A 72,089-nucleotide genomic window follows, 5' to 3' on the forward strand; every position below is an offset into this window, starting at 1 on the left:
TTCCATATCTGGTGTCTGATCCTAACTGTTGCTTCCTGACCTGCATACAGATTTCTCAAGAGGCAGGTAAGGTGGTCTGGTATTCCCATCTCTTGAAGAATTTTCCACAGTTTGTTGTGATCTACACAGTCAAAGGCTTTGACATAATAAAACAGAAGTAGATATTTTTCTGGAACTCTCTTGCTTTTTCGATGATCTAATGGATGTTGGCAATTTGATCTCTGGCTCCTCTGCCTTTTCTAAATCCAGTTTGAGCATCTGGAGGTTCATGGTTCATGTACTGTTGAAGACCAGTTTGGATAATTTTGAGCATTACTTTGCTAGCATGTGAGATGAGTGCAATTGTGCGGTAGTTAGAGCATTCTTTGGCATTGCTTTTGTTTGGAATTATCATAAGTTTATTTAGCAAAATTATTTCAAGTATAATGTTGTTATATTAGAATTAATTCTGTGGGGAAAATGTAATGGGAATAAGACTTTAAGGAACATCATAAAACAAGAAACACATAAATTTATATTTTTAAATGCACAATGGTGAGAATCAAATTCTTTTGGAATTTAGATTCCTTCCATTGGGAACATTGAAAAGAGTAGAATAGCAGTTTTACTTTGGACTTTCAATATCTATATTTCACTGAAAGTCACATCTAGCAACCATTTAAACATTTGATAAAAATCATGTAGTTAACTTAAAAATATGTTGTAGTGAGTATAAAGTCTTAAAATCATTTTATGGAAATGATGAGCCAAAAGGCACATTTAACATTCACACAAATCCAAACCAATCACTGGAAAGTTTATACAAAGGCATGACCTGCCACATTTAAAAAAATTTTTTTTCTACCTGTGGATTTTATTTAATTTGCTGACATATGGCAAGTGGAAAAAAATGCTGAAAGTTATAGATCACTAAAGATGGCCATTTCCTGTGGTCCCCTGACCCAGAAATCTCCATTGATTCCTCGCTGCCCCCTTTAACTTGTCCTGTATTGTCTCCCCCTGGTCATTCATATGAATATCACCGAAACCCTTCTTTCCACTTTTCCCTTAACATCCTTGGTGATTTCCAGCATCCCTATCTTTTATTATCTTACTGCCCTCTGCTAGGAGATGCTCCTCTTTTCTTATCCACTAATCTTAAATCTACCAACAAATCTACCCAGCATGCACCCCTACTAACTTGTAATCTTAAGCAAGCTCTTTTTATTTGTGGCAAGGCACAACTTTGAATTGCTAACTAATGTATTCTTTTTTTTTTCTGGTAATTGTTTGCCTCCTGTCCATTCCTTCCTTTCGAGGCAGCCGCCAGGGCATTAAAGTTTTATTAACTTGCCCAGAGAGTGAAACAGCCAAACCAAAGAGTTAGTTTTCAATTTGGGGGTTTCAAAAACTTGGTCTTTGAATTTCACAAGGCAAGGATCAGAAGGACTCGGGGGTCAGAAAGTTGGTTCCTAAGCCAGTGAACTGTAAACTGGTGTGTGTGTGTGTGTGTGTGTGTGTGTACACTTGGGGTTCACAGACTTCCCAAGGTGGTATGCAAGGACATGTGTGGCTTCAACCAGTCAGCTTCCAGATACTGAACTCCCTGCAGGCTCTTGTCAAGCCGATCTGTCTGCAGACATTCTTACCATCTGGAGGGTTTCATGCTTACTTCTCACACCTCCCTTTTCCCCATCTCCCTGCTTATTCACCCTTATTCTTGCTGTGATGGAAAAACTCCTGAGGGCCAAACCAAGGCACTGTGTGAAATACTGATACTGAGAAAGCAAATCGCTCTAATGACTGACAAAAACTTCCTTTCAACTCAGACAGTTTCTACTTCTTTATTTTAAACTAAATTGCTCTAAAATTATCCTGAGACTTACCCAAGATTATTCCTAATAATCTTTGATGATAGACTACTATGTTATGTTATATTTAGGATGTAACTCTGGAAAAGTTTAAGGAACTGAAGGACATTGCTATAACAAAATCTGTTCTATTCCCAGCTACCTTTTTTTTTTTTTGAGCGGTCCTCTCTGTGCTATTTATTAAAATAACACTAATGCTGGCCTCTGTCTTATTCTAGGAACAAAATAATATCCCTTCATGAAGAGGTGAACCAATTAGGAAAAACAAAACAGTCCTGTCTATTTTATTAAAAGATGCATTTCTGCTAGCATTTGAATTGCTATATATTTATCAACATTTAAAATACATTTGTATTATTTTGTTTAACTATGTACTAAATGAGAAGTGTATATGAACTCCTCAGAAGAAAAGTTTAAAAAAAGTTTGAACTGTAAGGTCACAGGAAATTTTAAAACATGTCAATTTATATACATTTTGAAAGGAATTATCATAAGTTTATTTAGCAAAATTATTTCAAGTATAATATTGTTGTATTAGAATTAATTCTGTGGGGAAAATGTAATGGGAATAAGACTTTAAGGAACATCATAAAACAAGAAACACATAAATTTATATTTTTAAATGCACAATGGTGAGAATCAAATTCTTTTGGAATTTAGATTCCTTCCATTGGGAACACTGAAAAGAGGAGAATAGCAGTTTTACTTTGGACTTTCAATATCTATATTTCATTGAAAGTCACATCTAGCAACCATTTAGACATTTGATAAAAATCATGTAGTTAACTTAAAAATATGTTGTAGTGAGTATAAAGTCTTAAAATCATTTTATGGAAATGATGAGCCGAAAGGATTGCAGACCAGATTCTAAGAATCACTCATGATGATTTAAAAGCAAGGTTTCCAATGAGATGAATAACCTGTAAGTGGAGGGTGACAGAGACCGCTGTTCTGAAGCGTGACGGTGCGTGGGCTCTGACAGTAGGTGGGGTGTGGGGTCCGAGGGTGATGGAATGCCTGGTGTCCGACCTGAGAACTGGCGGAACCTATGTCCTCACTCTAGACTGCATCCCTGGGAAGCCAGGGATGAGTGGGTAAGTGGAGGAGAGTGGAGATGGCTGCGTAGGGGGAGCACGCGGGGTTTGTGGAGTTCCGTTCTCATGGTTCCTCCTCGTGTCCCTTCTGGGTCTGGAGCCCAGTTGCCCCGCAGCGTTTACCTGTCTCACTGATGCACCTGTTTAACTTACCTCCCTTCCCTGCCTCACTTCCCCACTGCCTCACTTGTGCTTCCTGAGATCACCTTCCAAATACACTATCTGCGTGGATCTGGGCCCAGTCCCTAAGTCATGTCTGACTCTTTGCAACTCCATGGACTGTGGCCCGCCAAGCTCCTCCATCCGTGGGATTCCCCAGGCAAGAATATTGGAGTAGAAGAAAGTCAGAAAGAAAAACACCAGTACAGTCCACGAACGCATATATATGGAATTTAGAACGATGGTAATGATGACCCTATATACGAGACAGCAAAAGAGACACAGATGTAAAGAACAGACTTTTGGACTCTGTGGGAGAAGGCGAGGGTGGGATGGTTTGAGAGAATAGCATTGAAACATGTATATTGCCATATGTGAAACAGATCGCCATTCCAGGTTCGATGCATGAGACAGAGCTCTCAGGGCTGGTGCTCTGGGATGACCCAGAGGGATGGGATGGGGAGGGAGGTGGGAGGGGGGTTCAGGATAGGGGACACACGTACACCCATGGCTGATTCATGTCAATGTACGGCAAAAACCACTACAATATTGTAAAGTAATTATCCTCCATTAAAATAAATTAATTAATTAAAAAAAAAAGAATACTGGAGTAGGTTGCCATTTCCTCCTGCAGGAGATCTTCCTGACCCAGGGATCAAACCCACATCTCCTGCACTGACAGGCGAATTCTTTACCACTGAGCCACTTGGGGGGCCCCTAAACTACTTGCACCCAAGCTCCGTTTCAGGATCTGCATTTGGGGGTGCCTAAACCAAGATAAGTGCCATAAGTTAGTTTCTTAAATGGAATAATTTAATTTCAACTCAATTCATCAAGCATTGATTGGGTACATTCTAGGTTGTCTCTAGGGACACCCAAGAATTATTAATTAATTAAGTAATTAGAAGAGGGTTGTTAGGAGTATCAGCCAATTCTCTGTACTCAGTGTACATAAAGAGATTTGGAAAAACTGACCCCGAAGAAATCAATCTTGAAAAGAGACGATATGTGTAATGAGAAATTGCTCTGTTGAAATGCAGAGAAAGCAAATGCAGAAGCGTAATGAAAGTTGAATATTTAGTGCACTTCTTTTGGAATAACCACAGTTTTTTATTAAACATTTTTCTTCCTTATGAAATTTGCTGCTGCTCCCTCTTGGTGACCAGGAACCATAAAAAAACCCAAATATGGTGACTGCTTTTAAATCAACAATTAAGCTTTATTTGTAAGGGCAAATGAGAGTCATGTTGTATTATGGTGTGGATAGGAAATAAGCAAGGTGTCCCCCTTCACTTCCATTATGGCTCATATGAATGCTGGTAATGCAATTATGTAAATGTCTGGCTGAGGTTTGGAGTGCTGCCTTTATTATTTAGCAGTAAAGTTATAAAATATCTGATTTGCATATTATGTTTTTTTTGCAGCCATGGTCTAAAGCTTATAAACAAGGCTTTATTTTTCAGAGTTTTTAAAACAGAGCCTTCTGGCAGTGAGAATATATAGTCTTACCCTGCATTTGGCCTTGAGCTTTAAGCAGGGACACATGCTTATAACTTCAGTGGAGAAAACCAAAATTAGAGAAAAGAATAAGCATATTGATAAATTTATGTTATTAACAAGTAGAGTCAGAGGACTTGGAGGGGTCCAGAGTTTCAATACTCTGTTGGATAGTTCTTTTGTGATCTCAAGGTATATGTGTGATCTCAAGCAGAAAAGATGGAGGTCTCTAGTGACCCTTAGAATCATCTCTGAGGCTCTGGTGTCAGTTCGTCTACTTCTTTGATGCACAGGGTTACTGAATAAGTTCTTCCTTCACTGCAACACTGCAGTGTTTTAATAAGGAGCAGACATGGGTCAGGAAAAAAAAAACCAGCATGGAAGGCAGTGCTGGTTGCTTATATCCACAGACTTTCTGAGCTGGAAAGAAGCTTTAGTATCATCTGCTGTTTAAAAAAAATCACTTTTTGGCTTTTAGTAGGCACAGTGCTATACCTTATTATATTGTCTTTTCTGTTTCATGAGGTGAGCGTGATTATCTCCATCTTCTTTTAAAAAAATTTATTGTTTATTGAACTACAGCTGATTTTTATTTTCTTGGGCTCCAAAATCACTGTGGATGGTAACACAGTGAAATTAAAAGATGCCTGCTCCTTGGAAGGAAAGCTATGATAAGCCTTTGTTGTTCAGTTGCTCAGTTGTGTCCAACTCTGCGACCCCATGGACTGCAGCACGCCAGGCTTCCCTGTCCTTCACCATTTCCCGGAGTTTGCCCAAACTCATGTCCATTGAGTCAGAGATGCCATCCAACCATGTCATCCTCTGTCACCCCCCTCTCCTCCCACCTTCAATCCTTCCCAGCATCAGGGTCTTTTCCAATGAATCAACTGTTCGCATCAGGTGGCCAAAGTATTGGAGTTTCAGCTTCAGCATCAGTCCTTCCAATGCATATTCAGGGCTGATTTCCTTCAGGATTGACTGGCTTGATCTCCTTGCAGTCCAAGGGACGCCCAGGAGTCTTCTCCTGCACCGTGAAGACATGAATTCTTCAGTGCTCAGCCTTCTTATGGTCCAACTCTCACATCCACACACGACTACTGGAATAACCATAGCTTTGACTATACGGACCTTTGTTGGCAAAGTGGTGTCTCTGCTTTTTAATATGGTGTCTTGGTTTGTCATAGCTTTCCTTCCAAGGAGCAAGCATCTTTTAATAACTCAGTGCATAGGAAAACCTAGAAATAATGGGGATTGGCTGTATTCCTTTTCTGACAGAATTTGCATTTTCAGAGATGCTTCTAGTGGATGGGGGTGGGCAGTTGGGAAGCTACAAGGTTCCTTCAAACCTCATCACGTGGATGATGGTTAGGTATGGTGAACTGTCCCTCCTGGGGAATGAAGCAGCTAAGTGGGGCTTGGGTGGGCAGGGTCAACTCCAAGCAAAGAGAGCCGGAGAGTGAGCAGGATTGCTGTACCTTGGGAAAAGGTAAATGGAGAGAAGCTCTGAACCTAGTGATCCTCAAGGGCAAAGCGGGGGCAGGGTTGGGAGGTAAAGTCAACTCAGGAGGAGCCCATAAGAGGAAGTGAGATGAAAAAGCCAGGAGTCTCGGGTGAATAGGGATGGAGTGCCCAGAACTGCCTTTTTTGGGGGAACCAGCTGTGTGTGGCAGAAGCAGATTCCTCTGGGAGGAAGTCACAGGGCTGTGGCTAGAGACAGTTCCCTTGCTCACTTCTAAGCTTACTGTACACAGGGACAGATTATGTAAGAATTGTTGGTATTTCCATGTGCTTTTTTGTCTCATCATTAATCAAGATGACCTGATTTTCATAGTTCACTGGGCCCTCACCCTTTGTTTCTTTAAACCATCTTTGGCTTGAAGCAAACAAGATATATGTCTACATTCTAAGAGATTCTAATTTTATCAAGAAAATAGCAGCATATTAAGATACGTGGTAACTCTGTTATTATACACATTTATCTGTCACATGAAGTCTCCTCTGGGTAACTCTCTAATAATTTATTTTCTTTTTTAAGATAAAGATTGTGTTTAGCCTCCCGTGTATTACTCAATTCCATGTCACAGTAGGCATTCTTTAACTACGTTTGTTCTTTGAACTAGGAATATTATCTGGCTTCATTGTTTCCAAACTGGAACTGATTTTTCCTAGTCTGTATTCTACATACAATTCAGTCTCATCTCATCCTCTCTTCCTGCCGTTATTCCAAAACACTCTCCACCCCTACCTGTCCAGGAAAATTCATTTTGAACAAAATTGAGAAGCCCTAGTGGCTGTATTTTCCTACATTATTGTGGCTTTGCAAAAATTAGGGCATCACATAGGCAAAGAGCAGGAAAAATACATTTGGAATGATATAATATGGTACAATGGGAGGCCAGATAGGCTGGAAATGATGCTAAGGAATGAATCAATAAATCAGAGTCTGGATACGATGAAATTCAGAAAAATTCAAACACCATGTAGAAGAAATTTTTGTTGAAGAGGTTATCAGGAAACGATATAACAAAAAATTCTGAGAAATAGAAGAAGGGTCTTATAACTCTTAATACAGACACAGCTTAGTAAACATTGCCTACTACTCTTTTTTTTTTTTTCAAATTGAATATAGCTGATTTACAATGTTGTATTAGTTTCAAGTGCTCAGCTAAATGATTCAGTTATACACATATGTGGCCCATATGTATATATGGGCTTCCTTGGTGGCTCAGATGGTAAAGAATCTGCCTGTAACACGAGAGACCCAAGTTTGATCCCAGGAGATCCCCTGGAGAAGGGAATGGCTACCCACTCCAGTATTTTTGCCTGGAGAATTCCGTGGACAGAGGAGTTTGGTTAATGACAGTCCATGGGGTTGCAAAGAGTCAGATATGACGGAACTGACACGTGCACTTTTTTCACTTTTTATGTGTGTGTGTGTTTACATGTGTGTGTACATATTCTTTGTTCTTTCCCCTTATATGTTATTACAAAATGTTGAATATAGTTCTCTGTGCTATACAGTAGATCCTTGCTGGTTATCCATTTTATATACAATAGTGTGCATACATGGAGAAGCAAATGGCAAGCCACTCCAGCATTCTTGTCTGGAAAATCTCATGGAGAGAGGAAAGAGCCTGGTGGGCTACAGTCCATCGGGTTGAAAAGAGTTGGACACGACTTTGCGACTAAACAGCAAACAGTGTGAGTATGTTAATCTCAGACTCCCACCCCTTTTCCCCTTTGGTAACCCTAAGTTTGCCTTCTATGTCTGTGGCCTATTCTGTTTTGTTATAGGTTCATTTGTATATATATATTTTAATATTTAATGTGGAAACCCCATCATATAATAGTTATCTACTCTTGCAGGATAGGGTGGTGGCCAGGAGGGTCAGCTCAAGTCAGACAGACTTGAGAATAAATTTTAGGTCCATCATTACTGACTGAACAAGATTTTTAAGTCTCTTAGCACTTTAGTTTTCTTAGCTATAAATGGGCATAAATAGATAACATCTGAAATGATTAATGAGATACCTGAGTGAAGTTAACTTCTTAGAATAATTTCTTTAAACACATATTTCTTAAGCCTTTGCTATGTGCCATCTTCATAGACCTTATGGTCAAGAGAGGAAGGTAGATGATCAAGTGGGCACACGGGTAGGTGATGGCAGATGGAGAAGGAGGGAGACATAAGGTTAGGGGAGCCACAAACAGAGAAACCTGGCTTTGTCTGGAGGCCAGGGATGGTTTCCTGAGAGAGTGGTCTTTGGCTGAGAGGTGGAGGAGAAATGGGAATTAAATAGGTAAAATTGGAGGGGTGCGTGGGATGTTGTTGTTATTTAGTCACTAAGCCGTGTATGACTCTGCACCACCATGCACTGTAGCCCGCTACGCTCCTCTGTCCATGAATTCTCCAGGCTAGAATACTGGAGTGGGTTGCCATTCCCTTCTCCAGGGGATCTTCCCGACCGAGGGATCGAACCTGGGTGTCAAATGTATATATCAACAATAATTTAAAGTTTATTCCAGATCTAATGCAGGTTAATCTGACCTTAAGGTAGCATCTCATGGCAATTTTCTGAGTTCATTCTGGTGATTTCTGTTGCATCTCTCTCTGTGTTGTAGATCTGTGTGATCTCTGGCACTAGGGGGTAAACTGGGCTTGGATTACAGCACAGTGAGGAATGAATATAAGAGCTTCAGAAACAGTTAAAGCAGGAGATCACTCTGATCTTAGACGAGCAAGACAGATGCAGCCGCTCTTGTTAATATTTGGATGATACGTTCTTACTGTAAATGCAGCCTTTGGTGGTTCAAAGGGGCTAGTCTGCAGAAGATAAACTATAGAGAAGAATACACCACCTTGATATGGGCCGTCATTAGGTCCATAATTGTAGCTTGACAATGACACGTATCATCTTCAATGGGACCTGATGTATCAATACAGGCATAACCCTCAATGTGCTTAGGATCACGGGCTTTTCTGGGGCATTAAACGGTGGCCAGTGTGGCTTGATGGCATTGAGAGAGATGGGCCTGAATCGCTGGGCAGAGGCCACGTCAAGCTGGGTCTTTGCCCGCAGGGCCGCGGTGAGCCAACGCAGGACTGTACGCTGGGGAGGGGCGTGACGGCTGGGAGCGGGTGAATGTCTGCTCTTGCTTCCGTCACAGCGAGAACTGATTGATGGCGGCCCAATTGAATGTGACACAGACAGCCGAGAAGAATGGGGAGATCCGGGAATTATCTGAGAGGTAAAACTGACGCAACTCTGATGGACTGGGTGTGGCCACGGCAGGAGGGGAACCTGTTAAGGATAAGTCCTGGTTTCCCGGTTGAAAACCGCGCAGGTGATGGTGCCCTTCATGGCAATACGTCACACCAGACAGTACCAGCTTTGTAGAGTAACTTGTGCTCACTGCATGCAGATATATCTCACAAATCTGAAACCACAGAGTACCTTTTGCCTAACGACTTACTTTTATTCATGAAAGAGCGCTAAGATTCATTTGCATATATCTCTGCAAACGCACATGCCCAAAAATAATAGGTGTGCTACAACTGGTCTGCACTAGTAAATCTGCCTGCCACTGCAGGAGACACGGGAAACAGTGGTTCAGTCCCTGCATTGGAAAGATCCCCTGGAGAGGGAAATGGCAACCCTCTCCAGTATTCTTGCCTGGGAAACCCCACGGACAGAGGAGCCTGGCGGGCAAAAGTCCCCGGGGTTGCAAAGAGGTGGACACAGCTGAGCACACACACACATACACATAAGCTTAAGAAATTCAAATTTTTCATACTGTTTATATTATTCATCTTCTTCTGACAATCTGCTGTATGCTCTGCTCATAGGTGTCTTTCTTCATTTTTATTTTTGGCTGCACTGGGTCTTCTGCTTTGCCTGGACTTTCTCTACCTGTGGCAGGAGGGGGCAACTCTTCCTTGCAGCGGCAGGCTGCTCATTGCTGTGGCTTCTCTGGCGGAGCCCAGGCCCCGGGCGTGTGGGCTTCAGGAGCTGTGGTTCACAGGCTCAGTAGTTTGGGCTCTTAGGCCTAGTTTTTCCGCAGTATGTGCAATCTTCCCTGACCGGGGACTGAACCTGTGTCCCCTGAATTGGTAGGCAGATTCTTATCCTTTGTGCCTCCAGGGATGTCCCTGCTCACATGTTTTTAAACAACTGTAATGTATCAATTCCCTGATCACCTATTTTGTCCTCAGAGAGGGAAATTGATGTTCTGAGGGCTTAGAATCGTGTTCATGGCTCTGAACTGCTTTCCTGCTTCATCTTCATCATTTCCCTTCTCACCCTGAGTGTATTACATTTCTTTTTTTTTTTTTTGCTTGCTTTTATTCTGTTGGTCTTTCTGCCTCAAGTGTCCTTTAAGCACTTCTGCCCCAGCTGAACGCATATTCATCCTTCGAGGCCTCTTTGAGATGTTACCTTCCTTCGGAAGTTTTTCTGGATCCCTGATCCAGTGTTCCTAATCTACTTCATTCTGCTGTGAGTCTATCTCATAGAATGTATGTATCTTTCAAAGTATTAGTCGCTCAGTCATGTCTGACTCTTTGCAACCCTATGGACTGTGTAGCCCGCCAGGCTCCTCTGTCCAGGGGATGTTCCAGGCAAGAACACTGGGAGTGGGTAGCCATTCCCTTCTCCAGGGGATCTTCCTGACCCAGGAATCGAATCTGGGGCTCCTGCATTGCAGGCAGATTCTTTACTCTCTGAGCCAGCAGGGATGACCCATAAGCAGAGTTGCATTAAAGTGAAGTTGTTCCCATCAGTCTCTGCCTTTAAGTCAATAGTTTATAAAATATTTTGGTGATTCTCTCTGACTTAAGTTGGGCTCCCTCAGAAGCAGATCTTGAGATGAGGATCTGAGTACAAGTCACCTCTTTTGGGGGGAGATCCCAGGAAGTATCTTTCAGGGAGTGGGGCATGGAGGCAGGGAAGGGAAGGAAGCTGGTGGGAGGTGAGTTACTGAAGAGGTCACCCCGTAGGCGCCCGGGACTCCTTCCCCCGGGGCCTCCTAGAAGCTGTGTGGGACGTGACTCAGGGCTGGTGCCCCTGCAGGCAAGGATGCTGGAGAGATTGTTGTCTAACGCCAGTTAACCAGGGCTGGTTGAGAGCTGCTGAAAGTGGCCTGGACTCCCAGGGCTTCTGCCCCGGCCTGCTCTGCTTCTGGGACAAAAACACCCCAGCGGCCAGGGGGCAGCTCATGCAGAAGCTGCAGATATTTGCAGTTGGTGAACAGCGGCAAGTGAGGAGCGCTGGTGATGTCTGCAATGCTGTCTGTATATACTTGGAATATTTTCTTACTTTGGGGCATATACAACAGGGAAAGCTTCTCCCCTTTCTGAAAAATTAAGAGGAAGTTTATCTGAGGAGCAAAAGAGTGTATTACCAGAAGGGAGTTGTTAGGGACTTTTTTATTTAAAAAAAAATTAAATGTACCTAGAGTTTTTAGCTAATATATTTTAATGGTGAACATATTGAGAATTGGAGTCTAGAGTTTATAATGGCTGTAGAAGGAAAGTGGAAAGCAACAAGGCTCTGGAATCGGACACTTTTTTTAGTGTTTAAGTGTTACCAGGCCAGAGAAGGGGTTATAAAACCTTATCATGAGATAGCGGAAGCATTAAACATAGCCGAAAAAAGGAGAATTTTGCCATGGACAAGGTAACATGAAACCTGTTTAATGAAGAACTGGGAAGTTGAATATGGCTTTAGTCTTTAGTTTAGGGGTGTGTTACCTGAAGTCTTAAAAAAAATAGCAAATGTATTTTATGTGGAACACACACCTGGAAGCAAACTGATTAGATTCTTCCCAGTAGGAAAAGAAAACTGGTTCTTCTCATTTCGCATTCCATGTATTTATGGCACTCACTGTCTTCTGATTCTTTTCCACTGTGTAATCTCTTCATTTCTGCTCTTATGCTTCTTCCCTGGTGTATGTGTGTGTATGTGTGTGTGTGTGTGTGTCCAGTCTGATTCTTTGTCACCCTGTGAACTGTAGCCCACCAGGATCCTCTGTCCAAGGGATTTCCCAGGCAAGAATACTAGAGTGGGTTGCCATTTCCTCCTCCAGCGGATCTTCCTGACCCAGGGAACAAACCCACGTCTCCTGCGTGTCTCCTACATTGGCAGGTAGATTCTTTACCTCTGAGCCTCCTGGGAAACCCCATCCTTCCCTGGTACTGACTGCTTTTTAAGGTGATTTCAGGATTTGTAGAATGTGTTAATTTTTTCAAGAAATGGATCGATAGAGAGTTGCAGCCACAGTGTCTGGGCTATAAAGTATTTAGGTGATTTGTTGTCCAGACCCATAGGGGAGGAAACGTGTGTAGATTGTCTTATTTGTTTGCATGATTCCTATCACAAATAACGTTTTAAAAGCAAAGGGAAGTTAAAGCCTTGTGTTACTTGAAATTACTTTCAAGAAACAGAATAGATCACTCATTGGCTGGTTTTTCTGTTTCCAAATCATATTACCAGCAGAATGCCAATTCAGTCCAGCAGTTTAGTTTATTATTATGCAAAGTCCAAGTGAGTGAAATTTTAACCTCTGTTTCTAACCACTTGATGTTGGTTTTATTATAATTAACTTAGTGAAAGGCGTCTGATGACAGATTCTTCCTTGTGCTCCAATTATCTAACTTATGAGGCCCTCCAAAGAGTTTAATTTAACTGCTTTATACTGAAGAGTGTCATGTGGTAGAGCAGGAATATAAACTAAGAATTCTAGGTGTTTCATAAGGAACTCCAAATGTCATATTGGATGAGCCCACAGGGAGAATGTTTGTAAAATATGGTTGGTTATATCTGGAGCATACTGTGGTCAAAATAACACAGTACTGAAACCAAAACTTGCTTCAAAGTAACTTAAATCCCTTTCATCTCTCGAAACCAATGCTTTTAAAAATTCCTCTTCCTATGCCACTCCCATCTATGATGCATCAGTTTTATTTTTCAGATATCCTTCACCTGACAAAACTTTTTCCCTATTCCCAGTCCTCCAATTTCCAATGCTTTTCCCTTGTCGTTCACTTGGTTCTGTCTAAAAAAGCCCTAAAGAATCAGTCTAGCAAAGGTGAGAGCTCCTTGGAGGGCTGAAAACAGGGAGACAGACTAGGTAAAGCTAGATCCCTTTTTATAGGGTAGTGAATTGCTCACAGTATCCCAGTGTATGAGCCAGTTTTGTATGAGGGATGACATACATACTTGCATTATTTACTTTTAGCATCCTTTTTTTTGTTTTTTTTTTTTGATAATCCCAGAAATACTTTGGTTGTCAAAACTTCTCAAAGGATTAATATCTTTATTCTTATGGGTTATATCAAATTTATTCCGTAACTTCTCTGTTTTGTAAATTTTCTTTTTCAGATTTATTGAGGTACAATCGATATACAATGAACTGCACATATTTATTGTATACAATTTGATGAATTGGATGTATGCATGTACCTGTGAGACCATCACCAAAATCAAGGTAATAATCATACTCATCACTGCCAAAAATTTCCTTGTGTTCCTTTGTTTTTTAGGTTGGAGGGTAAGACCACACCATGAAAATCAGATCATATTGCATCCCATCCCCCGTGGCTTCCCACTGCACTTAGAATAAAATTGAAAGCCCATAACCCAGACCTATGTGTCCACAGTTGTTCAAAGGACCAATATCTTCGAAAAACACTTAATTTTTCTTGGTCATAACCAATTTTGACACTATCATAACTATCTTCTTGGAAAGTGAAAGTGAAGTCGCTCAGTCATGTCCAGCTCTTTGCGACCCCATGGACTGTAGCCCACCAGGCTTCTCCATCCATGGGATTTTCCAGGCAAGAATACTGGAGTGGGTTTCCATTTCCTTCTCCAGGAAATGCAGTTTAAATTAATTGCTGCTCCCAACCAATCTTTACTCCCATAAACTATTACTTGCTACTTTTCTCCAGACCCTGGAGATAATAAATTTTGGGATTATAATGAAACACAATTATAGAAATCCCAAGATTAATTATAATCATAGATTATATAAGCATGAATAACATAATTGGTGGAAGAAGGCACTCTTTTGAGAGGGAGATGGAAGCATTTATAGTAGGTAAAAAAAAACAACACTGAAATTCTGTTGCCAAATTGTGTTCAACTCTTTGAGATCCTGTGGACTGTGGCCCAAGAGGCTTCTCTGTCCATGGGATTTCCCAGGCAAGAATACTGGAGTGGGTTGCCATTTCCTTCTTCAGGGAATCTTCCCGACCCAGGGATTGAACCTGGGTCTCCTGCATTACAGGCAGATTCTTTACTGTCTGAGCCACCAGGGAAACCCATTTATAGTAGGAGGAACCAATAAAAGTAGAATTTGATTTTCAAGAAATGATCTTTAACTGCACATGTAGTTTCATATTACTTGGTAGAGCCTTTTATTGAGAAGAGAAAATTGACTTAATATAAGAAGCAAACTTTACTTACAAGGAATGGTTCTTCTTCACTCTGTCCTGACTTATTTTGACTTAAGGAAGAGTCACATAATGAAAAGTTGAGCTTGCTTATCAGGCCAGTGCAGCTAATAGAATATAGAAGTGGGGTTTAAAGGGTGGTCTGGAAACTCCAGGGGTTCTAAAGAGAAATTCAGAGGGTCTGGGAGGTCAAAAATATTTTTATAATAATATTGAAACATCATTTAAGTTTTTTTGGTTTGCATTTTCTCAAGAGTGTACCAAGTTTGCAAAGTTCATTGCAACTAACTTTGAAAAATACACTTGTTGAGTTTTGGTATAGTATCAAAGTGTAGTGTCCATAATTATCTGAAAAGGATATTAAAATAGTTCTCCCTTTTTCAATTACATCTCTGTGTGAGGCTGAATTTTCTTTGCATATTTTAACCAAAATGACAGATTACAGCAAATTGAATACAGCAGCATTTAATGGGTCTATTATTATTATTTTTAAATGAATCAGTAAATATTAAAAATTCTCAACTTAAATTTCTAATATAAGAAATATCAGTTGTTATAACCCATGTAAAAAATAGTCTTTGAGATTCTCACTAATTTTTGAGAGTGTAAAGGGATGCTGAAGCCAAAAATGTTTGAGAACTATTGGACTTTGTAGGATCCAGATGTCATGTCCACATTGTTGTGCACATGTCTGCTTACTTCTTCTAAGGCTCCTGTTATATTTCCTTCACTCACCAGGATATTTAGATTTATGTTAGAGCATAGGTTAATTTCCTCTGGTCTTATAGCTCCAAAGTAGAATAGGGAATATATAACAGCAAGAAAATACAATAGTAATAGTATAGACAAAGAGTAAGGTCAATTTTACTTTTTGTGATTCACAGTAAGTATCAAAAACCCAGTATTTAGCCTTCAAATAATACTTTTCTAAACTAGGCTACTTATCTTAACATTTTAAGGCTTTCTTTTTCTGTGGTAGTGAAGGCCATGAAAATAAAAAAATAGGGTCATGTCTGGGAAAATCATCTAATTTTTAAAAAGTTTTAGAAAATTCTGAAGTTTCAAAGATGGATGAGCGGCCTCAACATTTTAAAGAAAATTTAGTAATGTAAGAAATAAACTTTGATGAAACGAGCTAAGATTTTCTGCTTGCAGGGTGAGTAAAGCTGACACTAGTGGAGCTACCTAATATCCATATTTCACATGCACCTCTCTTCAAGTGACAAGTGCAATAAAACATGACTAGCACGTGATTGACGCCTAGTGAGGACCACAATTTCTCAGAAGATACAACTAGATGCTGTAGAGTCTCTAGATGTTTTTCAAGTGGCAACCAAACGTTGCAGAACAGATGAAATGTTACTGTGATTGCAACTGTCAGCTTTTGATTACTCAAAGATATACAACAAGGAACACTTCTATGTGAAAATAGATAGGATTTAGAGACAGATTTGAGATTTCCTATGAAAAGTTACATAACTCCAATACTTTGGCCACCTGATGCAAAAATCCAACTCATTGGAAAAGATCCTAATGCTGGGAAAGATTGAAAGCAGGAGGAGGAGGGGACGACAGAAGATGAGATGGTTGGATGGTATCACTGACTCAATGGACGTGAGTTTGAGCAAACTCCAGGAGGTGGGAAAGGACAGGGAAGCCTGGCATGCTGCAGCCCATGGGGTCGCAGAGTCAGAAACAACTTAGCAACTGAACAACAATAGTGAAAAGTTAGATCCATCGCTAAGTGAAATAATTAACCTATGACTTTACCTGTAGGGAATGAAGTATTGTTAGCTAGTGTGGTAAGCAGAATACTAGCCTCCCAAGCACATTTCTGTTGTAATCTCCAGTACCTGTGAATATGTTACCTTATATGACAACAAACAAGCAAAACAAAAAACAAAAAAAACTTTGTAGATGTAATTATTAAGGATTTTGAGATGGGGAATTTATCTTGGGCTATCCAAGTGGGCCCAAGTTAATGTTTTTACAAAATTATTTAATTAATTTCTGTTTTTATCCATTTTTTGCTATTGAAGTATATTAGTACATTTGCAATATTAGTTTCAACGTAGTTATTCAAAATTTTTATGCATTACACTCCATTTAAAATTATTATAGAGAGTTCCCTTGTGGTCCAGTGGTTAAGCATCTTCCTGCCAGTGCAGGGGACATGGGCTTGGTCCCTGGTTCAGGAAGATTCCACATGCCATGGAACAACTAAGCCCGTGCACCCCAACTACTCAGCCTGAGCACCCAGAGCCCATGCTCTGCAACAGGAGAAGCCACCACAAGAAGAAGCCCATGCAATGCAACAAAAGTAGCCTCCATTTGCCACAACTTAGAGAAGGCCTCTGTGCAGCAATAAAGACCCAGTGTAGCCAAAAGCAAATAAAATAAAAAATAAAGTTATTATATAACATTGGCTATATCCCCTGTGCTATACAGTGTACTTTGTAGATTATTTTATATATAGCAGTTTGTAATTCTTAATACCATGCCTCTATCTGGCTTTTTCCCTTTTCCCAGTCCATAGTGGCAACCATTAGTTTGTTCTCTATATCTGCAAGTCTACTTTTGTTTTTTTGCATTCATTCATTGTTTTATTCTTTTTCAATTCCACATGTAAGTGATAATGTATAGTATTTGTCTTTCTCTATCTGACTTAATCTACTAAGCATAATACCCTGATCTGTCCATATTCTTGCAAATGGGAAAGTGTAATTCTTTTTTATGACTGACTAGTATTTAATTTTCCCACTCCAGTGTTCTTGCGTGGAGAATCCCAGGGACAGGGGAACCTGGTGGGCTGCCGTCTATGGGGTCGCACAGAGTCGGACACGACTGAAGCGACTTAGCAGCAGCAGCAGCAGTATTTAATTTTATATATATATTTATTTAATATATTGTTTATATTTAATATTTAATAAATATTAAATATTTATTATTATAAATGTCAGAATAAATATTAATATTTATCATATATATTTATTTAATTATACACACACACACACACATATATACCACATCTTCTTTATCCATTCATCTGTTGATAGATACTTGCTATGTTGCTTCCATATCTTGGAAATTGTAAATAATGTTGCTATGAATATTGGGGTGCATGTGTCTTTTCAAAGTAGTGCTTTTGTTTTCTTCAGAGATACACCCAGGAGCTGGATAATATGGTAGCTTTACTTTTAGGTTTTTCTAAAGGAATTTTCATACTGTTTTCCATAGTGGTTGCGCTCACACAGGTTTCTAAAAGTAGAGACTCTTTCTTGACTCTGATCAGAGCAAGGAAGATGTGACTGCAGAAGAATGGTTAGAAAAGTGGTATTCCTGGCTTTCAAGATGGAGGGAAGGACCACGAGTGGTGGAACATGGGTGGCCTCCAGGAGCCAGAAAAGGCAAGGATGGATTTATCCCAACAGTCTCCAGAAAGAAATGCAGACTGGCAGACATCTTGATTTTGTCCTCATGAGAACTTGATTGGAACTCTAATCTGAGAAATGCTAGATTTGTGTTGCTTTAAACCTAACTTTATGGTAGTTTTTGCAGTAGAAAATAAACATAGCTAGGTTGAAATGGATAACCCAACCCTTAGCTCTTTGTTTTCTCTTCAAGTGCACTGTCGTCTGGGTATAATGTTTCCATCTAAATCCACGTTCAGATCAGAATAGGACGTCAATGTGGCACGTGTTGCTTTTCTATTTCTTTCATGAATACCTTCTCAGAACCCATTTCTAAGTATGATATCAGGGAGAGTGATGTGGAAAGTCAGTCTTATGCAGAAATCATTCTAAATTCTTGCCTTTTCTTTTGGTGGGAAAAGAGAAGAGTCTTAAAAATTACTTAAATCCACTAAACAATTTATTGTAGTGATTTAAGATTGTGAGATATATAAATTTTAGATTATAAAAAACAGTGTTACCATGTGATCCAGCAATTCCACCCTTAGGCATTTAACAAGAAAAGATGAGAGCTCTAATTTGAAAAGATACATGCACCCCATGTTCTTTGCAGCGCTATTTACAATGGTTAAGACATGGAAGCAACTTAAATGTCCATCAGCAGATGAATGAATAAAGAACACACACACGCACAATGGAAAGTTACTTAGCCATGAAAAGAAGGAAACAATGCCATTTTCAGTGACATGGATGGACCTGGAGATTGTCACACAAAGTGAAGTAAGTCAGACAAAGGAAAATATTACATGATGTCACTTGTATGTGAAATCTAAAAAGATGTAAATGAACTTATTTACAAAACAGAAATAGACTCACAGACTTAGAAACCAAACTTATGGTTACCAAAGGGAAAAGGGGAGGGATGAATTAGGAGTTTGGGGCTATCAGATACACACTAATATATAGATATAGATATAATAGAAAAACAGCAAGATCCAGATCTACTGTATAGCACAGGGAACTATATTCAATATCTAGTAATAACCTACAGTGGAAAAGAATCTGAAAAAGAATATAGTGCAAATATAACTGAATTACTTTGTTGTACACCTGAAATTAGCAGAACATTGTAAATCAACTATAGTTTAATAAAAAAACTGTTTAAAGAGGAGAATAGATCTAAAGAAATGCTAAAAAGTATTCATTAATTTTAAATCTTTGGCCCAACAGTAGGACGGTGGTGGAGAAAAAGTCAAGGTGGGACAAGAAAAAAGAAAAGAAACAGCAATTTCCTAAACTGCTTGGAGAGAGAAGAGCTGTTTCTTTTTCTTCACCTTCACACAATTCCGTTGACTTAGGGCCAAAGATGCCTAGGGGAAGACCGGAATGTACAGATGGCAGCAGCAGTGAAAAGGGAATAAGAAACTGACTCTGAATATAAAATTAGAAGTGCCAGTGCAGTTTGAAGCCAGCCAAGAAGCTTGCCAAGATGTGAACACATCACTGCTTACTGCCTTTACACGTTCCACCTGGTTTGGGGACTGAGGCAATGTTTACATTTAGCATTTTTATTATGAGACTTTGTACACATTGCCATTGATTTTTATTTAAAGTCAGTCATTTAGCTGACTCATTGGAAAAGACCCTGATGCCGGGAAAGATTGAGGGCAGGAGGAGAAGGGGGCAACAGAGGATGAAGTGGTTGGATGGCACCACTGACTCGATGGACATGAGTCTGAGTGAACTCGGGGAGCTAGCAATGGACAGGGAGGCCTGGTGTGCTGCAGTCCATGGGGTCGCAAAGAGTTGGACACAGCTGAATAAGTGAGCAACAACAAATCATTTATTTTAAATGAATGGAATTAAATTACTTAAGGGTAAGTAATTGATTTAGAGCCAAGAGTTTTCATAGGCGATTACAGCTAGAAGTCAAGGGGGAATTAGGCTTACCTAAAAGAATTCAATTTTTTACACCACTTTTCTCCATGGTGTCCATTCAAAGCCTACCTGCATTTCATAATCATAGTGGGAAGAAAGAATTGTTTGCCCAAAGCTCCCAGAACATGCTGAACATCATAGTGAAAGGAATATATAACGTGTGGTAAAATTGCTGAGCAAGGAGTTTACAGCTACCTCCCTAATCAATTGTGTCTACTGCATAGCACAGGGAACTCTGCTCAATATTATGTAGCAGCTTAAATGGGAAGAGAATCAGGAAAAGAATGGATACGTGTGTGTGTGTGTATCACTGAATCACCTTGCAGTACACCTGAAACTATCACAACATTGCTAATCAACTATCAGTTCAGTTCAGTTCAGTTCAGTCGGTCAGTTGTGTCCGACTCTGCGACCCCATGAATCACAGCACGCCAGGCCTCCCTGTCCATCACCAACTCCCGGAGTTTACTCAAACTCTTGCCCATCGAGTCGGTGATGCCATCCAGCCATCTCATCCTCTGTCATCCCCTTCTCTTTCTGCCCTCAATCTTTCGCAGCATCTGGGTCTTTTCCAATGAGTCAACTCTTCGCATGAGGTGGCCAAAGTATTGGAGTTTCAGCTTCAACATCAGTCCTTCCAATGAATACCCAGGACTGATCTCCTTTGGGATGGACTGGTTGGATCTCCTTGCAGTCCAAGGGACTCTCAAGAGTCTTCTCTAACACCATAGTTAATCAACTATACTCCAATATAAAATAAAAAGTTAAAAAAAGTTACCACATGGTGTCCCAGATCCAATATAAATTTCTATTAAGAGACATGGAGAGCAAACCTTTAAGAAGGTACACACTGTATTTGAATTCTCAGGGCACTTAGAAACTGCCTCTTGAGTATAAGGAGGTTTAGTTGCAAGAGGGATGAATTTGGAGGGCTGACAAAAACCAGAATGGGAAGGAAAAGAATTTCTATGGGATCTGAATCATACTCCCCAAGTAGGTTTAGCTCACAGAAAATCATCATTTTAGCCCCATTCTGGCTTTCTTCTACTTGTCTAGGAAGATTCCATTTGCTTAATTTCCAAGGCAGGAGAAGCTTGCATGAACTCAATCCTCCAGCTGATGTTTGCACCCAGAGGGTTCTTTTTCTTCCTCTCCTTAAAGTCCCAAATAATACTTTGGCAGTATTTTAGCTGTAAGTTGGCGTTGACAGACACTCTTTCATAGGTTCATGATGTCAATCACCATTAGCCATTTGAAAAGACCCTGATGCTGGGAAAGACTGAAGGCAGGAGGAGAAGGGGACGACAGAGGATGAGATGGTTGGATGGCATCACTGACTCAATGGACATGAGTTTGAGCAAACTTGGGGAGCTAGTGATGGACAGGGAGGCCTGGCATGCTGCAGTCCATGGGGTTGCAAAGAGTTGGACATGACAGCAACTGAAGTGAACTGATGACCAAATAAGCTGCTGACCCATGAACACGGAGTAAAATGTTGGTGTTCTGATCTAGGAGAATAATGTCTGAAATACCAAGAGAGGGATGGAAAAAATGTAACACCTCATTAAATAGAATGTTATTACACTGTGACTTTTTATGCAACTAACTCTGAATCAGAGCATCCAATAAATTTTACACAGAGTGAATGTACCTCTCTAAAAACCATACTTCTTCCTGTGCAGGAGGATGCTAACTAAAATGCTGGGGATGGGTAACATAAGAAGTAGGATGTAGTGGAAACTGCCACAGGGAAGTGATGCCTTTAGCTCCCACCCTTGGCTAGAGCAAGAAAACGGAAGTCAGGAGCCCTCAATGTTGGCCTTTCTTCATTCCTAGCTGAAGGATGAGCAAGGTACTTAATTGCTCCCTGGACTTTTTCTTCTGTAACACGGTGTCAAACCTAACATTACTGTAAGGACCACATTAGAGAGACTCCCCAGGTGGCCCAGTGGTTAAGAATCCTCCTGCCAATGCAGGGGACATGGGTTCAATCCCCGGTCTGGGAGGATTCCATGTACCGCGGGGGAACTGAGCCTGAGTGCCACAACCACTAAGCCTGAACACGTGCCCTAGAACCCACACTCCACAGTAAGAAAAGCCATCACAGGGATCTGAGCTCACCTCATCTCAGGAAAACACAAAAATCACAACCGACTGCTGAAGAGCCATTGACAGAAAGGACTGGAATCTGCTAAAAGAAGATATTTTACTTCCAAAGACAAACAAGAAGCCATAACGAGAAGGGATTTGTTCAAGATGGTGGAGAAGAAGAACGTGCACTCATCCTCTCCTGCCAGAGCCCCCAAATCGCAACTAGTTGTTGAACAACCATTGACAGGCAGACACTGGAACCCACCAAAAAAGATACCCTGCATCTAAAGACAAAGGAGAAGCTGCAACTTGGCAGTAGGAGGGGTACAATCATGATAAAATCAAAGCCTATACTCGCCAGGCGGGCCACCCACAAACCGGAGGACAACAATACCGAAGAAGTCCTTCCACTGCTGCGAAGGTTCTAGGCCCCCTATCAGGCTCCCCAGCCTGGGGATCAGGCCAAGGGACTGGGACTCCCCAGGGAATAGGACTTTGAAGGCCAGTGGCATTTGACCGCAGGTCCTCCCCAGGACTGGGGGAAGAAGAGACTCCACTCTTGGCGGGCACAAACAAGCCATCACAGGGAGAAGGCTGCGCACTGCAGCTGGAGAAAGCCTCATGCAGCCACGAAGACCCAGCGCAGCCACAAATAAACAAACAATTAAAAATATAAAGACTGTATTAGAAAAAGGAAGCAAGACATCCACCGTAGTACCCGACACACTGGTACTGAATAAGCTGGACTTTCCTCTCCCTTTAGCCTTAATCTAGAAAGCAAGTGTGATGATGCTTATTTTATACCTTCCCTTAAGCCCTTCCTCTGTTCAACCGAAGTCTTCAGGAAGTTCCTCCAACCTGCACATTTTTTTTTTTTTTTTTTAGAAAGCTTAATATAATTAACATTTCAAACACTATCGATTGTAATGAGGATGGTTGTCTTAACAGAGGTAGAGTTGAGAGAACCAAGTCAGGGGCAAGGAGGGACTAGGTCAGGGAAAGCTAGGCTCTGGAGGTGACGCTGGTCCCCTGGTCGGAGGAGATGGCAAAGGGCTGCAGACAGGAACAGCCTTCTCCTCCTTGATGTGTTGGTAAGACTCGCACACTTTAGTGGCTGGCAGCTGGTGGTATCTCTTCTTTCAGGATCAGTGATTGGTTTCTTTAGCATTTAGCTCTCTTGGGGGAAAGAAAATTGGTATGAACCTATTACCACTGTTGTTTGGTCGCCAAGTCACGTCCGACTCTTCTGCGACCCCATGATTGTAGCCCGCCAGTTTCCTCTGTCCGTGAGATTTCCCAGGCAAGAATACTGGAGTGGGGTGCCATGTCCTCCTCCAGGGGAATCTTCCCGATCTAGGGATGGAACCTGTGTCTCTTGCATTGGCAGGCAGATTCTTTACCACTGAGCCACCAAATACATGTAAGCAACATGGAGTTCTTATTTAATATTTTAGGGATGTAACAGGAAGACTCTAGAAGATTGATTTGAATGAGGCTCCATGGCACATGAACCGAGGGTTTACAGTTCCTATTTCATCAGACATGACAAATCTTAGCTAATCTATATGTTCCTACCCAGTCAGGGCAATCTCAGACTTGAAAAGAGGACAGTCGGGTTTGTGCTTGCAAACTTTTTCCTTAAATACAATTAACGAGAAACTTCTATGTCTGGCTTCGGTTCCCCATCCTTTTATGGACGATATCTTCTTGGCAAACAAATTACCCTGAAATTTGATAAGACTTGAAACGGGACTAAAGTTCAGTGTATGCAATTTTATTTTTACCTTTCTCAAACCTCAAAACGTTAATGAAACTTAAACATGCATCCTTTTCTTGTTTTTGTTTGACACATATAAATCCTAAAAAAATTCAAACTCAGCAGGTTGACCCACTTAGCTGTAAATTCTGGCCAGATTACCTTCAGAATCTTCTCTGGGCAAATTTCATATATTTCATTTTTTTTCTAAAGACAGTTGTAGGGTGATCCCCAGCCATCATAATCTGTTTTTGTTTCACTGTGTTTCAGGTAAACACCCACTGACTTTGAGGTCCTAAGTTTCTTTCAGCTTTGATAAACGATTTTTAAAAGAGTATTTCCAGCACTAGAGTAGGCGTACTTGTTGTGAATACTTTCTTGGACTAGATTTATCTTAGTTTTGTGGGTTCACTCTTCCATTTAGATCACAAACAGTTCATAGCACAATTGCATCACTAATCCTAATAGAGTTGGGTGCTTGCTTTTCCTCTCCACTCCCTATCACATCAGGTTATAACAATGATGATATATCATCTGCTTTTAGTTACTTGCTTATTCAAGGAGAAGACTAGTGTGTCTTCTGCCACACAGAGATAACATGTTCTGTATAAATCATAAGAAGACTGTTCCCTGGGGTCAGAGAGAGAGAAGTGGCATGAATTCTAAATATTAAAACTATAATGAATTGGTTTCACTTTAAAATTATTCATTCATTTCCATTGTTTTTTTTCCCCTGCTCAAAAAGTAGTGTTTTGATCCATCAGTTTAGACCAAATTATGCAGCAATAACAAACAAATTTAAAATCTCAGAGGCTTGCAGTAACAAATAGGTATTCATCATTTGTTTGACATATTAGATGTAGCTTGGTTATAGCTCTGTCTTATGTCTTCTTTATTTTGAAGGAGCAGGGAGCGTAGACTAATAGAACCACACAATGGCTTTTAAAGGATTTGTTCAGAAGTGGATTATGTAACTTCCTCTCATATTTCATTGGCCATTGCAAATCACACAGCTAAGCTTGGAATGAGTGGTGTAGTCCTCGCCAAAGAGGGGGCCTAAAGGGAGGAGCCAAGTAGGAAGAAACTGGATGAAGGAGCAGCACATATTTGGAAAAATTAATTCAATGTTAATATTTTTTTTACTATCTCTTTAAATATATACACAAATAAACATATACAAACAGTGTGGCTATAGAGTAATAAGCACAATTTTCTTTAAAATATTCTTATCTGAATTTTTGGTTTCTGAGTAACATGTCTCTTCGACAAGGTATTTAAATTTCTCCAACATTGTTCAAAGTCCTGTGAACATTAGTTGTATAGTCTCAATCCTTTGAGGGGGAGTTTGAGGTTTGGAAATGCCTAGTACTCAATTCTAGTCAGTCTGTGTAATTTACCTTAAAGTTCTTAACAGCCCTTCTGACATTTGTTATGTGTTATCAATTAAGCTTTAACTTTTTTTTTATCAAGTTTTAACTTTTCAAGAGTATAGGATGTAAATATCATTTGCTATTTTATTAAATAGTTCAAAATTTTAAACTTTCTTCTGTTGTTCATGAAGCTCTATTGCAAACCACTTCAAAAAGTGAATTCTAATAATATTTTGAACATTGGTTGTATGGATTAAAATATATGCCTAATATTAGGAGGTGAATATTTCAGGCACAAAGAACCCATTTGGGGAAAAAAACCCACTTGGGTACTTACATTTTGGTTGATTTTATAAAGAATACAGCAAAACCATGAGATAATAAGTTTTGGCTAGAGCCTCTCCTGCTGGCTTCTCATAATAAGTTTTGACTAGGACCTCTCAAAGCTGGTAGGGTTTGGTTGGGGTAAGTAAGATTCAATGCATTAAAAAATAATTGGTTTATTTATGAGACTTCTAATAAAATAAAAATATTTTTGTTCCAATAGTTACTAGAGTGGAAAAAATTGGTTTTCATTAACTTTGCAATAATTCAATCTTAGCTTTTGTGAGCTTGCACTTTTTGGATCTTATTTACAGCTTTTGGTTCATTTCCTGTATTAGAGTATTTTATAGTCATTCCACATTTGTTTTTGTTGTTGTTTTTCTTTTTCTACAAGAATTGCAAGTTCCTTGAGGAGATGAAACCAAGTCTTCATATTCCTGGCATGCACCCTATAATGCTCGTAATTATAATTACAATATCAAATTGCACTATAAGCACTAACATATATGAATTACTTATAATGTGCTCAGCATATTTTTCAGCAATTTCTCAAACTTCTTTAAAGTTATGAGGTAGTAAGTTTAGATTACTTCCAGTTTATAAATGTTAAAACTGAGTTAAATTGAGGTGAAGAAATCTGTTTTCTTTAATTAATTAATTTTTATTTTTGGTTGCACTCGGTCTTTGTTGCTATGCGCAGGCTTCCTCTAGTTGCGGCGAGCGGGAACTACTGTCTGTGGTGTGAGGGCTTCTCATCGCAGCGGTCTCTCTCCTTGTGGACACAGGCTCCAGGCACTCAGGCGTCAGTGGTTGCAGCAGTGGGCTCAGAAATTGTAGTGCGTGGCCTTAGTTGCTCTGTAGCATGTGAAATCTTCCCGGAGACCAGGGATCTAACTGGTGTCCCTTGCATTGGCAGGCAGATTCTTAGGCACTGCACCACCAGAAAAGTCCAAGAAATCTGTTCTAATAGCACAGCTAGTAAGTAGTTAAGTTCAGTTGGTTCCTGCCTCTAGACTGCATGTGCGTGTGCTAACTTGCTCCAGTCATTTCCAACTCTGTAGGACCCTATGGATTGCAGCCTGCCAGGCTCCTCAGTCCAGGATTCTACAGGCAAGAATACTGAAGTGGGTTGCTGTGCCCTCCTCCAGGGAACCTTCTCAATCCAGGGATGGAACCTGCATCTCTTAAGTCTCTTGCATTGGCAAGCAAGTTCTTTACCACTCAGAGGAACCAGAGATCAAATTGCCAACATTCGCTGGATCATCAAAAAAGCAAGAGAGTTCCAGAAAAACTTCTATTTCTGCTTTATTGACTATACCAAAGCCTTTGACTGTGTGGATCACAATAAACTGTGGAAAATTCTGAAAGAGATGGGAATACCAGACCACCTGACCTGCCTCTTGAGAAACCTGTATGCAGATCAAGAAGCAACAGTTAGAACTGAACATGGAATGACAGACTGGTTCCAAATAGGAAAAGGAGTACATCAAGGCTGTATATTGTCACCCTGCTTATTTAACTTATATGCAGAGTACATCATGAGAAATGCTGGGCTGGAAGGAGCACAAGCTGGAATCAAGATTGCTGGGAGAAATATCAATAACCTCAGATATGCAGATGACACCACCCTTATGGCAGAAAGTGAAGAAGGACTAAAAAGTCTCTTGATGAACGTGAAAGAGGAGAGTGAAAAAGTTGGCTTAAAGCTCAACATTCAGAAAACTAAGATCATGGCATCTGGTCCCATCAGTTCATGGGAAATAGATGGGGAACAGTGGAAACAGTGGCTGGCTTTGTTTTTTGGGCTCCAAAATCACTGGAGATGGTGATTGCAGCCAAGAAATTAAAGGACACTTACTCCTTGGAAGGAAAGTTATGACCAACCTAGATAGCATATTAAAAAGCAGAGACATTACTTTGTCAACAAAGGTCCATCTAGTCAAGGCTATGGTTTTTCCAGTGGTCATGTATGGATGTGAGAGCTGGACTATAAAGAAAGCTGAGCACCGAAGAATTGATGCTTTTGAACTGTGGTGTTGGAGAAGACTCTGGAGAGTCCCTTGGACTGCAAGGAGATCCAACCAGTCCATCCTAAAGGAGATCAGTCCTGGGTGTTCATTGGAAGGACTGATGTTGAAACTGAAACTCCAGTATTTTGGCCACCTGATGCAAAGAGCTGACTCACTGGAAAAGACCCTGATGTTGGGAAAGATCGAAGGCAGGAGGAGAAGGGGATGACAGAGGATGAGATGGTTAGATGGCATCACTGACTCAATGGACATGCATTTGGGTAAACTCCGGGAGTTGGTGATGGACAGGGAGGCCTGGCGTGCTGCAGTCTATGGTGCTGCAAAGAGTGGGACATGACTGAGCCACTGAACTGAACTGAGTGCCACCTCTAAACTGCATATGCTGCCAAATATATGTTTGTTAGCATATTATTCATTCAATTATAAAAAATATTACTCACAAGCAGTATCTTGGGGAAAGGAAAGAACAGATAAAAAGTCATGGTATTGACCTTCATATCTGACTCAGACCCACTGATTAGGAAGACAAAGATGAATGAAGTTTTCCAATGTTAAGTCTTGAACAAGAAGGAATTACTCAGAGAACTGGGAAGAGATAGATGTCCCAGCAGAGAGAACATTTAAAAAATAAATAGCTAGATTAAATATTTGAGAAATGCAAATACAGCCACGTTCTAGTGTGTGTCAAGAGGACAGGAAAGCTAAACAGAGGCCAGAGGCTGGCTGGTTTGGACCATGTTAAGGCTAACCAGCAATGATGAAAGGAGGCTCTGGAGAATTTTAAGAAGAGCATGTAACGTGGATGACTTTTTACTGCCGTGTTGTAAAATCTCCTGTACTTTCCATTGCTGTTTTCTAACAGTATTACTTAAAGCATTCAAGGATGATGCCTATGCTAATTAAACAATATGGTGGCACATTGACCTAAGACATTCCTGAATTTGGAGTTTGGACAGTTTACAATTCAAGATAAAAATGTACATTAACCATTAAAAGAATGAAAAGAAAACAGAAAATGAACCACAGAGCATACCTAGTAGAAAGGTCCAATGTGCTTGAGGAATGGAATTGCTCAAGAAATGGTTGACCAGGTTGATGGTTACAAAAATGTATCCTTTTCTCAAAAATCTGCCTTTGGAAATGCATTTGTAACTGTATCACAATAGCTGAATAGTTGTATTTTTGGTAACAGTTTAATGTTTTGCTTAGGCCATTTACTACCTTTAGGTTCACAAGTCCATCTTTAAATGGGCACACTTTCTGAAAACATTTCAAAAAACAGTCCACTTTCGACTGGGTAAATAAAGAAGTGAAAAATCCATGTTGAGTTTTAATTGAGCCAAGTAGTATTTAAAAGAGAGAAAATTGGAAGCTTTTCTTCATTCTTTCTGACAGCGTATGAAAAGTGATTGATCCGCGAGCATCCGAGATGGATGAGATTGCAAACACGTGGCTGCCATGCTCCAGGCAAGTTCCATTGTGTAAACCAGCTGGACTGATGAGTACTGTCAGTGCTTTACACGATACAGAAGACATGCTTTTCTGCACATTCTGCTAGTACAAAATGTGGTTTCCAAAAGATAAAAATGTTTACCCTTGGCAGGCTTTGGCATGCATGGGTGTCATTTCAATAATTTTGTGCAGTGGAAGTGTGGAAGGAGAATCAGACATTTGGGTTATGAAACATGTACAATCTACAAAATTCCTCAATTTTTTTGGGGAGCTTATCAATACCTGCTACTTAGAAGAAATTTTTAGTCTCCAATTGTTGGCTTAAAAATGAATCCTTGTTAGCTTAAAAATGTTACAAATCATATTAGCCAAGCCCTTATTGCTATGATGACATTCGCTTCAATAATTTGCCATGCTTGCTAAAATTTTGGCAGATGTTGCCGTGCTTTCATATCTAAGACCCCACACAAATGCTACTTTCTTTGTAGACTTTCCTGATTCCTCTCAGCTTCTCATTTGTATAGATCTCTATAAAAGCTTCCCTGATAGCTCAGTTCGTAAAGAATCCGCTTGTAATGCAGGAGACCCCAGTTAGATTCCTGCGTTGGGAAGATCCGCTGGAGAAGGGATAGGCTACCCACTCCAGTATTCTTGGGCTTCCCTTGTGACTCAGCTGGTTAAAAATCCACCTGTAATGTGGGAGGCCTGGGTTCAATCCTGGGGTTGGGAAGATGCCCTGGAGTAAGGGAAAGGCTTCCCACTCCAGTATTCTGGGCTGGAGAATTCCATGGACTGTATAGTTCATGGGGTTTGCAAAGAGTCAGGCTATGACTGAGACTTTCACTTTCACTTTCTATAAAAGCTACACATTTGTTGAATGAATTATTTGCTCCTCACAGGAAACATGGTATACATATCTTTTCATTATCAGTAGAGATATAATTCACAACCATAAAATCAGTGTACATTTAAATGGTTTTTAGTATTTGCATAAAGTTGTGTGATCACCACTAACTAATTCCAGAACATTTTCATTACCCACAAAGAAATCCAGTACCCAATAGCGGTCATTCCCCATCCGTTTATTACGTTATAATGTGTATTAGTATTTCATTGTTTTTATTACAGAATAACATTCCTTGGCATTGAGATATCCATTTACCGTTCATCAGTTAGATGGATGTTTAAGTTGTTTGCACTTCTCGACTGTTATGCATTATGTTGCTATAAACATTCAAGTACAAGTTCTTGTGTGGAAAATGTGATATATTTAAATATATTATATTAGAATTTATTTTTTTACTTTTAATATTTATTTTTATACATTTAAATATATTTTATTAAAATTAAGACATTATTAACTTTTAACAATTTATTAAAGAATGAATTCAACATTAAAATATTTAAAATACATAAAAACATACTATTAACATTTTGGCTTATCTTTTAGACTTCTCTGGTTGCTTTTATGATACTTTTGTTTAAAAAAATTTAATATCAAAATATGCTTCCTGTTTGACATTCTATTTTTGCTTTACTTTCCCTATAGTAATGTTTACAGAGTATATATATTTCTAGGATAGAATTTTTAATAATATTATACATCTCTATATTTTATTTTAAATATTAGGTTAATTAGGTTATATTTTCTTACATTATAACTACGATTCTTGAGGGTAATTACTTTGCTTTGTTCTCCAACTTTTGTTTTCCCTTCCATTAGAAACAGCTAGTATCTAGAGTAGTAGTCTCTCAAATGTTTGCTGAAATGAGTTTAATAGTTATATAGAGTCACAGAATTTCAGGTTTGGAAAGAGTCTTTAAGGGTCAGCTTTTACTGTGAATAACATGCGTGACATGCTTTTTTAGTCAAAAGTTGGTTTAACTAATGACTATAATTTTGACTTTTAAATTTGCTTATTTAACCTCTGTGTTTTTAATTAAACTGTTTTGGAAGAGTCAAAGGAGAATAATAGGAAATTTGTTCCTAACTAAAATCATGATAATGTTTAGCAACTTCCTTGATTCCTGTGTGATAAAATTTGAAACTTGGAGAAAGTTGATGAATGATTTTTTGGGCCAATTTAAAATTACATTAGTGAAAATATATATTATTTTTTAAAGTTATGGAATGTTCAACAAAGTCATTAAAAAAAATCTCAACTACTTCCAGTGTTGTCAGATATTCACAGGTTGTTTCTGTATTTATTTTGCATGTTGGATCCAAACTTCATATTTTAACATTGCTGTTGACACTTTATCTACTGCTGAATCATAGTAATATCACTAACTGTATATCGCCAAGTTGAACTTGTTCCCGTTTTTAAAAATATCATTAATCTCATCACCTAGATTGTAGTACTGAAATCCGACTTCCCACTTCAGGAAACTAAGGCTTCTTGGAAGAATAGCTGATTCCAGGTTCCAAGGCAGGAAATGCAAAAAACAAGCAACTTGTGCCAAATTCAACGAAGCCGTTAGAGGCCACCTGGGCTGAGACCACCAGGAGCCAACGTAAAGAGGCCACCTCACTAGTAAAGGATGGGACAGTTTGGGTTCTTTTTAACTTATTTATTTTTAATTGAAGGATAATTGCTTTACAGTATTGTGTTGGTTTTTACCAAACATCAATATAAATCAGCCATAGGTTTACCCAGGGACAATCTGAGTTTTAATAAAGATTTTAACTGCCATGAGTGAACTCATCAAATATATTGAAATCCTTCAGTCAATTCTGTTCAGTCACTCAGATGTGTCTGACTCTTTGCGACCCCATGGACTGCAGAACTCCGGGCTTCCCTGTCCATCACCAACTCCCAGAGCATACTCAAACTCATGTCCATTGAGTTGGTAATGCCATCCAACCCTCTCATCCTCCTCTGTCATCCCCTTCTCCTCCTGCCCTCAATCTTTCTCAGCATCAGGGTCTTTTCAAATGAGTCAGCTCTTCACATCAGGTGGCCAGAGTATTGGAGTTTCAGCTTCAACAACAGTCCTTCCAATGAACACCCAGGACTGACCTCCTATAGGATGGCCTAGTTGGATCTTCTTGCAGTCCAAGGGACTCTCAAGAGTCTTCTCCAACACCACAGTTCAAAAGCATCAGTTCTTTGGCTCTTTCTTTATTGTCCAACTCTCACATCCATATGTGACTACTGGAAGAACCATAGCCTTGACTAGATGGACCTTTGTTGGCAAAGTAATGTAATTAAAAAATAATTGGTCATTTTGGGAAGATAATAGAGAATCCATTCATTGTCTTGAAAACTAGTTTAGAGAAGGGAAGAATCAAGCATGTAGTCTGTCTTTTCCACATGGAGTGTTGGATAACAAATAGTAAATGAGAAGCATCTTTGTATAGAGTAGTCCAGTAAATACATAAAAAGACCTGATAGACTTATAATATCACCAGTTTGCAACACACATGAAATGCAGATTGAAGCATTGAGCTGCTGTCACAAGAGAGGAAGCCAGACATGATGTGCCTTCTGATGAAACAAGTCTTCACTACCAGTAGTCTTGCCAAAGGTCTCAAATTTGAGACTGATCACAACTCTGGACTCAGCTGCTAATTTGCAGGAAGTAGAGGGGGCAGAGAAACTTGGTGAATTGCACTGTGCATATGCAACCAACAAAGCTCAGCCTGAGGGAAAGAAGACAAGTTAAAGGGCCTGTGCTTTTCACAGAAACATTGAATGGGGATAAAGAGGATGAAGAGGGACACTGAAGATTGAAAGTCACTTAGTAGATACATTGCTTTTTTAAAAAAAAATTGGGTAAGACTAAACTAAAGAAAATATCTGGAGTTTGTCACATTGATGAGAAGACTATAAAATGCAAGGAAGCATTTACTGTAAAGGCAGGAGGGAGGTGGCTGTGTTTGGGATGGGCCACATGGAGGAAATTCTGGGGGGCTGGCAAAATATTTATTGACTCAGGTGAAGGTTGCAGTAGCATTGTATTAGTCTCCATTGTTGCCATGGGAAAATTACATATATATATATATATATATATATATACATATATATATATATATACACACACTTAAAACAACAAAACTTATTCTCTCACAATTCTGTAGGTCAGAAGTCCAGGTGAGGAATCTAGAGACCTATAGCAGAGACTGGATTCTTTGCTATGGGTCACAAGGCTAAAAGGAAGTTCTTGGTCAGCTGGACTCTTATCTGGGGGTTCCAAACTGATTGAAGCCTTTGGCAGAATTTATTGAGTTCCTTGTGGCAGGAGTACTGAGAATCCTGTTTCTTTGCTGTCAGTCAACTTCTCAATGCTACCCACATTCTTATTACACTGCCCCTCCATCTTCAAACAGCAGTACTGGGTTGCATTCTTTTTGTGCTTTGAATCTATTTCTCCTTCCCCTGAAACTCTTTTTCTCTTTCCTCTTTTGTTTTTAAGAGTTCATAGGATTACTTTGGTCCCATCCTGATAATCCAGGATAAGCTCCATATTTTAAGGCCAACTGATGAATAAACTTAATTCCATCTCCAAAGTCACAGCAGTATCTAGATTGGTAATTTTTTTCTTTTAGATTGGTATTTGATTGAAAAATCAGGGGACCAGAATCCTGGAAGGACATCCTTAGAATTCTGCCTGTACAGGTGTTTTTACCTTATGCATTTGTTTTGTATATTTTTCTGTATTTGTCTCTTGTTTTACAAATATAAATGCTAGAAAGTCATTGAGACATGAAAACTGGCACCTTCTTGTGAAATTACAAACATATTTACCAACTATGATTACCTTTCTTTAGAGAAAAAAACCTCCAAAAAACTTTTTTTCTTATCAGAAATAATTTAACTTTGTCTAGTAAGATGATGCTCAAAATTCTCCAAGCCAGGCTTCAGCAACAGGTGAACCATGAACTTCCAGATGTTCAAGCTTGTTTTAGAAAAGGCAGAGGAACCAGAGATCAAATTGCCAATATCCGCTGGATCATTGAAAAAGCAAGAAAATTCCAGAAAAACATCTATTTCTGCTTTATTGACTGCGCCGTAGCCTTTGACTGTGTGGATCACAATAAACTGGAAAATTCTGAAAGAGATGGGAATACCAGACCACCTGACCTGCCTCTTGAGAAACCTGTATGCAGATCAAGAAGCAACAGTTAGAACTGGACATGGAACAACAGACTGGTTCCAAATAGGAAAAGGAGTACATCAAGGCTGTATATTGTCACCCTGCTTATTTAACTTATATGCAGAGTACATCATGAGAAATGCTGGGCTGGAGGAACCACAAGCTGGAATCAAGATTGCCGGGAGAAATATTAATAACCTCAGATAAGCAGATGATACCACCCTTATGGCAGAAAGTGAAGAAGAACTAAAGAGCCTCTTTAGTTGAAAGAGGATGAAAGTGAAAGAGGAGAGTGAAACAGTTGGCTTAAAGCTTAACATTCAGAAAACTAAGATCATGGTATCTGATTCCATCACCTCATGGGAAATAGATGGGGAGACCGTGGAAACAGTGTCAGACTTTATTTTTTTGGCTCCAAAATCACTGCAGGTGGTGACTGCAGCCATGAAATTAAACGACACTTACTCCTTGGAAAGAAAGTTATGACCAACCTAGATAGCATATTAAAAAACAGAGACATTACTTTGCCAACAAAGGTCCGTCTGGTCAAGGCTATGGTTTTTCCAGTGGTCATGTATGGATGTGAGAGTTGGACTGTGAAGAAAGCTGAGCACCGAAGAGTTGATGCTTTGAACTGTGGTGTTGGAGAAGACTCTTGAGAGTCCCTTGGACTGCAAGGAGATCCAACCAGTCCATCCTAAAGGAGATCAGTCCTGGGTGTTCATTGGAAGGACTGATACTGAAGGTGAAACTCCAACAGTTTGGCCACCTCATGCGAAGAGTTGACTCATTGGAAAAGACCCTGATGCTGGGAGGGATTGGGGGCAGGAGGAGAAGAGGACGACAGAGGATGAGATGACTGGATGGCATCACTGACTCGATGGACATGGGTTTGGGTAAACTCCTGGAGTTGGTGATGGACAGGGAGGCCTGGCATGCTGCGATTCATGGGGTCGCAAAGAGTCGGACACGACTGAGCAACTGAACTGAACTGAACTGAACTGAAGAGTAGTAAAAAATGTAGATATAAAAAAGTAAATTCTGAAATTTACTGCTTTTATGTCTGTTAGTAACTCTAAAGTGCAAGTGAAATTCGTTCACTTGTGTCCTACTCTTTGCAACCCCGTGGACTATACAGTCCATGAAATTCTCCAGCCCAGAATACTGGAGTGAGTAGCTTTTCCCTTCATCCAGGGAATCTTACCAACCCTGGGATCGAATCCAGGTCTCCTATATTGCAGGCGGATTCTTTACCAACTGAGCAACAAGGGAAGCCCAAGAATATTGGAGTGGGTAGCCTATCCCTTCTCCAGGGGATCTTGCTGACCTAGGAATCGAACCAGGGTCTCTCTTTGGGGTCTTCTGTTTTGCAGGTGGATTCTTTACCAACTGAGCTACGAGAGAAGCCCTAAGTAAATCTTAAATCATTTGCAATAAAAGGCCATGCCTTAATAAAACATTATTTGATGGAATTAAGCTTGGTTTTAAAGGTTCATTCTCTGTGGTGAGTTACGGATTCATAAGATACTTGAATCCATTTTGTCTGCTTGAATCCATTTTGGTGAGAGCTTTTATGACAGCCGACACTCTAGTTTTTCTGCCGTTACCTTCTGGTATATTTATCGTGAATTTTTTTTTCCCTAAGTTATTTGTGGTGTATCAAAGTTGATCTACACAAGAGGTGGGCAAATTTTTCCTTTAAAACACAGTAAATACTTTCAGTTTTGTAGGCTGTATCATCTCCATATTTAATAACATCATTGCAGACCAAAAGAACATAGATGATACATAACTTAATAGGTATAGATGGATTTGGTCCTTGAGGCATAGTTGACAAAGCCCTAGTCTACTCAATAAATATTTCCTTATTGTGTGTGTGTTCAGTATTTTGCTCATGAAATATTTTCACTGGATTCATTTGTATATCATACAAAATAAACAAAATGGAGGCAGTCACCAAAACTGATAATCTCCTTTAGTCATAGCATAAAGATTTCAGTCTTAGAACCAGTTTTTCAAGCATGTGTAATGTACATATATGGATTCCTCTCTGAGCTTTGATGATGAAGCTAAGTATATTCATGTCAATCTTCTTATTTATTTATCCATACAACAAATATTTATTGAGCAGCTACTATGTGCCAGGCACTATTCTATCTGATGGAGATAAGCAATTAACTAAACAGAGTCCACTCCATCTCCATGCACATATACTAGTTGGCCTGCTATTGATGTCAAGAGTCCAAAACATAGTAAGCTTTTTCTAATAGTTTCTCCCTGACTTGCAATAGACCAGCATATGAATACAAATGTTACTCTGCACTTTTATTACTAGATTTAAATATTGTTTGCATATGCTTTCCTATAAATTGACTATTCAATTATTGTTGAAAAAAATCTATGCATCTCAATGTTCATTGTAGCACTATTTATAGCAGCCAAGACATGGAAGCAACCTAAATGTCCATCAACAGATAAATGGATAAAGTAAATGTGATATATATATATCAGTTCAGTTCAGTTCACTCACTCAGTTGTTTCCGACTCTTTGTGACCCCATGAATCGCAGTATGCCAGGCCTCCCTGTCCATCACCAACTCCTGGAGTTTACTCAAACTCATGTCCATTGAGTCGGTGATGCCATCCGGCCATCTCATCCTCTGTCATCCCTTTCTCCTCCTGCCCCCAATCCCTCCCAGCATCAGGGTCTTTCCCAATGAGTCAACTCTTCGCATGACGTGGCCAAAGTATTGGAGTTTCGGCTTCAGCATCAGTCCTTCCAATGAACACCCAGGATTGATCTCCTTTAGGATGGGATATGATACGTATGTGTATATATATGCATACACACACACACACACACACACACACACACAGAATATTTCTCAGCCATGAAAAGAAAAAAGTATTGTCATTTGAAGCAACAAGGATAGACTTAGAGATTATCATACTAAGTAAGCCAAACATGTGATATGTGACAAAGGCAAATATATGATAAAAAATACAAATATATAATATTGTTGATATGTGGAATTAAAAAAAAGGTAGAAATGAACTTACATACAAAACAAAAATAGACCCACAGACATAAAAAACCAAACTTACAGTTACCAAAAAGAAAAGGGGGGTGGGATAAGTTAGGAGCTTGGAAGGAACATAAACACACTATTATATGTAAAATAAACAACAAGGGTGCACTGTATAGCACAGGGAACTCTACACAATATTTTGTAATAATCTATAAGAAAACAGAATTCAAAAAGAATATATATGTAATATATATACATATTCAATTATATATAACTGAATCATGGCTGTACATCCGAAGCTAGTGAAATTGTAAATCAACGATATGTCAAGTTGAAAAAGAAAAAAAATCTGAGACTCTGTTATATGTTCATTGTATTTTATTTCAGATTTATACAGGAGCCTGCCAGGATTAAAAATTATTTTGCAAAATTTTACTGTGTAAAACCCACTGAAGGCCTGGGCTATGTGCCATCACACTTTGCTGTCTTCAAGATGTACTGTGTAAATTTGAGAGATGCTTCTTTTACTGGATATATGGCTGTAATTGAAGTCAACTCTAGTTGAAAAATCAGCTGGTGATAATTGGACATGTGGATAGTTTAGCTTGAGCCTCATCAATTCATCGTAGCTATCAACAACTTTTTTATTTATTTTTATTTTTAACTGGCAATTTTTTAACTGAAATTTTATTTTTAACTGGCAATACATATCCATATTTGGCGTTAGAAGAATTTGTTCTTTAAGAAGATCCCAAGACTTTTTTTAATTAAAATTTTTATTTTATTTTTTAAATTTTTGATATTTTATTTTTTAATTTTTAAAAATGTTTTTTGGGATATAGTTGCTTTACAGTGTCATGTTAGTTTCTGCCCTACAGAAAAGTGAGTCAGCTATGTTTACATATATCTTTTTCTTTTGAATTTCTTTCCCATCTAGGTCAATACCTTAAGAATTTTAATAACCCTATAATGAAAATAAAATGTAAAACTTTACCTAGAACTTACAATAAGTGACAAAGTGTTAGGCATTCACTTTCTCTTACATAACTGTCAGTTATGCAGTTATCCTCAAGCCTTTCCTGGCATCTAACTGAGTGTGTTGCGGCTTCTCAGGTGGTGCAGTGGTAAAGAATCTGCTTGCAATGCAGGAGGCACAAGAGACGGGGGTTCAATCCCCGGGTCAGGAAGTTCCCCTGAAGAAGAAAATGGCAGCCCATTCCAGTATTCTTGCCGTGGAAAATTCCACGGGCAGAGGAGCCTGGCGGGCTGTAGTCCACAGGGATGCAAAGAGTCGGAGGCGACTGAGTATGCATACGTGCGACTGAGCACAATCATGTGTTCTGCGATCATATCCTTCCTCACGTACTCCTGCATGAGTTAACATGCCTAGGCCTAAAAACTGTTGAGTTACAACTTATCTCCTCAATCACATTTGCAATATATTTAGGTATCATTTACATAAGTGGCTAGAGAAATTTTATTCTAAGATCCGAATAACAAGAAGTTATTCTGGTGGCACTAGTTTCTACTCAATTTTGGTGGATGTGTGCATGCTTGTGTACACATAACGTTTTCTTTCTCAAAAAATGCATTCTAAATAGTTTAACTGCATAAACAAGTGAGTGGCAAGATTGTAGAACCTTGGAGTTCTTCCATAAAAGCCTAAAGATCCTGCAGATGTTTGCTTTGTCAATCCCTTTATTTTCTGCATGAAGAAAATGAAGTCGGAGAGATGGTGTGTCCAATGTGAGAGTCCTAAAGTCAGACCCGGGAGGCCTACCCCCTGGTGCTGTGAGTGCTCTATTGCTGTGGCATGAATTTGTATAGCTGAGATACAGAGGCATTGTAGGCTCTGTAATTTACCTTATATATGTACCACCCTTGACATTTGGCATGTGCAGTTAGTTAGTCTTTGACTTTCCCTGAGGTCAGATGCATTGCTGGCAGGATATCCATGGTGGTAGGCAGTGTTATGTAACAGTGGACCGACTCTGGAAGCTTCTGCATGCTCTATATCCTTAAAAAACCCTCTAAATGATTAAAAAAAATTTTTTTTATTGGCGTATAGATGATTTACAATGTTGTGTTACATTTACAATGTTGTGTTACGTTTCAGGTGGTGTACAGCAAACTGATTAAGTTGTGAAAAGTGAAAATGTTAGTTGCTCAGTCGTGTCTAACTCTTTGCAACCCCATGGACTGTAGCCCGCTAGGCTCCTCTCTCCATGGAATTCTCCAGTGAAGAATACTGGAGTGGGTAGTCATTCCCTTCTCCAGGGGATCTTCCAACCCAGGAATGGAACCTGGGTCTCAAGCTTTGCAGACAGATTCTTTACCATCTGAGCCACCAAGGAAGCCCCGATTAAGCCCCGATTAAGACATATATTTAATCCATTCTTTTTTAAGATTGCTTTCCCATTTACATCAATATCAATATAGATCAATATTGCTGTACTGTGCTGTACTATAGATCCCTATTAGTCATCTATTTTATATATGGTAGTGTTAATATGTCAATCCCAATCTCCCAGTTTACTCCTCCCCTCTTACCCCCTGGTTTTTCTGTATCCTTTTGATTAACTATGTATGCTTTAACAGTTAGCACATTGATTCCAAATTTGGGTTTCCATTGCTGAATCTTGTGTTTGTTTGTTAGCATGATGCATGTTAGAAATAGGCTTTAGCTCTCACGAAAGAAATCAAACATATTTTGAACATATGGTGATTAGTTTCTATTCTTTGGAAAAGGGTATAAGACTCTATGGAAGTCTGAATTAGTTTTTTTTTTTTTTTTGGATGTTAATCATATCTGATCTCCTAATTAGTTCTCAGTTCAGGCATCAGTTTAGGAGAACTTCTGATTGCATGGTTCCCTCTGAAAATAGCATCCTGCCTCTGAAATCTTGTTGAGTTTGCTTCAGGTGAATCTTTCATACCATGACCACTGAAAGGGCTTCATACAGCATGTAGAACAAGTCGTATAAATTCTTTTACACTTTCTTGTTGATAAGTATTTATTAATAAATGTCTGTTTGTATGAAGGAATTTGACTAAGTTTTGTTTCCATTAAAATTGCACAGCCAGGTGTGGGACAGTAGTGAACTTTTGCTGTCTCAGCCTTCTTTGGTGTCCAAGAATCTAAGTGTGCAAAACCAAACTGGCTTAGGTAAGTTTGCAACTGCAGGCGATATTTAATTTTCAGAGTCAGTGGGTTCTTAAGTCTTCAACACCCTTAGTATATTTTTTCTTCTTCCCTTTATCCTAGACTTTTGCTAAATTTACAAGAAAGTGTGAGTTGCTACTCTGGCTTTTTATGGCTTCCTGGGAAGTGATTGATTTTGTTGTCCTTCAACTTTCTTTCCTTGCTGGTTCTGTTGCTTTGAGGACACAAAGGTCATGACTGGTCAAGTCCTTATCACCTTTCCTTGTATAATTGAGCCAGGTCCACTGATACTTGGTCATCGAGGTGGTGAGGGAAGCTGACCTGGAGACTTAGAGTTCAGGTGAGTTAGTGGTCCACTGGAGATTCCAGTCATTATGGGCTGAATTGTGTTCTCACAAAATTTGTATGTTGAAATCCCTAATACTTGGTACCTTAGAATGTGACTGTTAAAGGGAAAATTAAATTAAAATGAGTTCTGTAGAGTAAGCCATAAGGCAATATGATTGATTTCTTGAAAGAAGAGGGGACTAGGACTCAGAGTTACAGAGGGAAGATCATAGGGAGATGCTGGGAGAAGGCAACCGTTTACAAGCCAAGGAGAGATGCCTCGGAAGAAACCAACCCTGTGGACACCTTGATCATGGACTTTCAGCCTCCAGAATGGTGGGACAGTACATTTCCTTTGTGTGAGTCACGCAGTCTGTGGTGCTTTTTAAGGCAGCCATGAAGCTTTCCCGGTGGCTCAGTGGTAAAGAATCCACCTACAATGCAGGACACACAGGTTCGATCCCTGGGTCAGGAAGATCCCCTGGAGGAGGAATGGGGGAACCACCTCAGTATTCTGGATAATCCCACGGACAGAGAAACCTGGTGGGGCACGGTTCGTGTGGTGACCAAGAGTTGGACGCTACTGAGCATGTACACTCTTAACTCTCTTAGAAAATTAATGCCCAAGGTCAGTTTGTTCCAGATCGACACCTTCCCTCCCTGCCCTGACCTCTCTCCTTGATCTGTTGCTGCAGCTTTGGCCCTGACTCTGAAAGTTCACACACTGGAATCCGGGTTAAACCTTGCAACATTCCATTTTGCGTGAGAGTGAGTTCCAGGAGGCAGTGTAGTGCCCAGCGGGCCTTGAGGGGTGGGGGCTGGCTTTGGAAAATGAGGCACCTCAGACTCAAATGAGAAACTTCCTGTAGCAGCTCCAGGCCCTGCAAGGAACTGTTAACAGAGATGTTACATTTTGGATTATTTTTATTCTCTTCTCTGCAGGTGAGGAAAACTCTCTCAGGCTCCAAGTTAAAAACACATGCTCCAATACCACAGGAACTAAGATGAGTTTTCAACTCTGTCCTCAGTCCCCAAGGATGGATTTATAGTCAAGGTTTGTGATTTCCCGGCTCCCAACTAAATTATCCATCCCTGAAAATCCACCGTATTAGTTGGAAAGCAAGCCGTAAATAAACCCCAAGTTATCCTGAGATTGGGAGGAAAAAGTTATATATTCCTACCTCCTTTAAAACACATCAGGTGTACTCAGTCATTTTCAACTCTTTCCGACCCCATGTGCTATAGCCTGCCAGACTCCTCTGTCCATGGAATTTTCCAGGCAAGAATACTGTAGTGGGGCGGGATAGTGGATTGCCTATCCCCCTTCTCTAGGGGATCTTCTCAACTCAGGGATTGAACCTGTGGCTCCTGCATCCCCTGCATTGGCAGGTGGATTTTTACCCGTCCCACCTAGGAAGTCTCTAAAATGCATTATCAATCCTTAGAGTCTTAAAGTCAAGTCCAGAACAAGACTGACCAGCCTTGTGTCTATTTCTATTTCCTAGTATATATTTCTGTTCAACTTGTCCTCTGTCCATTGTCAGTGATGGGCACCCTCCGCCCACCACTGACCGTCTTGTTGGCAGTCACTTTGGATATTCAAATATTTAAAAACAGTTAAGTAAAATGTGGGTTTTCTGAAAGATGGGCGTTGGGATTGGAATGAATCAGACTATGGTCTGCCCAAAATAATTTGTGCATCTGCCAGTTTGGGGCCTATCAGTTTTCCATCTGGAACATCACATTTAAAGAAATACATTGGTTATGTCAGTAGAAGTTTGCTGCTTAACTTCTGTGAAACTTGCCTATTATAGACAAAAAAAAAAAAAAAAAACGGGCAGCATGAGAGTTAAGAGTTAAGTTCTGTTTGGGGCAAAATGAGGACTATTGCCCAGGAGACAGCACCTCAGATAGTTCTGAGAAACTGCTCCAAAGAGGAAGGGGTAGGGGGGAAGGTTAGTGTACATGTAATTTTGGTGAAGGGGGTGTACAGGCAGTCAAGCACATTTTTTGTTGTTGTTGTTGTTTTGCAGATTTCTGCTAGTCACAAGGAATAGAATCATCATTAAGGATTTTAGTGCTTTTCTAGGTGGGAGGAGATGTAAGAATTGGACCCAGAATATCTAACTATCTGAAGACCTATCCTACCAGTTTTTCCCAGAGCACAGTGAGGCGCGTTTCTGTTCTCCACCCTGAACTCCTTTCAGGGTGTGCTGAAGGTCAGCAGCTGCAGAAGCTCCTTATTTAATCCTTAGAGACAGATGGCAGTACCAGTTTGTAGTTAACACTACAGAACTGGAGGAACCCCCCGTTGTATCTTCTTACGTGTGGCGGACATGGAGGAACAGCCGTTTGTTTTGAAGCACTTGGTAACTGGGCTAAAATCACATGGAGTGTAAGCTTCCTATAATTTATCAGTGCGGTCTAGCTCCTAGGGCCCTATGTTGTTAGTGAATCACTCAGAGTTACTGGGTCTGGTAAAGAACTCTCAAGCATTGAAGTCTAGTGATTAAAAAAAAAAAATAAACTAAAAAAATGCAAGAGAGTAAACAAGGAGCTAGATGGCAGAGACAGCCTCTTGTTCATCTCTAGAGGGGCCAGGCATTCTGACTCATAGAGTTATTCTGTTTTCCTACCTGAATGAGTTAGGCTTCTGTGAATCCTACATATCTGAGGTCAATGATCAGAGTTATCATTCAAGACACAGTATCTAAGTGGGTTTGCCTAATGAGTAGTTTTCTTTCCAAGTTTTTGAAAAATTTTAGCAATCATAATGCAAGAGACATTTTAGCATTTTTTTTTCCACCTATCTAGATTCTTTAAGTGATATGACGGGCTTGTTTCTAAGTGTTTGAGTTAGTACTGGTGCTGAGAGTATCAGTGTATCCTAAAATTCTTTTTTGGAGTGAAAAAGTGTATTTAAACCCACTTACAACAGCATGAGAGAAACAAATGTCAGACAAATTTCTGACTGGACAAAATAATAATGAAGGATCTGACTTAAATGATTGGTAAAACACCTAGATGATCTTTATGTTTTCTTTATTTTTTCTTTTTCTTCCTCCTTCTGCTCTCTTTACCTTTAGTGTGTGGAAGGAGGAATAAAAATGCCAGGATCAGCTGGTTATAAAGTAGACAGCTTTGTTTGCTCAGTTGAATCAGGAAATGTGAGATTAAGGGAAGAGCTGAGATTTAGTTCACATCTGTGAGGGAAGCTTTGGGGTTTCAATTTCTTTAATTAAAACAAACAGGGAGAAATGAAAAGAGAGAGCAGGGGCCAAGGAGAGAGAAAAAACAACAGGGTGTTCTGTTGCCTTGAACCATTGGGTGCCCTGGGCAACCTGTTAATGTGGCACTGCTCTATACCACTTGCCTTTAAATATTTGCCCTGTATTTGTTTTAGAGAAGGGGCTGAATACTGCCTGGGGGATGGCAGAGGAGGAGGGCTACCTCATGGGAGAGCCCACTCTCTTCTTTGTTGTTAGGGGTGTTCAGCTGTGGCCCCAAACATGTTTATTCTTCTACCAAACAAGATCCTTGCACCCCTGTTCAGTTCAGTTCAGTCGCTCAGTCGTGTCTGAGTCTTCACAACCCCATGAACCGCAGCACGCCAGGACTCCCTGTCCATCACCAACTCCCAGATTTTACCCAAACTCATGTGCGTTGAGTCACTGATGCCATCCAACCATCTCATCCTCTGTCATCCCCTTCTCCTCCTGCCCTCAATCTTTCCTGACATCAGGGTCTTTTCAAATGAGTCAACTCTTCACATCAGGTGGCCAAAGTATTGAAGTTTCAGCTTCAACATCAGTCCTTCCAATGAACACCCAGGACTGATCTCCTTTAGGATGGACTGGTTGGATCTCCTTGCAGTCCAAGGGGCTCTCAACAGTCTTCTCCAACACCACAGTTCAAAAGCATTAATTCTTTGTTGCTCAGCTTTCTTTATAGTTCAACTCTCACATCCATACATGACCACTGGAAAAACCATAGCCTTGACCAGACAAACGTTTGTTTGTAATGTCTCTGCTTTTTAATATGCTGTCTAGGTTGGTCATAACTTTCCTTCCAAGGAGTAAGCGTCTTTTAATTTCATGGCTACAATCACCATCCTCAGTGATCTTGGAGCCCAAAAAAATAAAGTCAGCCACTGTTTCCACTGTTTCCCCATCTATTTGCCATGAAGTGATGGGACCAGATGCCATGATCTTAGTTTTCTGAATGTTGAGCTTTAAGCCACCTTTTACACTCTCCTCTTTCACTTTCATCAAGAGGCTTTTTAGTTCTTCTTCACTGTCTGCCATAAGGGTGGTGTCATCTGTGTATCTGAGTTGAATAAGCATTGAGAACTAAAATGTTGCCTGCCATATCAGTAAACAAAGGATGCAGTGCTCATCAAGCCATTACCTTATAGCCACCTGGGTGGTGACCCCTGAGGGAGCTCGGGATGGAGATGGATATGCTGCCTACTGCCCAGCCTGCCTAGCCATTAGCTGCTGCAGCACTCTCAGTGATGCACCCAGAGGGGACCCTGGGCGCGGAAACACAGAATACTGGCCCCCATAGGTGAGGCACATGCCAAAGCCCAGATTCTTACATCTTCCCACACATAGAAAAGTGCTCAATTCCTTAACTTGAGATGTCTGGTTTCCTTCTATTAACAGTAATCTTTTCACTACCTGATTTTGTTGCAAAAACTCCTATATATCCTGACTTTTCCTGTTTCTTTTTGGGGTGGTTTCTCAGAGTTATTTGAGATGCTGCCACCCAAGCTAGAAATCCTAAGAATGTCTGCCAAATAAAACATAATTCTCAACTTTTAGGTGGTGCAATTTTTTTCAGACAGCCTTTATGTCCAATTCTAGGATTCACCTAGAATCTTCTTGGCCACAAATAATAAAATTCTTCTGAATATATGTGGTCCTCTCCTTGGAAAAAGCTACTTTCTCCATCTTCTAAAATTTCTAGTGGAAATTTAGTGTCTCAGTGATTTATTGCATCTCCTATAGATTGGTACATGGCACACTTGTTAATCTGAGTGTAGACTTTAAAAATATTCACAGCCTAGGAGTTGAGAATTAGGTATTGGCAGCAATTTCAGGATTTCAAGTCCAGGAGGCATCATTTCAAGTAACCCTAAGAGAACTGCTCTGAGGAGGCTGGGAATGAGGTGTGATGGTGCCAGTTTATGTGGTGGTTTTACAACAGAAGGCACAAGCCTGAATGTCAAAAGAATACTTTTAATTAGAGGAAAACCAGCGATCTCAAGTTAAGGAGTTTAGCACTTCTCTATGCGTGGGAAAATACAACAGTCTGGCTCACTGAAATCATTTTTTTGGTATGCACCTGACCTATCTGGGTCTAGTATCCTGTGTTTTCACATCCTGAATGTCCTCAGGGGTCACCATAGGGAGTGGCTGCAGTCTGATGGCTGCTGATAGCAGGTATTCTTTCATTCCTGAGTTCTCTTAGGATTCACCAGCTCACCTTCCATGGTGGCTGAAATTGCTGATGACTGTGACATCATTTATCTACTGATACGGCAGGAAATATTCCATTTCTCATGAGTGAGACAGAATGTGGTTGAGAGCCAGAGGAAAAGACTTTGTCCTCCACAAACGGAACTCAGTGAAAGGAAGTTCCAAATGATTTAAAATTTATTTTAAAGAACAAAAGAGAACTAGAGAAGTGTTTAAAGGCAGTATTAATAAGAATGCTAATAATCTGAGCTTCTGCTTCCATCTTGGGAGTTTGCTCTGAAACAGGAGCTACTCTCTGGTGTTTGTACTCTGCTGTTTGAAAAACAATGTAATCTTGAAAAATGGATGTGAATCATCTTTTTAAATTCAATATATAAGCAATGTCATATGGTATCAATGAACTTATAAACAAAACAGGAATAGACCCACAGACAGAGAAAATAAATTTCTGGCTACCAAAGGGGAAAAGGGAGTGGGGGGTAATGAGTTTGGGATTAACATATACACACTACTATATGTAAACTAGATAACCAATGAACACCTACTATATAACACAGGAAACTATACTCAATATTTTTTTAATAACCTGTAAGGGAAAAGAACTGAAAAAATATAATATAATATAATATAATATAATATAGATAGTTTATCTATATAGCTTATATATGCATATTTAATAGATATAGTTTATATATACAATATAACATATATTTAGTTTATAGATATATATATACACACACACATATATATATAAGCTAAATCACTTTGTTGTGTAAATGAATCTAATAACAATATTTTAATCAACTACTCTTCACTTAGGGTTTTCCTGCCTGATAGCTCAGTTGGTAAAGTATCTGCCTGCAATGCAGGAGATGATTTCTGGTTCAATTCCTGGGTTGATTCTTCAGTTAAAGAAAAGAAAAAAAATGGATATGACTACTTATGTGATCAATGGACCTAGCTACTACTAAGGGCTTCTGTGGTGGTTCAGACAGTAAAGAATCCACCTGCAATGCAGGAGACCTGGGTTCGATTCCTGGCTTGTTCCCAAGATCCTTTGGAGGAGGGCATGGCAACCCACCCCAATATTCTTGCCTGGAGAATCCTGATGGACAGAGGAGCCTGGTGGGCTACAGTCCATGGGGTCGCAAGCAGTTGGACATGACTGAGTGACTAAGAACAGCACAGCACATAGAATGAATAAGTCATGGTCATGGACTTGAACAACTTTCTGCTTTCCAATGAAATGAGAGAAAAGACCATCTATTGGCTTAAAGATTTGACAAATTAAATGATAAATATCAGTTGTTGTTGTTGTTCAGTTGCCCAGTCATATCCGACTCTTTGCAATCCCATGGACTGCAGTAAAATCAGAACCAAGGCCAAATTTATGTGTGACCTTAAAAACCAACATCTTCAGAGAGTGGGAGTGATTCAGAGGATTATGTTTATGATTGTGGAAACAGCCATCAAATGTAATTAAAGAAGCCAAGGGTCCTAGTGACTTTTGAGATTTATGAAATCTGTACCAAATGCTGTAACAAACTTAGCCTTTGGGGAGTAGCATCATGCACTCTGAGACTTCTAAGGACATTGTAAATAGTAGGTAATTCACCTTCTACCTCCACTTCCGGTCATCTAGGTGGTATTTATCACCACAGCCTTCCGGGTTGGGAAATAAAGTTTCATCTAATCTCATAAATTGTTGATTTCACTAGAATGAATACAGAGTTGGTCTCTGTTTACCTCCAGGGCTGGGCATCTATAGGGCGCTCTTTCTTGTCTGGTAGCTGGAGGAAGAGTTTGAGTGCAATGGGAGGAAGAGTGCTATAATTAATCTGCAACCTTCCACTTATAATTAAGGCTCACTTTTTGCCTTGGGTTTTCAGGCAGGATATATTTGGACCTTTACCCTTTCTTCCTCCAGCATTCTATTTCTCTCTGTCCATTGCCTGATCTCATTTCTTTCCAAGATGTGATTAATAGTTGCCACATTGTGTTGGGACCCTCCAAGGGCAAAGGTTTAGCACAGGAAAAAATATGAATCCCTGGCAAGACCCACAAGGACTGTAGTCCCGGGGGGTTGAATCTCTCTGTGAAGGTTCTGCCTTGGCTCATATGAGGCTGCTTCTCCCTCCTCTATAGCAAGGTGCTCCAACAAGCCCCCCAAAGTCTGCAGAGAATCAGACACAAACTGCAGCAGGTTATGCTACTGTCTAACAGGATAGACCTTCCATCATGCTTCTTGGGCTTACTATCTTAGTATAAAGATCTCTGCCATATAATGACAGCCTCCATGAACCTTGGTGATAAAGCCTGTCTGTATCTGAGAGGTTTTTCATGAGAGGTTTTATCAAATAGAAGGAAATCATATTCTTAAGACCCGAAGGTAGTAGACAGCAGCAAGAAAGGAAAACCCACTTGGGAGTTTTCAAAGGTATCCTAATTGGTGAAAGTACTTGGTTGGGTGGGGGAATAAATGCTGCTTTAGGCTTTTGTTTTAACAAAATAATTTTTTAAAATCACGTGGAACACTGTCATTTGCATCAGACTCTGCACATTTAGATGGCAGGCACTGTTTTTCAAGCCTATAAATTCTGTATTCAGTTTAAGAAAGTGTATTTTTGATTGAGGTTAACACAGTATTTAAGTTAATGGAAAACATGCTTCCATTGCAGAGTATTTCCACCAGAATTGCTGGATTCTGTACAACAATCTGTTTCTATTTTGAAAAAAAAAAAGTGGTTCTGTTGTATGACCTAAATATTCCTCTTTTACTCTTATTTCACTCTTCTACACTCATATGCTTTCTGCTTCGGGTATATTTTAATAAATAGCATAGTATGAATTCAGATGAAAAACGTTTCATAGTTCTATACATCCTTAATGTTTCAGAGAAAAAGTATTTTGCTTACAGGCTGAGTTTCATTTCAATATAGACAGCATATAGACTACTGCAATCCAATTGAAAGTCCCCCAGGCATGTCCAACTCTTTGCAATCCCATGGAATAGTCTGTGGAATTCTCCAGGGCAGAATACTGGAGTGAGTAGCTGTTTCCTTCTCCAGGGTATCTTCCCAACCCAAGGGTCGAACCCAGGTCTCCTGCATTGCAGGCAGATTCTTTACCAGCTGAGACACCAGTTTGACATTTGATCAAGGGTTTGATCCTTGATCTACGAAGATCCCACGTGCCTCAGAGCAGCTAAGCCTTTGTGGCACAACTACTGACTCTGTGCCGTAGAGCCCAGGAGCTGCAACTACCGAAGCCCAGATGCCTGGAGCTTGTGTTCCACAACAAGAGAAGCCTCTGCACTGAGAAGCCCATGCACCACAACTAGAGCATAGGCCCTGTTCTCCACAACTAGAGAAAAGCCTGCACCCACTGAAGACCCAGGATAGCCAAAAAATAAAAAAAAATAAAAAAGAGGGAGAAGTTGTTCTCAGTCATGACTTGCTCTGATCTCCATGTACACTTACCCTAGTGATTCTCAGACTTTGGTTTATGATGTGATTGCTGGTGAGATTGGCAACAATGCAGATCCTGATCCCTGTTTTCAAATGTGTTAAATCAGAATCACTGTGGAAGGGCTGAGCTGTTTATATTTTTAACATGGTCTCAGTGATTTTGATGCACTCTGACTTTTGAAACTTACATCATTAAAATAAGGTTAACTGAATTGGACAGCTTGGGTCTTGAAATTGATGGGACCCTAGTAGTTTGGCAAGGATGGTAGATTTCATTATTGTTCAGCAAATACTGGATTCACAAGATGATGGAGTAAAAGGACGTGCCCTCATCTTCTCCTGTGAAAACTCCAAAATTACAACTTGCTGCTGAACAACTGTCAACAGGAGAATGTTGGATCCAAAGAGAGGCTCCAGCAAGATGGTAGGAGGGGCGACATTGCGTTTAGAATCAGACCCCATACCCGCCAGAGACACTCAGAGGGCTCAAACAAACCTTGAGTGCAACAGGACCCAGAGACCCCAGACAGGCTGAGCGAGAACTGTGTTTGAGTGTCTCCTGTGGAGGTACAGGTCAGCAGTGGCCTGCCGCGGGGGCAGGGGCTCTGGGTGCAGCAGACCTGGGTATGGCATACGCCCTCTTGGAGGAGGTCGTCATTAACCCCACCATAGAGTCACCAGAGCTTATGCAGGACTGGGGAAACAGACTCTTGGAGGGCGCAAACAAAATCGTGTGCACACCAGGAACCAGGAGAAAGGAGCAGTGACCCCACAAAAGACTGACCCAGACTTGCCTGTGAGTGTCCAGGAGTCTCTGGCAGAGGTGTGGGTTGGCGGTGGCCTGCTGCAGGGTTGGGGGCACTGAGCGCAGCAGTGCATGAAACCTTTTGAAGAAGGTCGCCATTATCTTCATTAACTCTAACCATAGTTTGGCCTCAGGTCAAGCAACAGGGAGGGAACACAGCCCCACCCATGAACAGAAAATTGGATTAAAGATTTACTGAGCATGGCCCCACCCATCAAAACAAGACCCAGTATCCCCCTCAGTCAGTCTCTCCCACCAGGAAGTTTCCATAAGCCTCTTATCCTTAACCATCTGAGGACAGACAGAATGAAAACCACAATCATAGAAAACTAACCAAACTGATCACATGAACCACAGCCTTGTCTAACTCAATGAAAGTATGAGACATGCTGTGTAAGGCCACCCAAGATGGATAGGTCATGGTGGAGAGTTCTGACAAAACGTGGCCCACTGGAGAAGGGAATGGCAAACCACTTCAGTATTCTTGCCTTGAGAACCTCATGAACAGCATGAAAAGGCAAAAAGTTAGAACACTGAATGATGAACTCCCTAGGTTGGTAGGTGCCCAATATGCTCCTGGAGAAGAGTGGAGAAATAATTCCAGAAAAAATGAAGAGATGGAGCCAAAGCAAAACCAGAACCCAGTTGTGGGTGTGACTGGTGCTAGAAGTAAACTCTGATGCTGTAAAGAGCAATATTGCATGGGAACCTGGAATGTTAGATCCATGAATCAAGGCAAATTGGATGTAGTCAAACAGGAGATGGCAAGAGTGAACATCAATATTTTAGGAATTAGCAAACTAAAATGGAATAGAATGGGTGCATTTAACTCAGATGACCATTATATCTACTATTGTGGGCAAGAATTCCTTAGAAGAAATGGAGTAGCCCTGATAGTCAACAAAACAGTCCAAAATGCAAAACTTGGATGCAATCTCAAAAACAATAGAATGATCTCTGTTTGTTTCCAAAGCAACCCATTCAATATCACAGTAATCCAAGTCTACACCCCAACCAGTAATGCTGAAGAAGCTGAAGTTGAACGGTTCTATGAAGACCTACAAGACCTTTTAGAACTAACACCCAAAAAAGATGTCCCTTTCATTATAGGGGACTGGAATGCAGAAGTAGGAAGTCAAAAAATACCTGGAGTAATGGGCAAATTTGGCCTTGGAGTACAGAATGAAGCAGGGCAAAGGCTAATAGAGTTTTGCCAAGAGAATGCACTGGTCATAGCAAACACCCTCTTCCAACAACACAAGAGAAGACTGCACATGGACATCACCAAATGGTCAATACCGAAATCAGACTGACTATATTCTTTGCAGCCAAAGATGGAGAAGTTCTGTACAGTCAGCAAAAACAAGACCGGGAGCTGACTGTGGCTCAGATCATGAACTCCTTATTGCCAAATTCAGACTGAAATTGAAGAAAGTGGGGAAAACCACTAGACCATTCAGGTATGACCTAAATCAATTCCCTTACGATTATACAGTGGAAGTGATTAATAGAGTCAAGGGATTAGATTTGCTAGACAGAGTGTCTGAAGAACTATGGACAGAGGTTCGTGACTTTGTACAGGAGACAAGGATCAAGACCATTCCCAAGAAAAAGAAATGCAAAAAGGCAAAATGATTGTCTGAGGAGGCCTTACAAATAGTTGAGAAAAGAGGAGATGCTAAAGGCAAAGGGGAAAAGGAAATATATACCCATTTGAATGCAGAGTTCCAAAGAATAACAAGGAGAGATAAGAAAGCCTTCTTCAGTGATCAGTGCAAAGAAATAAAGGAAAACAATAGAATGTGAAAGACTAGAGATCTCTTCAAGAATATTAGAAAACCAAGGGAGCATTTCATGCAAAGATGGGCACAATAAAGACAGAAATGGTATGGACCTAAGAGAAGCACAAGATATTAAGAAGAGGTGGCAACAATACACTGAAGAACTATACAGAAAATATCTTCATTACCCAGATAACCATGATGATGTGATCATTCACCTAGAGCCAGACAATGCGAAGTCAAGTGGACCTTAGGAAGCATCACTACAAACAAAGCTGGTGGAGATGATGGAATTCCAGTTGAGCTATTTCAAATCCTAAAAGATGATGCTGTTAATGCACTGCACTCAATATACCAGCAAATTTGGAAAACTCAGCAGTGGCCACAGGACTGGAAAAGATCAGTTTTCATTCCAATCCCAAAGAAGGGCCATGCCCAGATATGTTCAACTACTGCACCATTGCACTCACCTCACATGCTAGTAAAGTGATGCTCAAAACTCTCCAAGCCAGGCTTCAGCAATATGTGAACCGTGAACTTCCAGATGTTCAAGTTGGTTTTAAAAAGGGCAGAGGAACAAGAGATCAAATTGCCAACATCCGTTGGATCATCAAAAAAGCAAGAGAGTTCCAGAAAAACATCTACTTCTGCTTTATTGATTATGCCAAAGCCTTTAACTGTGTGTATCAAAACAAACTGTGGAAAATTCTTCAAGAGATGGGAATACCAGACCACCTTACCTGCCTCCTGAGAAATCTGTATGCTGGTCAAGAAGCAATAGTCAGAACTGGACATGGAACAATAGACTGATTCCAAATTGGTAAAGGAGTATGTCAAGGCTGTATATTGTCACCCTGCTTATTTAACTTATATGCAGAGTACATCATGAGAAATGCTTGGCTGTTAGAAGCACATGCTGGAATCAAGATTGCTGGGAGAAATATCGATAATCTCAGATATGCAGATGACAGCACCCTTATTGCAGAAATTGAAGAACTAAAGAGCCTCTTGATGAAAGTGAGAGAGGAGAGTGAAAAAATGGCTTAAAACTCAACATTAAGAAAACTAAGATCATGGCATCTGGTCCCATCACTTCATGGCAAATAGATGGGGAAACAATGGAAACAGCGAGAAGACTTTACTTTTTTGGACTCCCAAATCACTGCAGATGGTAACTGCAGCCATGAAATTAAAAGATGCTTGCTCCTGGAAGAAAAGCTATGACCAACCTAGACAACATATTAAAAAGCAGAGACATTTTTTTGCTGACAAGGGTCTGTCTAGTCAAAGCTATGGTTTTTCCAGTAGTCATATGTGATTATGAGATTTGGAGTATAAATAGAGCTGAGCACTGACGAATTGATGCTTTTGAACTGTGGTGTTGGAGAAAACTGTTAAGAGTCCCTTGGACAGCATGGAGATCCAACCAGTCCATCCTAAAGGAAATCAGGCCTGAATATTCTTTGAAAGGGCTGATGCTGAAGCCGAAACTCCAATTCTTTGGCCACCTGATGTGAAGAGCTGATTCACTGGATAAGACCCTGATGCTGGGGAAGATTGAAGGCGGGAGGAGAAGAGGATGACAGAGGATGAGATGGTTGGGTGGTATCATAGACTCGATGGACATGAGTTTGAGTAAGCTCCAGGAGTTGGTGATGGTCAGGGAAGCCTGGCGTGCTGCAGTCCATGGGGTTGCAAAGAGTTGGACACAGCTGAGTGACTGAACTGAAATACCATGTCCTCTGCACAGGAAGGGGGTTACTTCCTTGTTCTAAAGTTGGATGCAGCTATAATATTGATTTTGGCCAATGGGAAGTGAGCTGATATGATTTACTTCCTGTCATACTTCAAATAAGACTTTAACTTTATGTTGTTACAGAGCTTTTAATCTTTTGGGTTCCTGCCCTCTGCCATGAGAAGAACGTATCCCAGGGGCTTCTGGGTGCATCAAACGGAAGGATGTTGTACATCTTAGAATGAGGGGAAAAGATGCACAGCATGAAATATAATCACTGTAGCTGCCTCATAGGCTCATATATAAAAAATATCTTTTAGTTGTTGTAAGCCAGTGAGATTTTGGGATTATCTCATACAGCATTATTGCAACAAAAGCTGACTAATACAGCCATTAACTAAACAAGGCAAATGAGGCATATATTAAACTGGAACAAAAACAGGGCTTGAATTCCATTTCACACACTACTTTCAGATTTCTAGATGCCCTTTACAGACTTATTTGAGGTTATCTTCAGTGTCTTTGGTGTTTGTTTTATTTTGACTTAACCTACATAAAAATGTTAGAGAAGGAGAAAATTGGCTTATCAATAGATTCAGTCAGCATCTAGAACACTTTCAGAATTGGTTTTGATTCTGAATTTTCTCCCTTAGGCCCTCTATGTGTTTTTCCCAGAGTAGCAGCTTTTGCATTTTTGCTGTTTGTTTGATCCATAATGATAACAAATAATAAAGGTTACTATAGAGTCCATGTTATTCTCCAGGCCAGAATACTGGAGTGGGTAGCCTTTCCCTTCTCCCAGGCATCTTCCCAACCCAGGGATCATATCCAGGTCTCCCACATCACATTGCAGGTGGATTCTTTACCAGCTGAGCCACCAGGAAGGTGCTACTATATGCTGAGAGTCATCTTAAGTGCTTTCCATGTATTGATTCATTGAATTCTCCAACAACTCTGTGAGATAGAGACTATTTAAAAATTAAAAAAAAAATTTATTTATTTATTTTTGGCTGTGCTGGGTCTTTCTTGCTGCACGGGCTTTTCTCTAGTTGTGGAGAGCAGGGACTACTCTCTTGTGGCAGTGCATGGGCTTCTCATCGCAGTGGCTTCTTTGTTGGGGAGCACAGGCTCCAGGGCATCTGGGCTTCAGTATTTCCAGCAAGTGGGCTCAGTAGTTGTGGCTCCTGGGTTCTAGAGCACAGGCTCAATAGTTGTGACTCATGTGCTTTTGAACTGTGGTGTTGGAGAAGACTCTTGAGAGTCCCTTGGCCTGCAAGGAGATCCAATCAGTCCATCCTAAAGGAGATCAGTCCAGAATATTCATTGGAAGGACTGATGTTGAAGCTGAAGCTCTAATACTTGGGCCACCTGATGCGAAGAGCTGACTCATCTGAAAAGACCCTGATGCTGGGAAAGATTGAAGGCAGGAGGAAGGGGACGACAGAGGATGAGATGGTTAGATGGCATCACTGACTCAATGGACATGAGCTAAGTAAAGTCCAGGAGCTGGTGATGGACAGGGAAGCCTGGCATGCTGCAGTCCATGGGGTTGCAAAGAGTCGGACACGACTGAGCGACTGAAGTGAGTGAGTGAGCGGGCTTAGTTGCTCCTCAGCATGTGGGATCTTCCTGGATCTAGGATCAAACCCGTGTCTCCTGCTTTGGCAGGCAGATTCTTTACCACTGAGCTGCCAGAAGAGAAGCCCGTAGAGACTGTTAATATCTTCACTTCACAGATGAAGAGCTGGGCTCACACTGACCACACAGCTAGATGACAGCGTGGGAAGCCTGACTTCAGAAGCTGGTCTCTTGACCACTGTCATTGCCTCTAGAACAAGTTTTCAACACGTTACCCTTCTTTATTTAAAACAGCATGAATGCTCCTCCTAGAAAAAGCAAGTTACCTAATTCTCATCTGGAACAGAAAGATTTCAGACCTCAGCAGTAAAATGTGGGTACAGCACATCCTTGAGAAAAGGACTATCTGTTGCAATATTTGTTTTTTTATCCCTCTCCTCTTCTAGTTTTGGTCTAGAATATTTCTTTTTCCACTTTCTAATTCCCTCATCAGAGAAACAGAAATTATGGCTTTTCATTTCATTTTGACCCAGAAACCTGAAGGCAGATTATACAATTTCCAGCAAAGCACTTCATTAGAATAAAAATCCAACAAAACAACACATTTTTATATATTCCATGAGTTCATGGCAATGAGATGCAACTTGCACAGGGTAAAGTTACAATTTAAAAATTGTGTAAAATAATAGCATCTATTTATTCAGGACCTACTCCCTACTCAGAGGCATTTTCCAGTCATTAGCTTTCCTTCTAATAATAAACCTGCAGAGAAATTATTGTCAACTTCTTTTGTGGGCAAGAAGGTTGAATCTTAACAAAATCACACCACTGTGTAATAGAATAACAGTGGAGACAGATTTTTATGATTTCAAATTCTGTTGTCTGGCCCCCACACCTCATCACTTCTCTTACTTTGAAGAAATAGCTTTTAAAAACTCTTAAATGACAGCATAAAAACCACTTTCCCCTATTTAGTCTCATAATATTAAAATCTCTGAAATGGATTTAGCTCTCAATCTCTTTTCTACACAGCAAGCTCAACTGATTGAATAAGTACTAATAAATATTGTCTCTTCTCGGTACACATTATTATCAGATGAATGGTAAATAGGATTTAAATACAGCAAGATATGTCTCATTTCTATTAAAAAAAAAACAAAACTGTTCTGCTTTTTACTGTCCTTTTAATTTTTGTTCTAGCTTAGTCAAATCTATTCTGCCTCTGGGGGACAAACTGTTCTCTGCTTCTCTTAATGATTAAGTGGAGGACAGATTCTTAACTATTTCCTCTAGTTGATCTTATGGTATAAAACAGTAGTTTGATCTACAAAATTGTTTTTAAATCTATTTACCTGTCACACTAACTCATTGTAAAACGACAATGTACCAAGAAGAGAATCCTTTTATGTTTGCATATCAGATTCTCCAAAGACATATATTAGCAACCTCAACTCTTCTTTTGGTATTAAAAGTGCAATAAAAACTGTTTGGACAAACGGTTACTTTAAAGAATTTTGATATACTCTGAAGGGAATAGAATAGAAAATGCATTCTTTAATTTTCTCACCAAAATCACATACTTTCTAAGATTAAAGAAAAGATAGATGGGAGGCAGAGTAAGAAGAAATTGATTGCCAGTCTGTTTCCATTCAAAGCTCAGACGAATGGAAACTATTTTTAAGATCCAGGCACACTGGGAAACATGGGTGTATCCATTCTTCAGAAAACCAGGACCATTAGAATGTGGATATATAAAGAGATTTATTAGAAGGAGTCGGATCATGTTATTATGGAAGCAAGTCTAAACTCTGCAGGATGGGCTGACAGACCAGAGACCCAGTATAGTTCCATTCTGCGTTCAAAGGCAGTATGCAGTAGAATCAGGAAGAGCTGATGTTGTAGACAAAGTCCAAAGGCAGTCTGATGGAGAAATCCTTTCTTATTGGAGTAGGGGTGGGGCAGAGTTAGTCTTGTTTTATTCAGGCTGCCAACTGATTGGATGAGGCTTGCCCACACTAAGGAGAGCAATCTGTTTTACTCAAAGTCCACTGACTTAATCTCATCTAAAACATGCTCACAGAAACATCTAGAATAACCGTTTGGCTAAATATCTGGTAATCCTGTGGCTCAGTCAAGTAGCCTTATTAAGTTAACCATCTCAATGGACATAAAGAGGATCCAGTCCTTCTTTCTTATTGTCTCAGGTTAAGAAGACACCCTAAATTATTACCATAGAAGATAACTTCAAAATTGTTTGGGATGATTACTTGCTCAGTGGGCAAGCATCTTTCAGTCTAATGAAAATTTAGATTTAAGCATAGAAATGTTTAATAGGACAGAATCTGCAGTAAGTATTTCACTTGAGAATACTCCGTTACATTGGTATTAAAAGTATTTATAATAGTTAAGAGAATTTGGTCTATGTATCATTGGGATAGGTGTGATTACCCTATGAATGAATAACTCCCGAATCATAGAGACTTACAAGTTTTCTCCTGCTCGTGCTACATATTTCTCAAGGATAGGTAGGAAAATATGCTTTTTAAAAATTTTGGCACTTTTTTCATTTCACTGAGGTACAATTGACATACAACCTTGTATAAATTTAAGGTCTACAATGTGATGATTTGATACACATATATAGTGAAATGATTACAACAAGGTTAGTTAACACCTTCATGACCTCACAAAATTATTATTTTTTGTGTGTGGTGAGAATATTTAAGATTTATTTTCTTAACAACTTTCAAGTATATAAATCAGTATTAGTAACTATAGCCATCATACGTGTATATTAAATCCCCAGAAATTATCCTCCTTATAACCGGAAGTTTGTACCCTATGACCAACATGGTCCCATTTCTCCCATCTGCCTGGCCCTTCACAACCACCATTCTACTCTATTTCTATGAACTTGTTTTTTTTTTTTTTTTAAAGATTTGTTATATAAGATTGAGCATGCAGTGGATGTCTTTCTCTGATTAATTTCATTTGGCATAATGTCCTCAAAGTCTATCCATGCTATCCATGATAGGAAAGTATGCTTCATACTGTCCTCATCAGGGATTAAGCCTTAGAATGGCACCACCATCTGGAGCATTGCTGATACACATTTCTGGGGGAAGATAACGTAGGAAGGGCTCTTGAAGTTTTCCAACTGGAAAATGACACTTGTTGCTTCTGCTCGTAGTTTATTGGCCAAAACAAGTCACATGACCAGACCTAACGTCAATGGACTAGGAAGCACATTCTTATTATGAATATGGAAGGAAGGAATGTAGATTATGGTTATTAACCTTAATGCCTATCATCAGCTGTTAAAATAGCATTAGATAAGGATTCTAGTTTTTTCTCCAGTTTTATTGAGAAATAACTGACATACATCACTGTATAAGTTTGGGGTGTACAACATGATCTTTTGACTTACATATATTGTGAAACAATAAGTTTAGTTAACATCCATTATCTCACATTGATACAATAAAAAGAGAAAAAAATTTGTCTTGTGAAGAGAACTCCTAGACTCTACTCTCTTAACAGTCTTCCTATGTATCATCCAGCTGTGTTGACTATAATTATCACGCCAAACACCACATTCCTAGTACTTATTTATCTTACTGACAACTTATACATTTTGACCAACTTCCTCCACTTTCCCATTCCTGCCCCTTCCCCCTGACTCTGATAACTACAAATCTGTTCTCTTCTTTGATGAGTTTGGTGGCTGTTTTTTTTAAACTCCACAATAAATGAGATCATACAGTATTTTTTTTTCTCTGTCTGACTTACCATAATGCCTTCAAGGTCCATCAGTGTAACAAATAATAGGGTTTTCTCATTTTTAAGGCTGAATAATATTTCATTGTGTATACATATACCACAAACTACTTTAAGGAATTCTAACTTAAAATGTGCATTTTGTATAATCAATTTAAACTTGTGATTTTAAGGTCAAAGATCAAAGTTATGAGTAATATTGAAAAGTTTAAAAGAACTTGATATCTATCATATATGTAAATTCTTCTATATGTACATTACATATAGAACTACTTAAACATTAGAAAATCTTTTATTATTGTAAATCAGACAATTAAGTACTTAAGTATACAAATACAATTAAGAAATCTTTAAAGAAACCTAAATAACTAAAATTTTGAAGGTGGTTATAAATTAATTTTAGTCTCTTTGAAATTGACTGCTAGTATTTGTTTAGAGTTATACATGGAGTAATCAGCTTTGTATGTTCAATTTAAAAGTTTAAGAGGGAATAAGGTTTTTGAATTAATTTTACTATAATAAATAAATATTAATTTATATTTTGTTGTTGTTTTAATATTAATTTACTTTTTATTGAAGTGGAGTTGATTCACAATGTCATGGTAGTTTCTGGTGTACAGCCAAGTGATTCATATATATATATATATATATTCACACACACACTTTCTTCTTCTTATTTTTTCATTATGGTTTATTATGGGATATTGAGTATATTTTCCTGTGCTTTACAATGGGACCATGTTGTTTAACTGTCCTGTAATATTAATTTTTAAGACCAAAGTAGGTTTTTGAAAAGAAACTACCTCTTTTTGTGTATCAGAATCTCCCATTAAGTTTGTAAATGCTGTTAAAATCTAAAGACCTACTCTATTTTCCTTTCTGAGCACTTACACCTGTGGAATAATTACTATTAGAGACTTGAGCATGAAAGACCCGCTTCAAACGCACAGTATAAGAGAGGAAGACCTGAAGATGCAGTCCTCTATGTTTCTGTGCGTGCTCACTCACTTCAGTTGTTTGCAACTCTTTGCGACCTCATGGACCAGAGCCTGCCAGGCTCCTCCGTCCATGGAATTTTTCTGGCAAGAATACTAGACTGGGTTGCCATTTCCTACTCCAGGGGATCTCCCTGACCCAGGGATTGAACCCGAGTCTCTTGTGCCTCCTGCATGACAGGTGGATTCTTTTCTGCTGAGCCACCAGGGAAGCCCTAACTTGCAGTCTGCTAGGCAACAGAGTGACAATCTTCTTTCTTTAGCTCATGTAAATAAATTTTTAAAAAGTCAAATTTTAAAAGAAAACAATTATGTTTTCAATAGTGTTCCTCTTCTACGTGTACAGACTGCAGTGAAGATAAAGTTCATGGAGGTAAAGTACTTACTTGAATAGGTTGGAAGTAGAGAAGGAAGAGAAATCTTGTATTTGGTGAAACCAACTGTTTACAGTGCCTTCAAAATGTGGGTCTATGTGGTGATTTACTTCTGATGAGTAAGACCAAGTAAGATATTCAAAAACATATGGCATTTATACAATGTGTATACATATATTTATTTATGGCTTCATCTGCACCACATGAGAAATTATAATGGCTTTGCGAAGACCACAAATCTTTTGCATACAAGTCAGAGTGTCTATTCCATGTGGCTTAGGAAAATGTGTAAACCTTCCATATGGGAGAAAAGATTTTCTGGTACTGAAACAAATAACGAATCAACCATCAAAGAACCTACTGAAAAGTTTGACAAATATCACAAAACTTTGAATTCCAGTTTTAATGACTCCACATTTTATTTTACAGTATACATTGCCATTTTGTAACAGAGCTGCACAGATGTTTCCACCCAAGACTATGGGATTCAATAAGTGATTATATTATACGTACAATGCATACATGTATATATGTTGTTTATTTCAATTTGCCTCCAGTTACATAGCCTACTAGATGTCCCAATGATTGGCTATTGCTCTCACAGTGAAACTGAAGAGGTGCCAACTCTCTTGAAGTAAATTCCCAAACCTCAGAATAATGATTATATATTTGATTTATACAGGGTACTTCTCCCAAAGTGCTCATTTTAAATTAACTCCACATTGAAGGGAGTGATCATCTTAGTGCTAGGTTAGGCTGACTTTGCCTTAACATCATCAATGACCATAACGAAAATAAGAAAGGCAGACAAAAGGAAGAAGAGAACAAAACGTAACAAAGAAGCTAGCACTGCATTAAAATCTGGGTTATCACATAACGTTGAACTAGGCTGTTCCTTCCTATGGGCCATGTGATATGATACTTGAGGTCCCTATATTCCCCCCAGATCCCCTTTCGTCTGCACGCTGCACTGCAGTCGTCCCAAACCACGGCCACAGGCTAGATTTGGCCCATCTCAGTGTTTCATTTGGCTTATACACTGTTTAAAACTTTTCTGAGCCAACATTTTGAAATTGGAAGCTTTCACATAAAAATCCAGATTTCTGGCATCTCTCAGATAATTAGGAGATCTGGGGACTGGGATCGTATTACCACACTGCAGTCTCTGGCGGGTTGGGCAGCTACTGCCCCCTAAAGGGGGCGCGTATTCGCCATGGCGCTCACCGATTCCTACTTCTTCACCACGCCGACGAGGTTGGCCCCCCGTCACTGTGCTGTTTCTTCTACAGGTGTCTTCACAGAAAGTGTGTAAAAACACGGCCGTCTTTAATCCGGTTGTTTGTAGTGGGTTCTTTCCTCCTTTTCTCGCGCATCCACTGAGGGCTAATTTCTCTCCCCTGTCTCTCTCTGTTGGTCGGTTTTAGTCTGAAAGGTTCTCCGAGGCGTGTTTGCTGGTTGGCTTTTTCCCGCTGGGGCAGTAAGAGAAAAGGGGAGAAGGGAGAAGCAGATAAGAGAGCGGGCCAGTTTGAGCTGAGTCCGCTTGGCGGTGCTGGGACCTGGACTCTCTGCCAGCCACTTTGTAAGGCTCCGTCAGCAGAGGCGCCAAGAGGGGGCGCAAGAGGGACCAGGAGCGTGGAGGAGGCTGAAGGGATTTGCTTCTTTTTGATTCCCACAGGCTTCCTGTTTCTTGCGCCCATCCCCGAGCAACACTCCTTCACCAGGCCAGCAGCAGTTCCTTCAGGACACGGCAGCGGAAGATGGTTTGCCATTTCCCCCACACTTGCCAAACCACCTTAGCAGATACACACTACTATATATAAAAGAGATAAACAACCAGGATCTGCTTTATAGCACAGGGAACTATATTCAGCATCTTGTGATGACCTATAATGGAAAAGAATCTTATGCCCACCCCCGTTCCTTCTTCAGAGGTCTGAGTTCTCAGCTCATGGCTGCCTTGCCTCCAAACTTCCACCTTCGTATATCCTGAAGTCTTTTGTTGTCGTTTCCTCAGTTCTAGGGAGTGGAAGCTGGAGTTGCTACTTTTCGTGTTATGTTGGAGTTCCCTTTTTAAATACTCAACAAATTTAAATTTAGTTAGCTATTTACACAAAAATTCCTTCTTGACTGGATCCTGACTAACAGGAAAAGTTAATTAGGGGTGTGCGACCCAATATGGTAACTATTATTCACTTTAATTATTTAGATGTAAATTCAATTATTTTAAAATAAAAAACTAATCTTCCCAGTTATATTAAGCACACTTCATGTGCTCAATAGCCACATAAGGCTACCTGTTGCTGTACTGGACGGGGCAGATAATAGAACATTTCTGTCGTCACAGAAAATTCTCCTGGGCAGTGCTGGGCTAGAGAAATGAAGGGGTCTTCAAAGTAGCGGGGTGGGACATGAAAGAGAGAGCTTCCTTCGAACCTGGAAATGAGGCAGAAGATACTTAACTCTTGTCAAGAAAGATCGAAAAACAGAGAGGAATTCTCTGATTGCAATCAGTATCTTTGAACGTCAGTGAACCTCTGGTTATGTGCAGCAGTGTTTGAAACTTTGCCTCCTCATTATTGTGGATGGGCTTAGGAAATATGGAGTTAATGTGGACTTTGGAGGTTTAGCTAATTTATTGGATGACAGAATCAAGAGCCCAAATCAAGTTGAAACAGAAAACCAAGTTTAACAAGATGAAATGTAGTAGGATTACTACACTAAAATGTTACAGCGGGGGCTTCCCTGGTGGTTCAGTGTTGAAAAATGCGTGCAAATGCAGGAGACACAGGTTCGATCCCATGTCTGGGAGGATCCCACACTGTGTGCCACACTATTGAGCCTGTGCTCTAGAGTCCAGGAGCCACAACTGTGGAAACCACATGCTGCAACTACTAAAGCCTGTGCTCCTTAGAGCTTGTGCTCTGCAACCAGAAAAGCTGCTGCAATGAGAAGCCCTTGCTCCACAACTAGAGAGTGGCCCTTGCACCCTGCAACTAGAGAAAGCTCTCATAGCAGTGAAGACCCAGCATAGCCAAAAATAATAAATCAATAAAATTATTAAAAACATGTTACAATGATTTCAGAATCAACTGAGCAAATGTAGAGTAGCCAAGATTAACATTAATTTCTATGAAAAGGACTGAAGGTCTTTTGTCAGTCATGAACTCATGGCACGTAGATAATGTAATAGGTCTGCCTAAAATCTAATTCAACCTTGGGTTGCATAGATAGATAACCACAGTGAAAGGAGGTGACAGATTCGTAATAGTCCACTAACCACCTCTTACCTCGTTGGTCACACTTCATTTGGGTGCCACTCTTGGAAGATGATACTGATAAACTAAAAGCTTTTCAAGGAAAAGCGCACAGAACAAAGAAGGGATTTGACCTAAATAATATTAAGAAAAATTATATACACAGCATACAGGAGGGAAGGCATGGTGTCATTTTGGGAGTTCTTATTAAATACAAAAGTATTCTTCTTCAGTTTTCTAGAAGGAAAAGTTAGACACAGTGGGAAGAAGATATATATGTCTTCTTTATGGATGAAAAAGTTTGCAACCATTAGAAATGTCCAAAAGTGAAAGGGTTCATATAGAAGAGACTGTTTTCAGAATGTTTGGTGTTTGAGTAATATGACTCTAATATCATTTTTTCCCATAATTCTTGTTATTTTAGAGTTAGAGTCAAACTCTATACTGAGATTAGTTGAGATTTGTGTATATAACCTATATCTTTGGAACCTTGAGTTTTTGGAATCAAAAACATAATTTTAAGCGTCCTACACTTTCCAGGATTTTTTTTTTTTTTTAACACAGCACACACAGCAAGAAATGGCTTGTTTAACTCAAAGAACTGTTGTTTAAAAAAAAGTCCATATTCCCATTTATTCAAAATCTGAGGTATTGGAAGAGTTAATTTAATCCACTTACATTTTGTATTTACTTTCCCCATGCCCCTCAGTATGCCTGTTACACAATTGATAGCCCTAGGGTAAAGGACTGCCTCTATCCAAGTCTATCTAGGAAGTTTGGCCTCAGATAACGTCATTTATGGTTAAGAAGGATCATTGTTGTGCTAAGTAATTTTTCGTGGTTGGCAGCCTTAAAAGTTGGGATTGCTGGCTGCTTTTTGGATATTATATCATAAGTATGGATGAGTTGCAGTACAAACATTGAAAAACCTTCAGTATGCTTTGCCCAAATAAAAGAACAACCATCCAAGTTATGAAGAGATACATCTTAAGTATTCAGACTTCACCGTTTTTTTTTTTTTTTTTTTGGTCTTTTTCTCCAGTTATAATTTTTCATAATGCTGTAGCCTGCCAGTGTCAACAAATGGATGTTTTCTGGTAGGATAATTGAGTTGAGATTTTTCTCCTCTGACATGAAGTCAGAGCATTAAGGTACAAACCTATGGGTTACTTCTTTGTAGTAGAGAAAGTTGATTCCTCCCTGAAGTCACCTCTGGTAGAATTTACGTACAACAGGACTGCCACTATCTTGAGTAAACAGCCAATTTCTTATTATTCAGGAGATGATCTTGTAATTTGTATATTAGTCAAGTCTTTAGTCTTTTCTTTTCTTAGACTTTGCTACCAACTCTTGACTTTCATCATATTCTTCTATGTCTTTTAGGTGGTACTAGTGGTAAAGAACTCGTCTGCCAATGCAGGAGACATCAGAGATGCGGGTTCGATCCCTGGGTCAGGAAGATCCCCTGGAAGAGTGCATGGCAACTCACTACAGTATTCTTGCTCGGAGAATCCCATGGACAGAGGAGGCTGGCCAGCTACAGTCCATGGGGTTGCAAAGAGTTTGACACGACTAAAGTGACTTAGCACAGCAGGAACAAGAAACTGATCATTTAATTCTGGAAATTTCATCAACTGCTTCTTTTAGAACGTTTATCCAGTATGCTGCCATATACATATTTGAGTATGAAAACAATGTAATATACTGTTGAGTATCAGGAAAGGTCATCAGAAAGAAATGTTTTGCTTATCCATGTCACTTAAAATAAATATGGATCAAAGCTAATTTTGCTGACTACTTGCTATGGGCTAGGCATTTCATGCTGCTAGTACAGCAGATTTTGAAGATAGGTTTTCTAAATTTTCCAAGTTGAGGGGTACATAATTTATCAGAGGCCACACAATGGTCAAATAAGACAGCCAGATTTTGGTTTCTTGTTTTTATTTATTTTTGACTGTGCTGGATCCTTCTTGCTGCACACAGGCTTCCTCTAGTTGTGCCAAGTGGGAGCTACTCTTCGTTGTGGTGCATGATCTTCTTATTGTGGTGGCTTCTCTTGTTTTGAAGCCCAGGGCTCTAGAGCACAGGTTCAGTAGCTGAGGGCTTAGTTGCCCTGCAGCCTGTGGAATTTTCCCAGACTAGGGATCAAAACTGTGTCCCCTGCATCGGCAGGTGGATTCTTATCCACTGCACCACCAGGGAAGTTGGGGAGAGCCAGGATTTGAACCTAAGATTTTCTGGCACTGAAGTCCTTGCTTTGCATTGCCTCTGCTTTGTAGAGGCAGTGGTGTGGGTCTTTTGTCTGTCTCCTCCTGCACTGACTGATTAGAACGTTATTGGTTGTGTGAAGGATAGTTGCTTTAGTGTAGGGGGAAGCATAATGTCATTGTCTTCATTTGGAAGTTGACGATGGTTTTAGGGATAGGACGGATGCTGAGTTAATGAGTGAACAAGATATTGTACGCTCTGTGCTGGATTGTTTGTTTTAACTTGGTGCCGTCACCAGCAGCCCCTTTGAAGGCAGTGGAACACATTTCCCAGAACTCCCTTCCCTGTGTGGTGCTCGGTTAGAATTTGCCAGTAAGAGGAACTTAAGTGAGATTCAGGAGATGGAAGTGAAGTAAAACTTTTATCCTGGGAAGGTCCTGATGGTTAGAAGCAGCTGGTATCTAGAGCTTTCCACAAGCTTTTACTTAATGGTTCTGGCACATTTTTGGACTTGCCTAGACTGTGATTTTTCTAGGTAATAAGTAGTTTCCAGACCTTTCTACATGGTCACTCTTCATAGCTGTGGCCACTTCTCAAGCTTCCTAGGGATTGATGTTTTTTCCACTATATTCTAAAACCTTCAATACTGCCTCCTCTAATATTTGTGTAGCCTTAATTTCTTTCTTTTTTTTTTTAGCCTTAATTTCTATATTCTATCTATTTCACCATAATGCTGATGTTTACGTTTTTCCCTAAGTAAATCCAAATTGGTAGATCAAATGTGACATTTCATACATTTAAGTAAATTGTAATGATGCACTAGTTTTCCATCTTGATTTAGGAGTGAGAAGGAAGATAGGATAAGTACAAAGGAGAAGCTGGAAGGGATCTAAAGTTGAGAAAATGCTAAAGCTGAAAAAAGTCCTACTAATTGTAATGATTCTTTATGTAATAGTGCATATTTCATAGCATGGATAGAGTTTTCAATTTTATTTTGTTCAGGAAACACCCACTGAATGTCCACTGTGTAAAATCCTGAGCTGAGTATGCTGGGAAATCCACAGATATTAACCACTTCTTGAGAATTTACCAGGTGTCAGATGCTTAGATTTTCAATTCACACCACAACTTCATCAACTAGATAATGTTATCCTTATCATATAGATGAGAACTTCAGCCCCAGAGAGAATAAGTAATCTGACAGAGGATACAAGGTAGTTTAAATACCTGGACTACTATTTTGATCTGTCTGTTTTCAAATCTTCACTCTTCCATCCACTAGTCTGAGATGCTTCCTGTCCCCCAAGAATTTTTAATTCACTTGAGATGGATTTGGAAAAGAAAACATATTCCCTACCCTCCTTGATGAATTCAAATGGATTATTTAAAAAACAGCTTAGAGGAACTCCTCTGGTGGTCCAGTGGTTAAGAATCTGCCTGCCAATGAGGGGACACAGACTCAGTCTCTGGTGGGGAGCTGATATCACATGTTGAGGGGCAGCTAAGCCCATGGGCCACAGCTACTGAGCCCATGCTCTGCAGTGAGAAGCTGGTAATAGTGGTGTTGCCAAACTAGAGAAAGACTGCGAGCAGCCATGAAGAGCTTGAGCACCATGTCAAAGACCCAGTGCAACCAAAAATAAAATAAATTGAAAAAAACTGAAAACTTACTAGGGTCAGACTCCTATTTTTACTTATTTACAGAGAATTTTTATGCATTTAGGTCCTATCATGATTCAAAATAATTGCACCTAGACATATATTGTTTGGGGCTTCCCAGGTCGTGCTAGTGGTAAAAAACCACGTGCCAGTGCAGGAGATGTAAGAGATCTGGGTTTGATCCCTGGGTTGGCAGGATCCTTGGGAGGAGGACATGGCAACCCACTCCAGTATTCTTGCCTGGAGAGTCCCATGGACAGAGGAGCCTGGAGGGCTACAGTCCATAAGGTCGCAAAGAATCGGACATGACTCAAGTGATTTAACACGCACACACATGCACACAGCTTTTATTTATTCATTTTCCTCCTTGTGCTGGCTTGTCAAAAGTGAATTCCAAGTGGAGAACTTTTTGTACTCACTGAAATTGGTGAAAAATAGAGGAGAAAAATGTAGGAAGGCAAGGAGCCTGGGTGTTTCCTAATGTAGAACATTTTGACTCAATATTTCAATAAAAAAAAAGATATTTCTAAGGTTTCTTGGTCTGAAATATGCCTTCAGAGCACTTGTAATTTTTCTGTAGAATCTGTTTACTGGTTGAAAGTCTTTGGCAAATGTTTGAGTTAAAAGTGAACTAGCTTCCGGGTGAGCTCAGTAAAACCTGTGCTGGGCTGTGCTTAGTTGTTCAGTTGTGCCCAGTGCTTTGGGACCCCATGGACTGTAGCCCACCAGGCTCCTCTGTCCATGGGGATTCTCCAGCCCAGAATACTGGAGTGGGGTAGCCTATTCCTTTCCCAGGGGATATTCCCTACCCAGGAATTGAACCGAGGTCTCCGGCATTGCAGGCAGATTCTCTACCAGCTGAGCTAGAAGGGAAGCAACATTTCATATTCTTTACCAGCTAAGCCACCAGGGAAGGAAACAGCATTTCATATCCTTGGCATAAGGAATTCCAGGCTGCCAAACTTGTGTTTTCAGAAACCTACATAATTCTGTTGCAAAAAACATGTATCTTAACATGTTAACCTATTCTGCAGAAATACTTTTCTAAAATTAGGCACTTAATGAACTGCAAGCAAATTTTATTTAGTTGTTTCAATAAGTCTGAACCTGTAGCAAGATTTTGGTTTGAGCAGCTCAGGGTTTCTAAGAAAATGGAGGGTTAAGAGAGGTATGTTATCGCAGCACTGTTTATAATAGCCAGGACATGGAAGAAACCTAGATGCCCATCAGCAGATGAATGGATAAGGAAGCTGTGGTACATATACACCATGGAATATTACTCAGCCGTTAAAAAGAATTCATTTGAATCAGTTCTAATGAGATGGATGAAACTGGAGCCCATTATACAGAGTGAAGTAAGCCAGAAAGATAAAGAACATTACAGCATACTAACACATATATATGGAATTTAGAAAGATGGTAATGATAACCCTATATGCAAAACAGGAAAAGAGATACAGATGTACAGAACAGACTTTTGGACTCTGTGAGAGAAGGCGAGGGTGGGATGTTCGAGAGAACAGCATGTATATTATCTATGGTGAAACAGATCACCAGCCCAGGCTGGATGCATGAGACAAGTGCTCAGGCCTGGTGCACTGGGAAGACCCAGAGGGATGAGGTGGGGAGGGATGTGGGAGGGGGGATCGGGATGGGGAATACCGATGGGGATGGGGAATCCATGGCTAATTCATGTCATTGCATGACAAAAACCACTACAGTATTGTAAAATAATTAGCCTCCAACTAATAAAAATAAATGAAAAAAGAAGAGAGAAATATGTTAAAAGGTATATATTATATTCCTTCTAAATAGATGGAAGGTGATCCTGACAAGTTCTACCTGAGAGAACATCTGTTCAGGAACAATTTTTATGCTTTCCTTGACTTGAGGATGAAAAGAGCAGTTTCAAGGATCTCTAACTTTTGCGCATATTCCACTAATAAAAACATACTCATTTGTCTAACATTCAGTTTCCTTCCCTTCCAAAGTGAGTAGCTAAACAGAGAAAGAAATTACTAGAGATAACCATGGAACCAGCTAGTGGACATATCTCCTCTTCAGTCATGTCTGACTTTTTGTGAACCTGTCGACTGGGGCCCATCAGGCTCCATTTTCTGTGGAATTCTCCAGGCAAGAATATTGGAGTGCATTGCCATTCCCATCTCCAGAGGATCTACCCGACCCAAGGATTGAACCCAGATCTCTTGTATTGTGCTGGAGAAGACTCTTGAGGGTCCCTTGACAGCAAGGAGATCAAGCCAGTCAATCTTAAAGGAAATCAATCCTGAATATTCATTGGAAAGACTGATGCTGAAGCTGAAACTCCAATACTTTGATCACCTGATGAAAAGAGGTGACTCACTGAACAAGACCCTGACACTGGGAAAGATTGAGGGCAGGAGGAGAAGAGGGTGGCAGAGGATGAGATGGTTGGATGGCATTGCCGACTCAGTGGGCACAAGTTTGAGCAAACTCCGAGAGTTGGTGATGGACAGGGAAGCCTGGTGTGCTGTAGTCTATGGGGTCACAAAGAGTTGCACACGACGTAAGCAAATGAACAACTGCTTTCCAGAGCGTGTGCAGGCAGAGATAATTTCTACTTGCACAAAATGTTTGGCTCTTTTTAACATCTCTAAATTGATGACTTATTAGGATGAATGATCATGATAGATAACTAACTCAATCCTCTTTCATCATAAGGACTCATTCTGATTGCCTTAAAGTATGACAGTGAGACCACTGCAGTCTTCTGTGACTTAAACGCGCATGTTTTCATAGGGTTTCATTTGATCTTCCCCTTCATGTTGTACTTTCTGCTCATTCCGTAATTATGACATCATGTTTATTAAAGGCTTTCAAATGTCATTCATTCGTCAACAACAACTCTAGTTGGTGAACACAGTTTCAAAGTAGGTCAATGTCTGGATTTGTCCTGTCTCACTGGTCTTTCTGAGTAGAAGCTATTGACTCCAAAGGACAAGCTAGTTTGGATTTTTTTTTTTTTTTCACTAATCATGGAACTAAACATTCTAATGATCATTTGGGCTTGGAAAATTTTTCAGTGATATTTGATTTTATTGTTAGTACATGCATCAGACTGAATTCAATGACATTAGGGATTTCAAAAGTCATCATATGCCTGAACTAAACACAAAGAAGTGCATTTATCAAGGGCCTGAGATACCTACTGAGTCAGGGATGCTTTCATTTAGTCATTCATTTGGTCAAATGAAACAATAGACAAACAAGAATATTGCCAAATGGTAAGAAAGTTTATGCAGGATTGACAAACAGATGACCATTGTAGCTTGGGTGATTGAGGAAAATTCCTGTGAGGATGTTCCATTAAAAAAAAAGATAGATAAAAAAGATCAGAATAAAAAAAGACATTGAAAGAAGCTGTTCAGTCCTGTCTGACTCTTTGCGACCTCATGGACTATAGCCTGCCAGGCTCCTCTGTCCAAGGGATTATACAAGCCAGAATACTTGAGTGGGTAGCTGTTCTCTTCTCCAGGGGATCTTGCCAACTCAGGGATCAAACCCAGGTCTCCCACTTTGCAGGTGGATTCTTTACCACCTGAGCCACCAGGGAAGTCCCCCAAAGAAGACATTAGTCATGAAAAAATTAGGTCTTGAACTTCCCAGGAGTGCTGAATATCTAGGGCAAAGGTCACCTAGTGCTTTATAAACCAGGGTAAGGGGACTGAAGTTTATTCTGAGTGTGGTGGAAGACATTGGAAGATGTTGGATGAGTGAGATGATCTCATTTATGTTTTATGTAGGTCACCCTGGATGCTGTGGGAAGTATCAGTTTTAGAGACAGCGACAATAAAAGCAGTTAGCAAATAATTATATGGATTCAGGTGAAGGATAATTGTGACTTGGATTAAGATGATACTAGAGGAATGTTGCAAAATAGAGGAATTTGGGATGCTTGTGAACATTAAATCCTTTGATTGTGAGACTGAAAATATGTAGCAAGTGCCATAAGGAAATGGCATATCTTAAGGGAGTATGAGTTATTGGCATGTTAGACCCTGAAACTTCTATTCATAACTTGGTTAGATTGTATTTGTTAAGTAATTTGGCCTTAGCATGCCTCTATGTCCTCAAATACATTAGAAATATGCTACTTACGGTTGTGAGGGAAGATTAAGGTGAATACACTGTGCTATTTCAAGAGTTTAGATAAACTATAAAATTACTTGAGATGCTTTTTGCCATATATAACAGAAAATCTCAATTCAAATGCACTTAAACAAAACGGACGTTTATTTTCTTCTATTTTCGGTAATCCATGGGGAAAGCAGGTATGATAAATATCAGTTCAATGGAGTCTTTGAAAATTCAGGGTTTTTTTTCCCCTGTAACTCGACTCTGCCATTCTTGATCCTAAGAATGGTTCTCAGGGGACCAGCAGGGCTCTCTGTGACC

At 39.9% G+C, this 72,089-nt stretch overlaps 1 long non-coding RNA gene across 1 annotated transcript; it reads left to right on the plus strand.

Annotated features, from left to right (window-relative positions):
- Positions 1–7,665: 7,665 nt before the first annotated feature.
- On the plus strand, positions 7,666–41,595 carry LOC122687464. Its single transcript, XR_006339150.1, has 3 exons — positions 7,666–7,801; positions 13,480–13,585; positions 41,482–41,595. It is a non-coding gene; the product is annotated as an uncharacterized LOC122687464 (long non-coding RNA).
- The last annotated feature ends 30,494 nt before the right edge of the window (positions 41,596–72,089 follow it).

This window comes from Cervus elaphus, chromosome 31 (genome assembly GCF_910594005.1).
Source record: "Cervus elaphus chromosome 31, mCerEla1.1, whole genome shotgun sequence".
NCBI lineage: Eukaryota > Metazoa > Chordata > Mammalia > Artiodactyla > Cervidae > Cervus > Cervus elaphus.